This window comes from Pleurodeles waltl, chromosome 9 (genome assembly GCF_031143425.1).
Source record: "Pleurodeles waltl isolate 20211129_DDA chromosome 9, aPleWal1.hap1.20221129, whole genome shotgun sequence".
Taxonomy (NCBI): Eukaryota; Metazoa; Chordata; class Amphibia; order Caudata; family Salamandridae; genus Pleurodeles; species Pleurodeles waltl.
Window position 1 is genome coordinate 542918521 of NC_090448.1, and position 72089 is coordinate 542990609.

A 72089-nucleotide genomic window follows, 5' to 3' on the forward strand; every position below is an offset into this window, starting at 1 on the left:
TAAGCATAACAATCTACTGATTGTTTAAAATTAATGTTTGATCTATTTTATGCTTCTGATTTATGTTTGTGCCACTTAGGACAATAGAGAAGGTAGTTAGAGAAAGCTTTAGAAACCACTTTTCTTACAAAAAGTACCTCCACTGCTGTGTGTAGAAGGAGCATAACCTACAGATATAAGCTTTGAGTAGGGATCTTCTTTTAGGCGTATTACTGCTTTTGCCTTCTTGGATCATGAACATAGGTCACCAGAAGCTAAAGAAATTCTCCTATTCCTGTCCCTTCTCAGTTTCACTGACTGTTTGACAGTCTTGGTGTTGAAGCAGAAGTGGCTTAGGGCGGTGAGGTGATTACATTCCCTACGGAAGTTCAGATTTTCTGCTTTTGTTTTTGCTGATTCCTGAGCTCCTCGGCTCTTAAAAGCTAAATTTTCTGCGCAATGTGAGTTCAGGCATGCACCCACCGAGCTCTAGAGAAGGCATGTCCCTTGCATTGAACAAGTTCAGCCAGATCCTTTTTCTATCACTACTATTAATTAAAACTCGCTGCTATAATAATGATCTAGAGCGCTAAGCTCCCCTCCCAGGCTCCATGATGACATCTCAAAGTATGTGCCTTGCCAGTCACGTTGCTCCTGGATAAAACAATTTAGTTATGAATGTTTAGAGTGCTTTTAGTTGGTAAGCATTGTTTCCAATTCGATTAGATTTCATTGTATGTTGATGCTATCGATTCAGATTACTACAAACGTACTTATGGGAGCGTGCTCTCCCCAAGCAACTACAGACTAATCTCTCTTTTAGACGTTGACCTCAAGTACTTTTCCTGCTGTGTGCTAAAACATCTAGAAGCCTGGATTACAGATAACAATATTCTAATCTTTAATCAAACCGGGTTCACCAAGCACCAAGGAACATTAACAAATCTTATGGGGCTAGGCTTGATCATAAACAGAGCAAACGCAAAGGGGACTCCAACCTATTTATGTTTTGTTGACTTTAAAGCTGCTTTTGACTGTGTCTCCTGCGGCAAACTGTGGGCCACAGTCCCACAGTGGGGGCTGCCACATTCTATTTTAAATGCCATCAAAATGATATACTCTGATACTTGGGTGAAGGTTAAATTGGGGGAAGGCTCTCACCTATCCAGGGCAGTCAAAACAACAGTGGGGGTGAAGCAAGGCTGTGTATTGGCCCCAACACTCTTCAACCTGTACCTAGCAGATCTCCCCACCAAGTTAAATGGTCATTCATCCCACTCTCCCTCACTGGGCGGTCAACAAGTATCCAACCTACTATATGCAGATGACCTACTACTAATCAGTAATACCAGAATAGGCATGCAGAAATTGTTAAAGGCATTAGAACAATACTCAGGTTCTAATGATTTAGAAATTAATCATAAAAAATCTAAAATGATTACCTTAAACCCCAGGCCAACCACCCAAGGTAAATGGCATATGAATGGGAAAACCCTAGAGGAAGTAACATCATACAGATACCTAGGATTGGTGGTGGATGCTAGAGGTAATTGCACGCCACAAAAAGAAGCAATAAAAAACAAGACGCAGGCCCTTACTTACGCCTTTTGCAAGCTAGCAAATTCAATCTGTGGTCATGCTTTGAACCCATTAACAGCAGTAATGAGAGCGAAGCTACTTCCAACTATCACCTATGGGACCGAAATAATGAGGGGGATGGAAGTAGGTCTTCTGGATAAGCTTCTGATAAAAACCTATTAGTGCGTTTTTCGGCTACCCGGGCGTGCATCGCCAGCCCAGGTCAGACTGGAATTCATGCTGGTCAAGCAGTCGTTAGCCCGACCGGTGGCATACATTAAATGCTGCTACAAATTGAGTCATGCTTCAAAAGGGTCTTTAGCCAATCTAGTCTGGCTTGAAATTATCCTCGAAAGAGGGAACTCCAACTTCATAAGGTATCTAGAAAAAGTAAGAGTCTTTTGAACGTAGATGAGGTATGGAACCGGTCTCTACCCATCCCCGTTTTCAATAAAGCAGTGAATAAAGCAAGTACATTACAGAGCTTGTTAGAAGATAAGATCTCATTGACCAAAAGGGAGCACAGTTGGTTGATCCTTAACTCCTACAAAACGTTTAAAGAATCACCACTTATGGCTGGCTCCTACTCACCGAAAATCAAGCAATCCTTTCTCAGACTTAGGCTGGGTGAAGTCCCTACTTTAGACCTCATGCCAAAATGGAAGAAGGAGCGGCAAGTAGGCTCCCAGGGGTGCCGTCTCTGTCATCTAGCAGATGAAAACTTGATGCATGTGGTCTGCATTTGTCCAGCCCTGGCGGCCGAATGAGACTCTTACTGAAAAAAGAATTTAACAGTTTAAGAATTAGATCCTGCAGACAAGCATTAATTGCAGCTTTTAACCCTCGAAATACAATATTGAACATTAGGCTGGTTCAATTTTTGGAAATTTTCACTCTTAAAACCACAGCCTCTCGAAATAACCAAGTCAGAGGGAGGGCGGAAACGATAGCGAAATCCCTATAACCCGCTTTGAACATCTTAAAGCAGGGAAGGCTCCTAGGTAGTCCATTGGGTTCTTTAGCTTGTGTCGTAATAAAGTCCGGTATCAACAATCAGACTTAAGTAGGGGTAAATAAAATTGATAGAAGGTCTCTTCCCACTTTGTCCTATTTTTACTAATGCCTCATTGGTCTGTTACTGTTCTCTTTAAATTTCTTTGTGAAAGGAAATTTCATATATCGTTTCATTTTAAACACAGGATTTTATTTGGCGCTGTATTTATCTTACCCACAATAAGATTGTTCTGTTGCCCTATTATTAATGCCTTATAGCACTAGTACGTTCTTTTCTTAAAATTTTTATGTGGAAGGAAATTTTACTTACCATTTTACCCTAAGCTAAAGAACTGTAATTGCCTTCTTGCACTAAAATTGTTCTGTTAAATGTTTACGTGGAAGGAAAAGTTTTATGGTTTTAATTAACTAATAAACTTGTTTTACTACTACTACTACTACTACTTATGAACAGATTGTGATTTTAAGGAATTATTTATGTATGGTATGTTTTCCTTTCCTTTCCTAGGCTAAATGAATAAATAAATATTAATATTTATATATTTTGGTAGATTCCAGAGATGTCATTCAGATTCTGAAATAATGTACCATTTGTGGTGCATAGACTTGGATGTAGCACTCTACAAATGCCTACATAACTGAAAACAATCCTTCAAATTAGGCATCCAGAACTGGACACAATACACTGGGGGTTGCTTCCTGAACTTGATGAAATTACTCCAGGTGAGCTCTTGAAAAGAGGATCTGACTCATGAGAAGTGACCTCCAGAAATGTATGCCATACTCCAGATAAGACCTTCAAGAAGGGATACAATATGCTAAAGTTGACCTTCAGAGCTGGACATGTTAGAAGTGGTCATCAGAACTAGACACTATAAATCAGATTTAACTTCCATGACAGGACACAATATTAAAAGAAGTGTTATCTGGGACGGAACACAGTACAGCAGATGTAGCATTGAGAACTAGACACAACAATCCAGACATAGCCTCTAGAATGAGAAACATTACACTATATGAGACGGCTAAACATAATAGCACTTCTCCAGATGAAGTACTGAGTACAGTAGCTCAGATGAACTTCTGAATGGGAAACAATAGTCCATATGAGGCCTCCAGAACTGGGCCTAAGCTCCAGTTTTGATCTCCCGAAATGAACACAATACCTAAGATGAACACTATTGAAGAGATGGCATTCATATCAGGACATACACTCAAGTTCAGGCTTCAGAATGAGATACAACATACACAATGTGGTGTCCAGAACCAGACCTAGGGCCTCATTCTGACCCTGGCGGTCATGGACCGCCAGGGCCGGGGACGGAGGAAGCACCGCCAACAGGCTGGCGGTGCTTCTGGGGCAATTCTGACCGCGGCGGTAAAGCTGCGGTCAGAAAAGGGGAACCGGCGGTTTCCCACCGGTTTTCCCCTGCCCCAGGGAATCCTCCACGGTGGCGCTGCATGCAGCGCCACCATGGGGATTCCGACCCCCTTCCCGCCAGCCTGTTCCTGGCGGTTTACACCACCAGGAAGAGGCTGGCGGGAACGGGTGTCGTGGGGCCCCTGGGGGCCCCTGCAGTGCCCCTTGCCCCTGCATGGGCACTGCAGGGGCCCCCTAACAGGGCCCCATCAAGATTTTCAGTGTCTGCAAAGCAGACACTGAAAATCGCGACGGGTGCAACTGCACCCGTCGCACCCCAGCAAATCCACCGGCTCCATTCGGAGCCGGCTTCATCTTTGCTGGGGCTTTCCCGCTGGGCCGGCGGGCGATCTTTTGAAGATCGCCCGCCGGCCCAGCGGGAAAGTTAGAATGCTCCCCGCGGTCATTTGACCGCGGGCGGTGTTTGGGCGGTTTCCGCCCAGCGGGCGGCGCCCGCCGCCCACCGGGGTCGGAATGACCCCCCTAGTATGCCAGAGGTGGTCCAAGAGTTTTTTTTCATCTGATCTTTTTATTTGAAGCATGGCAAGTGCATGGAAAACTCGGACTTTACATACCACCAGTGACTGGTCAAGTATGAATAGAAGACTTACAATATTACTCAGCATGCAATTGTTGCTCAACACTCCTACCCGCCCCATCTACCATAACAGTCGGGCTTAATTTTTCAGAGTTCAACCCAAAAGGACCGTTCAAAATAAGGGAGGTACCAGGATTCTCCATCTAGGTATTTCACCTTCCCCATATTTTCATCCATTTTTGTGGTCAAACCTGGCTTTCATGAGTCACTTTCTCTGCCATCATGCACCAATCTTTGTCACAGTACCACTCCACACAGCCTTGCTATGTTGTGTTTGGCCACAGCCAGTTCTAGGATCATCCCGATTTTCTCCATAATGTTGAAGTCTGTTGCAACCCAAATATTCATTTTTTTATGAGCAATGGGACCGTGAAATGCTGCTGTTGGCTTGCACTGTAGCTTTTCTGTGTGATAAAACAGCACATAGCTGATGTTCTTCCTGTGCTGATTGAGTGTCGGAAAATCTTTAAAAAGCCCAAACTATGGGTTTTGTCTGTGTTGTTTGGTGTGTAATTTATAAAGAACCTTGAAAGTGCATAGGCAGTGGCTTTCAAGATAAGATCACATTTCATTTTGGGCGTTTTTGGTTCCACCCAGGGCCAGCTTTAGGACTGGTGGCGCCCTGTGCGAGAGTTTATTATGGCGCTCCCCCACCCCGTGACCTCCTCTTCAGTTTCACTCACTACCACCCTGCAAATGTGCCCCTCTGCTCTCCATCACTCCCCTTTCACATACATTCATGTGTTTTAAAGCACTTGTAAAGGCTGGCTTTACTAATCCACTCAGCTAGCCACATAAAATATAGGGGTATATTTAAGAACCCCTAGTGCAATTCTAACGTCTAATGTGGCGTTGGAAGGCCAAAAAGCACTGTGCCAGATTTACAAAGTGGCGCAATGCATCCATTGCTCCACTGTGTATCACTTTGTGCTACATTATGCCTGCACCAGGCATAATGGTGGTCATTACAACCCTGGCGGACGGTGTTAAAGCTGCGGAAATACCGCAAACAGGGCGGCGAACAAAAAAAGGGAATTATGACCCTGGCGGTAACCGCCAACAAAGACAGCCACTTTAACACACCGCCTGCCACGGCGGTACAGACAAGCAGCGCGGCGGTCAGCGCCAACAGACAGGCGGGAGATAATGTACCGCCCACACTATTACAACCCGCCAATCCACCACCTTTTCTGGGGCGGATTCATCGTGGATAAAAACACGGCGGAAACAGCTTTTGCTATGGGAAAACACTCACCTCAACATACTCCACGAGGAAGGAGGACACCATGTAGGCCGAATTACAAATCCTACCTGCCCTTGTCTTTCTGCTCCTCTACGACCAACAGCTACGTAGGCGCCGAAGACACCGGTGAGTACTGCATCTACGACACGGGGGAGGCAAAAGTTAGGGGGACACCCACCAAACACCCCCACCCTCGTATATTACAACATACACACCAATGCATTCACAAAAATCACAGTAACAACCCACAATCCCCCCGGAATAATGAAAAGACAATGCGAAATTCGGTCATACATTGTAATGTGCCAATATACATGTCATACAAAAATATACAGATATATATATCTCAAAATCTCTCTTATTTACAGATACAATCCGAGAAGTAGTGCAGATATGTACACAACAATGTACGTGCACCAACAGTCCAAAAATGCATGGACAAGGCCCACAAACTATACCTGACCAAAATCGGAGAGAACACTGCTGGGGCAGCAGATAGAAACACTACAGGCACCTCAGGGGGAAGGGAAGGGTCGGGCACCTCAGCCAGATGAATGCGAAGCCAGATCCACGACAGGGCTCCATGCCCATTGATGTATCTTGGGGAGTGCAAAGCCACAGTCTCTCAAGTCTATACAGTGGGTGGGTTGCCCACTGTGCCATCCTGGGGAGTGCAAAGCCACAGTCTCTCAAGTCTCTACAGTGGGTGGGTTGCCCACTGTGCCATCCTGGGGAGTGCAAAGCCACAGTCTCTCAAGTCTCTACAGTGGGTGGTTTGCCCACTGTGCCATCCTGGGGAGTGCAAGGCCACAGTCTCTCAAGTCTATACAGTGGGTGGGTTGCCCACTCTGCCATCCTGGGGAGTGCAAGGCCACAGTCTCTCAAGTCTCTACAGTGGGTGGGTTGCCCACTGTGCCATCCTGTGGAGTGCAAAGCCACAGTCTCTCAAGTAGATGCAGTTCTCTACTGGTACTGGGGGGGACTGGTGCCCAGACTGGATGAGTCTCCCCGTGAAAGTTCATGTCCAGTCACTGTCCCAGCTGCACATGGGAGAAGGATGCCTGATGTGGCGGCCTTTTCATTCCTACACGGTGCATGCCCTGTTCAGCGGTGCTTTGCCATGGCGGTCTTTGCCCTGTTCAGCGGTGCTTTGCCATGGCGGTCTTTGCCCTGTTCAGCGGTGCTTTGCCATGGCGGTTCTGGACTGTTCAGCGGTGCTTTGCCATGGCGGTCTTTGCCCTGTTCAGCGGTGCTTTGCCATGGCGGTCTATGGACTGTCCAGTGGTGCTTTGCCATGGCGGTCTTTGCCCTGTTCAGCGGTGCTTTGCCATGGCGGTCTTTGCCCTGTTCAGTGGTGCTTTGCCATGGCGGTTCTGGACTGTTCAGCGGTGCTTTGCCATGGCGGTCTTTGCCCTGTTCAGCGGTGCTTTGCCATGGCGGTCTATAGACTGTTCAGCAGTGCTTTGCCATGGCAGTTCTGATACGGACATTGGTGTGTGGCATGACGATCTCTACACTGGGCATTGGTGTGTGGCATGACGTTCTCTCCAATGGGCATTGGTGTGTGGCATGACGTTCCATCATTGCCCAGCGGGGCTGTGGCATCCGGGCCCCTCCTGGGCTGTGACTCCGGCGGTGGTTTCTGGACCAGTGACGATACTTGGGCCCTCCTGGGCTGTGACTCTGGCGGTGGTCTCTGGACCAGTGACGATACTTGGGCCCTCCTGGGCTGTGACTCCGGCGGTGGCAGTGGTTTCCTGACCAGTGACGATACTTGGGCCCTCCTGGGCTGTGACTCTGGCGGTGGTCTCTGGACCAGTGACGATACTTGGGCCCTCCTGGGCTGTGACTCCGGTGGTGGCGGTGGTCTCCTGACCAGTGACGATACTTGGGCCCTCCTGGGCTGTGACTCTGGCGGTGGTCTCTTGACCAGTGACGATACTTGGGCCCTCCTGGGCTGTGACTCCGGCGGTGGTCTCCTGACCAGTGAAGATACTTGGGCCCTCCTGGGCTGTGACTCTGGCGGTGGTCTCCGGACCAGTGACGATACTTGGGCCCTCCTTGGCTGTGACTCTGGCGGTGGTCTCCGGACCAGTGACTATACTTGGGCCCTCCTGGGCTGAGACTCTGGCGGTGGTCTCCGGACCAGTGACGATACTTGGGCCCTCCTGGGCTGTGACTCTGGCGGTGGTCTCCGGACCAGTGACGATACTTGGGCCCTCCTGGGCTGTGACTCTGGCGGTGGTCTCTGGACCAGTGACGATACTTGGGCCCTCCTGGGCTGTGACTCCGGCGGTGGCAGTGGTCTCTGGACCAGTGACGACGGTGCTGGCGGTTGTGTCTGGACCGTCAGAAATGATGGCGCACTTCTCCGCCGTGACACTCACAACAGGCTGGGCAGACTTCCTCTGGACCTTCCCCACCTTTGTTGGAGTTACAGCTGACTCACCAATCCCCTTCAAACCCATGTCACTTGTTGTCCCACCAGGAGTCTTAACACGGTCCCATCGTCCACTCTCCAATTTTAGAGCCTTTACAGGGGGTGGGCTGCCAATGCCTTGGCTCCGGGTCCTACTGCCTGCCCTGGTGGCCGGTGCACTCCACAAACCTTGAACAGGCACCACTGGTATTGGAGGCTTTTTGGCTGAGGCGCTACGACGGGACTGATGAATTGGAGGGGGGTGTGGGGGCAAAAAGGTCAATTTGACATAGGGACAGTTTCTGACAAACACTGGGATGGGTAGCTGGAGGGGGTCTGGGAGTGGAGGAAGAGGAGGTGGTTGTAGGAGGTGTCACTTTAGGTGTTGTGGGTGCAGGTGCAGGTACTGGAGGCTGTCGTGAGGTGGATGGATGTTGGGTGAGTGATTGCCGGCGTTTGTGGACTTTGGGAGGAGGCGTCACAGACACACTGGGAGAGGACACAGGGGATGTGTAAATGGCAGTGGAGGTGGTGAGTGCAGGTGAGCGGCTTGTGGTGCTGGCTGTCCTGGTGCGAGTCCTAGTGCCTGTAGATGTGGTGCATGCAGGTGTGTGTGTAGACGAGACTGGGAGGGAGGAGGGAGAAGAGGAGGAGGGGGACACAGTGGAGACAGTGGATGTTGCTGTGTCTGTATGTGGCTGAGGCTTGCGTGAGTGCCTGTGGTGTGTGTGGTGCCTATGTTTGCTTGAGCTACTTGTGTGTGTTGACTTGTGTGCATGCTGGTCTGTAGGTGTGCTTGGGATGGGCTGGGGTACAGGAGATTGGGTCTGGGTGGAGGAAGTTGGAGGGGGGAGGCTGGACACAGGGACAATGGCTGCCATCAGTGCTGAGGCCAGAGATTGCAGGGTTCGCTGAAGGACAGCCTGACCAGAATGAATGCCCTCCAGGAATGCATTACTGTGTTGCAACTCTCGTTCTACACCCTGGATGGCATTCACAATGGTAGACTGCCCAACAGTGAGTGACCTGAGGAGGTCAATGGCCTCCTCACTGAGGGCAGCAGGGGTGACTGGGGCAGGGCCTGAGGTGCCTGGGGAGAAGGTGATGCCCACCCTCCTGGGTGAGCGGGCAGGGGGCGAATGCTGAGGGGCTGCTGGGAGGGCGGTGCTGGTAGGGGAGGTGGCGGCTGTACCTGTAGAAGTGGGGCGCACAGATGGTGCCGCCACCACAGGGGAGCTCCCATCGGCAAACGAGTCGTGTCGCTTGTTGGTGATCCGGTGGCCGACGTGAAGCTCCCCTCGCCCTCCGTCCATCTGGTGCATTCAGAGTCTGTGGTGTGGCCCTCCATGGCCATGTGGGATGCCGCTCCCTCGTGCTCCGGTGTAACGGTACCTCCGCCTGATGATGCTGATGTACAAAAGGACAGGGAGAGCAGGAAAAGGGGGGAGACAGAAGAAAGAGAGTTTTAGTGCATGGCATTCCTCTACCGTTGGCGGAAAAGACAGACGCAGCAGCCCCCTGCATTACGCCATGCTCCTGCCCTCTGCACATGCAATTTCTGGGATATGGCCTACATGGCAATGGTGGACATCTGCGCACATGGATGCCACAGGGGCAACTATACCTCAACTTGGCACTCTGGTGAGGTGGGGTAGAGTGCCACATGGCCTACATTACGGAGGGGCCTTGCCTACCGAATTCGCCCTGGCCTAGGGACACCCACAGCCCACTTCCCCCACCCAGACCCCTCCACTGCATGCAAAGTCCGCAGAATGAGGTTGTACTCACCCCCTTGTGTCTGCTGTGATGTCCTCAAGCGCCCATCCAACTCCGGGTAGGCCACCGCCAGCATCCGTAACATCACGGGGGTCATGGTGCGACGGGCACCCCTCCCACGTTGGGAGGCCATCCCCAGCTGAGCCTCTGCCGTCTTCTTGCTGCAGCGGCAAATGTCCTCCCATCTCTTACGGCAGTGGGTGCCCCGTCTCTGGTGGGCCCCCAGGGTCCGGACCTCCTTGGCGATGGCACGCCAAATGTCCCTCTTCTGGTGTGCGCTGACCTACATGACATGCACAAGGGAAGAGGTACAGTCATTACCAACTGCACCGTCAATGTGAGTGGCCCCCTCCCTACTCTGGCCATGTGGCTCATTCATTCCCATGCATAACTGTTCTATGTACTCTGCCCCCTTCCCTCTTCCACCCAGCCCTCTCCACCCAGGCCTAGCCCATACAACGTGCTCCCTCTGTACTAACCTGTTGGTCTGGAGGACCGTAGAGTAGCGTGTACTGGGGGAGGACCCCATCCACAAGTTTCTCCAACTCCTGTGCAGTGAAGGCAGCGGCCCTTTCCCCAGACGCAGCAGCCATTGTCGCTTCCAGACCGAGGTCACAGCAGCACTAGCAGTGTAGGTCCTCTCCTGTCGAAGGTCAGGTATCTAGTGAGTGAACAGATAGAAAATGGCGGTGACGTCCGCGGCGGTGCGCATCATCACCGCCAGCGCACCTGTTCATTGGCTCCTGGGACCCATAGGGTCCAATGTTAACCAATGCAGCATTGCGCCACGGTCTACGACCGCCTACCGCGACGGTGTGCAACGCCAGCGCAGTTACCCCACAATCCCATTGTCCCAGTTTAGAGGTCAGGCAGCCGCCATTTCAGGGGCCCACATGGCTTCATTTACTACTGCGTCACACATAGCTAGGCCTACACTCAACACACATACAGGAAGGGTTTTGTGTCTGGTGTAGTCTTGTGTGTAACAGTGGGTTCATACCTGGAGGATTAATGACTGGTTCTTTGCTGTTGTCCTTCGTAGGCACCGTCAGCTGGGACATATGAGAAGATGGCGGAATCCTCCGGTGTACCGACCGCTGGTGGACCTGTTGACAATGGAAGAAAGACATGTCATTGTCACCTACAGGTTTGACCGTGCCACTATCCAGGAACTATGTACCCAGTTGGAGCCAGACCTGATGTCACCGATCCGCCATCCGACTGGATTCCCCCCTGACGTGCAGGTGCTGTCAGTGCTCTATTTCCTTGCAAGTGGGTAATTTCAGACAACAGTGGCCATGACATCAGGGATGTCCCAGCCTATGTTTTCCAACGTCTTGTCCAGAGTGTTGTCTGCCCTGCTGAAACACGTAAGGAGATACATCATATTCCCTCAGGTGGAGGATTTACCTACAGTGAAAGGTGACTTCTATGACCTTGGACATATTCCCAACGTCATAGGTGCCATTGATGGGACCCATGTAGCTCTGGTCCCCCCCCGCAGGAGTGAACAGGTGTACAGGAACAGGAAGAGTTATCATTCCATGAATGTTCAGATGGTCTGTTTGGCAGACCAGTACATCTCGCAGGTAAATGCTATGTTCCCTGGCTCAGTGCATGACGCCTACATCCTATGCAATAGCAGCATCCCTGATATGATGGGTCAACTCCAGAGGCACCGTGTATGGCTATTGGGGGACTCTGGTTACCCCAACCTTTCGTGGCTATTGACCCCAGTGAGGAATCCCAGGACCAGGGCAGAGGAACGGTACAATGAAGCCCATGGGCGGACTAGGAGGGTTATCGAACGCACCTTTGGCCTCCTTAAGGCCAGGTTCAGGTGCCTCCATATGACAGGTGGATCCCTATTCTACTCACCGAAGAAGGTGTGCGACACCATCGTCACCTGCTCCATGCTCCATAATTTGGCATTGCGATGCCAGGTGCCTTTTCTGCAGGAGGATAATCCAGAGGATGGTGTTGTAGCAGCTGTGGAGCCTGTGGAGCCTGTGGACAGTGATGAGGATGAAGCTGAGGAAGAAGAAAACGACAACAGGGATTCAGTCATACAGCAATATTTCCAGTGACACACAGGTGAGAAAATTTTCTGGTTTAACATTACATTAACTTTCACACGTCTACCTCTATCCTGTACCTACATTTCACTCACTATTTGTTAATTGAGTTGTACCCTTCCATTTCAGTTTCACAAGTGTGGTAACCTACGTGTCAACTGCTTGCATCCTTCAAGGGCTTGTGATGTGTGACATAGGTATGTTAGCCTTACAATGGGTAACCCATTATGACACTGTGATTGATAATACAAAGTACCAAAACATAGACTGACTCCAGATTTTGTGGTGTTTCAAGGGTGTTTATTTAAGTGCTCAAAAAATGAAGGGGGGTTGTAAAATGGTGATGGGTGATGGTGGAGGAATGTCCATGGCAGAGTCCAGTCTATTAGTCTCACAGGTGCACTGCCCATCTTGGCATAGGAAGTGGGGCTGGGGCAGTTCGAATATGGACAGGGTAACAAAGTGGGACAGTGGGAGGACAATCAGGGTGGTCTTATTTCCTGGCGGGGGTCTTGCCATCTTGCTCTGTCCTGTTCATGGATCTCAGGGACCACTTGCGTGGTGGTTGTCTGTCTGCAGGGGGTGGGGTGCTGGTGTGGTGGTCCTGTGGCGGGGCGTCCTGTCCACTAGCGCTGGCGGAGGTGGTGGGCAGTTCATCGTCCATGCTAGTGTCGGGGGCCCCTTGGAGTGCCACGGTGTCCCTCAAGGTCTTTTGAATGTCCGTCAGCACCCCTACGATGGTGCCCAGGGCGGAGCCGATGGTCCTGAGCTCCTCCCTGAACCCCAAATACTGCTCCTCCTGCAGGAGCAGGGTCTCCTGCAACTTGTCCAGGACCGTCACCATCGTCTCCTGGGAGTGGTGGTATGCTCCCATGATGGAGGAGAGGGCCTCGTGGAGAGTTGGTTCCCTTGGCCTGTCCTCCCTCTGTCGCACAGCAGCCCTCCCAGTTCCCCGGTGTTCCTGTGCCTCCGTCCCCTGGACCGTGTGCCTACTACCACTTCCCCCAGGTCCCTTTGTTGTTGGGGTGGTGGGTTAGCCTGGGTGCCCTGTAGTGGTGGACACACTGCTGATTGACCTGTCCTGGGTAGGGAGGTTTGGGCCCGCTGGGTGGGTGCTGTGCTGGTGTTACCAGAGGGTGGCAGCTCGGTGTTGGGCTGTGGCTGGGCAAGGGGAACCGACTGTCTGGAGGCCCACGATGGTCCGGGCTGGTCATCAAGATCCAGCTGCTGTCGTCACTGTGGGCCTCTTCTGGGGGTGGAGTGGTGTTGTCTGGACCCTCTGGTGTGGTGACGGTCCTTCGGGTTCCTGCAGGGGTATGAGAACATGATGATTGCATGTGTGTGTTTCATGGTGTGCAATGGGTGGGTGTTTGTGTACCCCAGTGCAAGCATTCCTGTGTGGGGGCCTGTGTGATGATGGTTGGGGGGGTGTTCTGGGTATGTGCAGTGAGCATGCTTTAGTGAGGGGTGCCCATGCTTAGTTGTGTCATGCAGGGCTTGGTGTTGAGATGGGTGGTTTGTGTTATGGGTACATTACTGAGGATTTGGGGTGATAGGGGAGGGTGTGAGGGTGGGGGTGTGTGATAGCATGCAGGTAGGGTGGGGGATGTGATAGTTAAGATTTGACTTACCAGTGTCCCATCCTCCACCGACTCCTCCGAGGCCCTCAGGATGCAAGATGGTCAAGACTTGCTCCTCCCATGTTGTTAGTTGTGGGGGAGGAGGTGGGGGTCCGCCGCCAGTCCGCTGCACCGCAATGTTGTGCCTGGATACCGTGGAACGCACCTTCCCCCGTAGGTCGTTCCACCTCTTCCTGATGTCCTCCCTATTTCTTGGGTGCTGTCCCACGGCGTTCACCCTGTCCACTATTCTGCGCCATAACTCCATCTTCCTGGCTATTGATGTGTGCTGTACCTGTGAGCCAAATAGCTGTGGCTCTACCCGTACGATTTCCTCCACCATGACCCTGAGCTCCTCCTCGGAGAAGCGGGGATGTCTTTGGCGTGACATGGGGTGGTGTGTGTGAGGTGTGGGGTGGTGTATGTGGTGATGAGTGTGGTGAGTGTAGTGGTATGTGGTGTTTTGTGCGTGGATGTTGTGTGGGTGATGGTGTTGTGTGCCTCTGTGTGATGGGGTAGTCAATAGCTGTGCTCTCTCTCTGGTCTTCTCTCAGAATTTCTGGTTGTAGGGGTTTGTGGGTGATGTGGGTGTGTGTTTTATATTGTGTTGGGTGTGTGGGAGTGTTGTTTGTATGTGTATCAGGTGTGTGTATTTGGAATTGTCCAATGTGGCGGTGTTTTGGAGATGTGTGTGTATTTTGAGGGCGGCGGTGTGTACCGCCAATGGAATACCGCGGTTGAAAGACCGCCGCGTGGATTCGTGGGTCGTAATAGCATGGGCGTGTTTCTGTTGGCGTGGAGGTGGATGATTTGTTTCCGCATGTTTATCGCTGACCTTTGGTGTGGTGGTGTTGTGTGGGTGTCTGAATTTCGGCGGATTCCGTGATGTGTGTCATAATAGCTGTGGCGGTCTACCGCCGCTGCCGCGGTGTATTGGCGGTCTTCTGCACGGCGGTAAGCGCCTTATACCGCCAATGTTGTAATGACCCCCATAGTATGCAAAGATGGCATTTGGGGAGGGACAAAAAAATGGCGCAGAGAAATCTGACAGATTTCTTTGCGTCATTTTTCTCTGGAACTTTTAACGTCTGCTCGTGTAGGCGTTATAAGGGGGCATCTTTTGGTTACAATGGGCCCCTAGGTGCTTTGCAGGATTAGCATCAACATTTTTCATGCTAATCCTGCAAAGCGCGTGGCTAGAGTCAAGAATTCTGACACTAGTCCCCTAACTACTGCCGTGTTGCACCATATTTTAAATACAGCGCACACACTGTGGCATTAGGGGAGTGCTACGGGACTCAAGAAAAGTGGAGCAGCACTGTGTGCAGCGCCACTTTTTCCAAATATGCCCCCTAAGGCAGTGCTTAATTTGTAAATAAAAAGGTGCCTGAGCCCAAAGCCTTCCTCTTAAACATGCAGCTGCTGCAATTAAATGTGTGAATGCGGAATACAGAGGCAGCGTAATCCTGAAACCATCTCGGGCCTGTTAGCGCGTCAGAGCCTTAATAAGTAAACTTACAAGGAGACACGTTTAGGTCGATGAACCTTTGGACCACGTTCAGGGACTTCCTAGTACGAGGTATCTTTTGGGCATCACAAATCAATAGATCAATAAACCAATCAATAATTTTCAATAACTAATTGGCAACCCAATCAATAACATTTAGTAAGAATCAATAAGTCATGAATAACCACACAATTTAGTTAAGTGTTAGGATATTAATTTCCCTATTAGTCACAATCTAATATAATTTCTGTTAATCTCATTAGCAATTCATCTCATTAAAAACTCTTCTGATTTGCAAGTAGAACGCAATTAGTCAATGCATAGACCAATGCATGCAACCACCTCAAGTGCATCCTGGTCAACGCTCGATCCGTCCACAAGCACGTCGTTGAACTCTGGGACCTCTTGGACTCCACATCACCGGACGTCGCCTTCATCACGGAGACCTGGATGAACGCCTCCTCGGCCCCTGACATCGCCACTGCCATCCCCGGAGGCTACAAGATTTCCAGGAAAGACCGCACCAACCAAGTAGGAGGAGGAATTGCCATCGTCTTCAAAGACTCCATCAGCGTCACCACCTCCACCGAAGACACCCCCCTCGCCGCTGAACACCTGCATTTCCAGATTCGCACCGACCCCAGGACCACCCTCAGAGGATCCCTCATCTACCGGCCCCCCGGACCGCGCGCCCCTTTCAGCGACTCCATCGCCGACTTCGTCTCCCCGCACGCCCTCGCCTCGCCGGACTACATCCCCCTAGGCGACCTCAACTTCCATCTGGAACAGAACAACGACCCCAACACCACCGCCCTGCTCGACAACCTCGCCAACCTCGGCCTCAAGCAACTGGTGAACACCGCCACCCACATCGCCGGACACACGCTTGACCCCATCTTCTCCGCCAGCAAACCACAGCTGTGTCCACTTCACATTCCAACGCGAGACCCGCCACCTCCGCACTCAACCCATCCCTCGTCGACAGTGGAACAAAATCCCCGAAGAACAACTCTTCTCCGCACTCACCGTCAACCAACCTACCCTCACCACCGACCCCAACGATGCAGCCCTCAGCCTCTCGAACTGGATCTCCAACTGCGCAGACAACCTTGCTCCCCTCAGACGCACGCATCGACAGGCCATCACCAAAAAACCTCTCTGGTTCTCCGACACCCTTAAGGAATCGAAGAAAACCTGTCACGCCCTCGAGAAAGCCTGGCGCAAGGACCACACTGCCGACAACATGACCACCCTCAAAAACGCAACCCGCGAACACCACCACCTGATCCGCGCAGCCAAAAGGAATTTTTTCACCGACAGACTGGACAAAAACAGCCACAACAGCAGAGAACTTTTCAGCATCGTTAAAGAGTTCTCCAACCCCAAAGCCAACGCCAACGCCGTCACACCCTCACAAGACCTGTGCAACTCCCTCGCCACCTTCTTCCATCGTAAGATCACCGACCTCCACGACAGCTTCGGACACCAGACCCAACCAAGCATCACCGAACCCACACCCCCGGCCATCACCCTCAACGCACCTCCAGACCATCATCAACTCTTCATTTTCCTCTGCTACCTTCCCCGAAAGCTGGAAACACGCTGAAGTCAACGCCCTACTAAAGCAACCTACGGCTGACCCAAGCGACCTGAAAAACTTCCACCCCATCTCGCTCCTCCCCTTCCCTTTCAAGGTAATAGAGAAGACCGTCAACAAACAGCTCACCAACTTCCTGGAAGACAACAACCTGCTCGACCCTTCACAAACCGGATTCCGAACCAACCACAGCACTGAAACTGCCCTCATCTCAGTCACAGACGACATCAGAACCCTGATGGACAACGGTGAAACAGTCGCCCTCATCCTCCTCGACCTCTCGGCTGCCTTCGACACCGTCTGTCACCGCACCCTAATAACCTGCCTCCGCTCCACCGGGATCCAAGGCCAGGCCCTGGACTGGATCGCCTCCTTCCTCTCCAACCGCTCTCAAAGAGTTTACCTCCCTCCTTTTCGCTCAGACCCCACCGAGATCATCTGCGGCGTACCTCAAGGCTCCTCGCTCAGCCCGACACTCTTCAATGTCTACATGAGCCCCCTCGCCGACATCGTACGCAAGCACAACATCATCATCACCTCCTACGCCGACGACACCCAACTTATACTCTCCCTCACCAAGGACCCCGCCAGCGCTAAGACCAACCTACAAGATGGCATGAAGGACGTCGCAGATTGGATGAGACTCAGCCGCCTAAAGCTGAACTCTGACAAAACGGAAGTCCTCATCCTCGGCAACACCCCGACCGCATGGGACGACTCCTGGTGGCTCACGGCCCTTGGCACCGCACCGACCCCCTCAGACCACGCCCGCAACCTCTGCTTCATCTTGGACCCTCTTCTCACCATGACCAAACAAGTCAACGCCGTGTCCTCCGCCTGCTTCCTCACCCTCCGCATGCTCCGCAAGATCTTCCGCTGGATCCCCGCCGGCACCAGAAAAACCGTGACCCACGCCCTCGTCACGAGCCGCCTGGACTACGGCAACACCCTCTATGCTGGGACCACCGCTAAACTCCAAAAACGCCTGCAACGTATTCAAAACGCCTCGGCCCGCCTCATCCTCGACGTACCCCGCAACAGCCACATCTCCGCACACCTGAGACACCTGCATTGGCTCCCAGTCAGCAAAAGGATCACCTTCCGACTTCTCACCCACTCACACAAAGCCCTCCACAACAAGGGACCTGAATACCTCAACCATCGCCTCAGCTTCTATGCCCCCACCCGTCTCCTCCGTTCCTCTGGCCTCGCGCTCGCTGCCGTCCCCCGCATCCGCCGCTCCACGGCGGGTGGGAGGTCCTTCTCCTACCTGGCAGCCAAGACCTGGAACACCCTCCCCACCAGCCTCAGGACCACCCAGGACCACTCCGCATTCTGGAGACTCCTCAAGACCTGGCTTTTCGAGCAGCAGTAACCCCCCTTCCCCCTAGCGCCTTGAGACCCGCACGGGTGAGTAGCGCGCTTTATAAATGTTAATGATTTGATTTGATTTGATAGAGAATATTCATTCAGTATTACTACGTCATCAATAAGAAGCAACTTAGCAAAGTCTAAAAGTATAAGTAGTACATGTTTCAACAAAGCAAGAACTCAGTCATTTGTCTATTTGCGTAGGATATTTGTGAACACCTTAACTAACCTCAAATTAGCATGTTGGGCTTCATGCAAAACATTTTAGCAAACAGGAATTTGGAAAACATCTAAACTATGGGCTCTATCAAAAGAGCAGTTGGTACCTAGAAAGAAAAGGCAAACAGACAATTACAATTTTGCTTCAGATAGTTACCAATCCAACAGATCAGCAAACAGCGTCAGTCTTCATTCCTCAGGATATCAGTCGTCTTCATCATCAGCAAAGATAGGATGGGGCAAAATCTCAGTATAGCATAGCTAAGGAACTAAGGCGGTCATTCCAACCGCGGCAGGCGGCGGTAGTCGCCCGCCATGCGGTTACCGCCGAATGACCGCAACGCGGTCAAAAGACCGCGGCGGCCATTCTGGCTTTCTCGCTGGGCTGGCGGGCGACCGCCAAAAGGCCGCCCGCCAGCCCAGCGGGAAAGCCCCAGCAACGATGAAGCCGGCTCCGAATGGAGCCGGCGGAGTTGCTGGTGTGCGACGGGTGCAGTGACACCCGTCGCGATTTTCAGTGTCTCCTTTGCAGACACTGAAAATCATTATGGGGCCCTGTGAGGGGGCCCATGCACTGCCCATGCCAGTGGCATGGGCAGTGCAGGGGCCCTCAGGGGCCCCACGACACCCGTTCCCGCCATCCTGTTCCTGGCGGTATTTACCGCCAGGACCAGGATGGCGGGAAGGGGGTCGGAATCCCCATGGCGGTGCTGCAAGCAGCGCCGCCATGGCGGATTCCTTGGGCCAGGGGTAAACCGGCGGGAAACTGCCGGTTGCCCTTAAGCACCGCCAGCCTGTTGGCGGTGCTTCCGCGGTCCCCGGCCCTGGCGGTCATGGACCGCGAGGGTCGGAATGACCCCCTAAGTCTTCCCTCATATGGAGGAGAAGTAAGTATCAGGTAAGTAATAAGTAGAGGATGATTTAGAGTATCAGGACGAATAAATGGCAAAGTCTCAAATTAATGGACCCCAAAACTGCCTAATTTGCTCTTAATTCCTCATTGGATAATAACTGTTGCATCATTATCTCTGCCCAATAATTCTCCTCGCACTTCACTAGAATTTTACACAAAACACAATTCTCATGTCGCTGATTGGCCCATGTCATTCACGTTTTCATCGGTTGGAATGTCAGGTAAGAAAAGTTACACTTTACGCTCCAGTAACTAGCTCCATTGTTTTCTCCTACTCCAGGCAGCTTTGCACCTGTTACGACTTACACTGTTGCATTCAGCAAGAATGTCTCCTTGAGCAAGTCGGGTCTCATGAGAAAGAATTTACTACGGCTACACACATAACTTCTGGAAAAGTACAGCTTTGTTTTCTTCAGGAAACATTAAACTGCATTTTTCTAACGTGCAATGTGCTATGAGACCAGGCAGCTAGGCCCAGCCCCTCGCTAAACTAAGGCCTAATGATTGATTGAGCAAACCCCTAATACATGACTCTAATCATGATATGCTAGTACAAATTCAAAACATTTTTACATAATTAATTCATCATTAATAACTTTCATTAGTCTTCGTATACATTGGTAGCCACTCGCCGTAGGGCACATATCAACGCGTGCATTATTTTCACCGTTAACACATTTTCTATGCCGCTTCATCACACAATATATTGCAAGCTTTTCATGTTAATACTGCTTTTAAAAGACACACTCCAACAATCCCTCCTCTGATAACTCTTGTCATCACACAAAACTTTCCCCACAAATTTTACATACTGAAATTCCCTCGTCTCAATCTCTTCCCTTATTGGCTCCCCCTCTGATTTTGCCCCGAATAATTTTTTCCTTTGTTTTTCTTCCCTCCTCTTATTATTTTTCACCATTTTCAATTTTATTCTTTTACTAATTTTACATGCCACCCACAATCCAAATAAGCAAGCTATAACAATCAATATCCTCTGTATTATTTTAGACAATATCCCATGCCAAATATTACTAAGCCAATTTCCCACTGAAGCAAATCCTTTTGCAACCTTTTCCCAAACACCTGGTTCTTTCAAATCCTTCCAAGTCCATACTATCCCTAGTCAAGTTAGTTAGCATACTTCTAATCTCATTACTATTATCTGGTATATACGCACAGCAATGACTCTCATTGAGCATCTTACAAACTGCACCATTTTTCGCTAAAAGAATGTCTAAAGCAAGCCTGTTTTGGAGAGTCATAGCCCTCTCCGCAGCAAGTTCAGTATCCATCAGGAGTATAGCCCCTGAAAAATTTGTCAGAATGTTATCCACAATAGTAGACAACTTTCGAATCTTTATGGAGTTTAAGATAACTCCCACTGAAGGAATTATCTCCCCACATATGTCTCCTACTACACCAGCAGCAGTTTCTCTCTTTTGTCTAGTATGATGTAATTCAGACAATTTCAGAAACCTTTCCAAATCGTCAAGTTGTTATATCTTTGGGAAAACTATCCCCAAATAACATGTCCCATACCATCCCTTTGGAAGACGGTAATAAACATTAAGTCCACATTAATAATAGATCCCTGGGATCGCAGGATCCTGTCCATTTAACATGAATGTCCATTTACTCTGAAACAAAAACGCATGCTTACATTCACTCATTCCCACAAACACATTGTCATAGTATGATTTCGGACTAGATATGCAAAGCTTCCCTACGTGTAATGCATCTAAAGCTAGCTTCCCTTGCTCTCTAATCGCACCATAATCTTCACTAGTAGCAAAGACCCGTTGCTGCAATCCTTCCTCTAGTGTACCCTTCAATGCCCTTCTCCTATCTTCCGTGTGATCTGAAAAGCTTTTCTCTACAGGTGTAAGCAAGCATGTCAAATTATTATGGTGTGCATAAGATGTACTAATTGTTAATGTCACGTCAATGAATCCTTTAACTAACTTTATACTATAGTATCTAGCTACCCCACTCAAATCCTCTATTATAGGCACATAAGAAAACACTAGGTCATAGTTTGAATAAAAGTATTGAATCTCTTCCTGGTTATAGAATCTTGTTAGTAACAGACTACAACTTATCCCATATGTTAGTGGCAGACTATGATAGGTAACCCCCTCTTGTACCAAAACAGGAATTTGTGTACACACAAAACAATCTTTTGCATCCATTGTGTCAACATACTCACTCAGCAAGCGATAGAAAACGTTAGAGGAAAGTTCCATTTTTGCATATGTTCCCTCATGCAAATATTTTGTATCCAGCTCAAACCTCTCCCAAGCTGTTAGTGCAGTGGTAGTCTCAGGAATTGTAGCATTGTTAGTCCCACTCTTATCCATTAATGTCATTCCCACAACCACAACCATAATGAATATCACACACACAACTCCTAAACCAACACCCAGATATTTACAACTCCTACTCCCTGTATTTTCCTCTCTAATGTTAGCCATGATCTGTAAAGAATCAGAAAGTGAAGGATGGTTAGTTCAATCAACAGAGGATAGTCAGAACGAATTTCTCGCAGCATAGCCAAATAATCGAAAGTCTTCCTTCAACAATTATTTACAGCTTTCAGTTTCACTCCCAGGATCCTTGTCAATTCAGGTTAGCAGCTTGTCAAAATCGTTTTTCAAAAGTCAATTTAGGTTTTCAAAGTCTCATCCAGTAAATTCTCAGTCTCTTTTCTTAGTTTCTCAACTTTAATTTGATCTTTACACCAATCAGTCTCTTCAGCCAGACTCAGGTGCCAAAGTTTTGACCTGGAACTTCTCGATCAAAGCAAAACACCAAGAACTCTTGTTGCCATTCAGCTGTCGTTGCATACGCCCATTCAGGACCTGCGTACCTTCTGTTTGCTACTCTTTTTCTTTTCAACTTACGATCACCTTGCAATTCTCCTTCACTTAGGTCTTCTCTCCTTGTTGTATCAACTTCTTCCTCTATTGCATCTTTGACAACCACTTCTCCCCTTTTCACATGCAATTCTGGCCACGTGTCTCCTTTCCGTATCTCTCTGGTCTGTGACCTTTTCTGTGGCAACCCTTCGCCCTCCTCTGGCTCTATGGTGTCTTCTCTTGATGGACCTGCAATTTGCTCAGGAGGAGTTTGGACTCTCTGACCCTCTTCCACCTCAACTCCTTCACCTTCTGAGTCTGTCAAATGCCCTAACTAATTTCCATAATCGTCTGCTTCTGGGAGAACCTCCCTCTAATTAGGCTCTCCTGCTGCCTCAGTTAAGATAGGCTCACCGTCACCCCTCTGGATCTCTTCTCCCTCGTCTCATACTGGAGTGACCAAGTCGTCCTCAATGGGGTCTCATTCAGTCTCAGTTCCCCTTCGATCACTCTCCGGCCCTGGGACTTCCTTCTCTGTTGTTGGTACTTTCAACAACTCAACTTCCTCATCAGTTGGACACGTCACCTTTTTCGTGTGACTGGCATGGATCCAGTTCGGAATTCCCGCACACTTCACAGCAGTAGTAGTTGTTAGTATCACTTAATATGGCCCCTTCTAACGTGGCTCCAGACACCTCTTCCTTATGTGTTTCTTGATGACAACCCAGTCACCAGCTTTCAAGTTGGGTTCTGGATCATTTATTGGTGGCAGGGTGGTAGCTTCCACCTGGTGAGAAAAAGAGTGGACCACATCAGCCAGACCCTTGCAGTAGTCCAACACCATATCATCCGTGATATTCACAAGAGCATTCGCAGGCACTGCGGGCAGTCTCATAGCTCAGCCCATGAGAATCTCATGAGGGGACAATCCTGTTTTCTTATTAGGTGCATTCCTCATTGACATTAACACCAAAGGCAATGCATCGGGCCATTTCAAATTTGTGGCTGCACACATTTTTGCCATTCTTGACTTCAGGGTACCATTCATCTGCTTCACTAGCCCTGATGCTTCAGGGCAGTAACTACAATGCAACTTCTGCTCAATGTTCAATGCTGCACACAGAAACTTAACCACCTCGTTGTTGAAGTGACTTCCCCTATCTGATTCTAAAGAGATCGGAAACCTGAAACGTGGCATCAATTAAGCAGCAGCTTCGCTACTGTGAAGCTGTCATTCCTGCGCATAGGGTAAGCTTCTATCCAGTGACTTAAGATACACACAATCACCAACACATATTTCAAACCTCCACACACGGGCATCTCAATAAAATCCAATTGCATTCTGCTAAATGGACCTCCAGCTCTCCCAATGTGGCTCAAATTCATCACTGTCCCTTTCCCCACATTCATCTGTTGACAGATGATACACCTATGACAAATCACTTCTGCAGCTTGTCTGAACTTTGGGTTCAACCAATCAATTTTGAACAACCTGATCATGGCATCCCTCCCAATATGTGCTTGACCATGGTAAAACCTTGCAAATTGTGACAAAAGACTGTTTGGCAGGACCATTTTCCCTTTGTCTGAGACCCATAAGTCATCTGGCCTTTGTACGCATTGCATCCTAACCCAAGAATGCTTCTCATCTTTGCTGGCACGTCCCTCCAACAATCGCAACTCTTCTAACGTGTCAATCACCCTTAATGCGTAACCTGTGCATGTCTCATTTTCTGTTTCCGGTAACAATTCCCACTGATCGTTAAACGATATACAGTTCAATGTGCAAAACCTTGCGACTTGATCCGCATATCAATTTCCCATTGAAACAAAGTCTTGTGACTTCAGGTGTGCACTGCATTTCACCGCGGCAATTTCATGAGGTTACTGAATCGCGTGCAACAACTCCTTACTTCTCTCACCATTTTTCACTGGCGAACCAGAAGAAGTCAAGAACCCCCTCTGTGACCACAGTTGACCAAAGTCATGGACAATTCCGAATCCATACCTGCTATCAGTATAGATAGTCACTCTCAAATGGGCAGAGGCATGGCAAGCACTAGTAAGAGCAACCAATTCAGCTACTTGAGCAGAATATACTCTTTGAAGCCAAGACGCTTCCAGGATACCAGAAATCGTACATACAGCATATCCGGCTCTAAGCACTCCTACTGAGTCTCTCAAACATGAGCCATCAACAAAGATAATTTGGTCATTTTCTTCCAATTGGGTATCTTTAATATCAAGCCTTGGTTTGGTGCACATTTCTGTTACCTCAAGACAATCATGTTCTACATCATTGACATTTTCAACCTCTGTATTTTCATTTGGAAGCAAAGTTGCCGGGTTCAACACTGCACATCTTTTCAACGTTACATTTGGTGACCCCAATATAATCGTTTCATATTTTTTCAATCTCGCATTTGTCATGTGCTGCATTTTAGTGCGGGTCAACAGGATTTCAACTGAGTGAGGGACCATGACTGTTAGAGGACGTTCAATCACTATGCCTTCACACTGTGTGAGGCTTGGTCCAACTGCTGCTACTGCTCGCAGACAACCCGGTAAGGCTGCTGCGACTGGGTCCAATGTAGCTGAAAAATATGCTACTGGTCGGTTTACACCTCCATGGACCTGTGTCAGGACAGACAAAGAACATGCATCACGTACATGACAAAACAGAACAAAAGGCTTCATGTAACCAGGCATACCTAAAGCTGGAGCCCTGCACATGCTCTCTCTTAACTCAGTGAACGCTTTCATTTCCTTCTCTCCCAACACTATGACATCTGTCCCCTTTTTAACCATCAGTCTCACCAATGGCTTGGAGATAACTGAGAAATTTGGGATCCACTGACGATAGTAACCCACCATTCCTAGAAACAACCTAACATCTCTCTGTGTTGTTGGGGGATTCATCTGTAACAGTGCAGTCACTCTTTCCCTGGATAATTTCCTTGACCCTTTCTCAGTTTGATGACCCAAGTACTTCAACTCTTTCTGGCAATATTGCAATTTCTTTGGGGACACTTTGGTGGTCATTACAACCCTGGCGGACAGTGTTAAAGCGGCGGTAAGACCGCCAACAGGGCGGCGGTAAAATGTTTGGAATTATGACCATGGCGGAAACCGCCAACAAAGACAGCCACTTTAACACTCCGACCGCCACGGCGGTACAAACAAACAGCTCGGCGGTCACCGCCAACAGACAGGCGGAGGACAATGCACCGCCCACACTATTATGACAGGCCAATCCGCCACCTTTTCCGGGGCGGATACACCGCAGATAAAAACACGGCGGAAACAGGCATTTCGAATGAAAAACGCTCACCTCTACCCACTCCACGAGGAAGGAGGACACCATGGAGCAGGAACTCCATATTTTTCGTGCAATAGTCTTCCTTCTCCTGTACCAGGAGCACCAACGCCGGCGGCGAAGACTGCGGTGAGTACTTCACCTACGACACAGGGGAGGGGGGAGGCAAAAGACAGGGACACACACACGCAACACCCCCACCCCCACCCACACCCACTACAACACACACACCAAGGCATATCTATACATCACAGTTACACTCCCCAACCCCCCCGGAAGAATGCAAAGACATAAGGAAATGAGTGTAACCATTGTAATATATAAAAATTCAGAATGCAAAAATATACATATATACACTATTAACAAAATATACACCACGATTAGTAGTCCAGGTATTACACCATTCATAGTCCGTGGACCACTGGGCCCAAAAAGCATGGGCGAGGCCCACACACGATACCAGATCAAAACAGAGAGAACACTGCTGGGGCATCAGATAGAAATACAACAGGCACCTCAGGGGGAAGGGATGGGGGGGCACCTCAGCCGGATGAGTGCATGATGCCAGATCCACGAGGGGGCTCCATGCCCATTGATGTATCCTGGGGAGTGCAAAGCCACAGTCTCTCAAGTCTCTACAGTGGGTGGGTTGCCCACTGTTCAATCCTGGGGAGTGCAAAGCCACAGTCTCTCAAGTCTCTACAGTGGGTGGGTTTCCCACTGTTCAATCCTGGGGAGTGCAAAGCCACGGTCTCTCAAGTCTCTACAGTGGGTGGTTTGCCCACTGTTCAATCCTGGGGAGTGCAAAGCCACAGTCTCTCAAGTCTCTACAGTGGGTGGTTTGCCCACTGTTCCATCCTGGGGAGTGCAAAGCCACAGTCTCTCAAGTCCCTACAGTAGGTGGTTTGCCCACTGTTCAATCCTGGGGAGTGCAAAGCCACAGTCTCTCAAGTGGATAACAGTCTCCACTGGTTCTGGAGGGGGGCTGGTGCCCGGAGTGCTTCATCCTGTGCAGGACAGAGGTAGTGGATGGATCTCTCCACTGGTTCTGGAGGGGGACTGGTGCCCAGAGTGCTTCATCCTGCCAAGGACTGAGGTAGTGGATGCATGTCTCCACTGGTTATGGAGGGGGACTGGTGCCCAGAGTGCTTCATCCTGTGCAGGACAGAGGTAGTGGATGGATCTCTCCATTGGTTCTGGAGGGGGACTGGTGCCCAGAGTGCTTCATCCTGCCAAGGACTGAGGTAGTGGATGCATGTCCCCACTGGTTCTAGAGGGGGACTGGTGCCCAGAGTGCTTCATCCTGTGCAGGACAGAGGTAGTGGATGCATGTCTCCACTGGTTCTGGAGGGGGCCTGGTGCCCAGAGTGCTTTATCCTGTGCAGGACAGAGGTAGTGGATGCATGTCTCCACTGGTTCTGGAGGGGGACTGGTGCCCAGAGTGCTTCATCCTGTGCAGGACAGAGGTAGTGGATGGAACTCTCCACTGGTTCTGGAGGGGGGCTGGTACCCAGAGTGCTTCATCCTGCCAAGGACTGAGGTAGTGGATGGATCTCTCCACTGGTTCTGGAGGGGGACTGCTGCCCAGAGTGCTTCATCCTGTGCAGGACAGAGGTAGTGGATGGATCTCTCCACTGGTTCTGGAGGGGGACTGGTGCCCAGAGTGCTTCATTCTGCCAAGGACTGAGGTAGTGGATGCATGTCTCCACTGGTTCTGGAGGGAGACTGGTGCCCAGAGTGCTTCATCCTGTGCAGGACAGTGGAAGTGGATGCATGTCTCCACTGGTTCTGGAGGGGGACTGGTGCCCAGAGTGCTTCATCCTGTGCAGGACAGAGGTAGTGGATGCATGTCTCCACTCGTTCTGAAGGGGGGCTGGTGCCCAGAGTGCTTCATTCTGTGCAGGACAGAGGTAGTGGATGGATCTCTCCACTGGTTCTGGAGGGGGACTGGTGCCCAGAGTGCTTCATCCTACCAAGGACTGAGGTAGTGGATGGATCTTTCCACTGGTTCTGGAGGGGGACCGGTGCCCAGAGTGCTTCATCCTGTGCAGGACAGAGGTAGTGAATGGATCTCTCCACTGGTTCTCGAGGGGGACTGGTGCCCAGAGTGCTTCATCCTGCCAAGGACTGAGGTAGTGGATGGACCTCTCCACTGGTTCTGGAGGGGGACTGATGCCCAGAGTGCTTCATCCTGCCAAGGACTGAGGTAGTGGATGGATCTCTCCACTGGTTCTGGAGGGGGACTGGTGCCCAGAGTGCTTCATCCTGTGCAGGACAGAGGTAGTGGATGCATGTCTCCACTGGTTCTGGAGGGGGGACTAGTGCCCAGAGTGCTTCATCCTGTGCAGGACAGAGGTAGTGGATGGATCTCTCCACTGGTTCTGGAGGGGGACTGGTGCCCAGAGTGCTTCATCCTGCCAAGGACTGAGGTAGTGGATGCATGTCTCCACTGGTTCTGGAGGGGGACTGGTGCCCAGAGTGCTTCATCCTGTGCAGGACAGAGGTAGTAGATGCATGTCTCCACTGGTTCTGGAAGGGGACTGGTACCCAGAGTGCTTTATCCTGTGCAGGACAGAGGTAGTGGATGCATGTCTCCACTGGTTCTGGAGGGGGACTGGTGCCCAGAGTGCTTCATCCTGTGCAGGATAGAGGTAGTGGATGGACCTCTCCACTGGTTCTGGAGGGGGACTGGTGCCCAGAGTGCTTCATCCTGCCAAGGACTGAGGTAGTGGATGGATCTTTCCACTGGTTCTGGAGGGGGACTGGTGCCCAGAGTGCTTCATCCTGTGCAGGACAGAGGTAGTGAATGGATCTCTCCACTGGTTCTGGAGGGGGACTGGTGCCCAGAGTGCTTCATCCTGTGCAGGACAGAGGTAGTGGATGCATGTCTCCACTGGTTCTGGAGGGGGACTGGTGCCCAGAGTGCTTCATCCTGCCAAGGACTGAGGTAGTGGATGGATCTTTCCACTGGTTCTGGAGGGGGACTGGTGCCCAGAGTGCTTCATCCTGTGCAGGACAGAGGTAGTGAATGGATCTCCCCACTGGTTCTGGAGGGGGACTGGTGCCCAGAGTGCTTCATCCTGCCAAGGACTGAGGTAGTGGATGGATCTCTCCACTGGTTCTGGAGGGGGGCTGGTGCCCAGAGTGCTTAATCCTGTGCAGGACAGAGGTAGTGGATGGATCTCTCCACTGGTTCTGGAGGGGGACTGGTGCCCAGAGTGCTTCATTCTGCCTAGGACAGAGGTAGTGGATGGATCTCTCCACTGGTTCTGGAGGGGGACTGGTGCCCAGAGTGCTTCATCCTGCCAAGGACTGAGGTAGTGGATGCATGTCTACACTGGTTCTGGAGGGGGACTGGTGCCCAGAGTGCATCACTCACCCCGTGACGGTCCCTGTTGCGTCAGTGCCCCTGTCGCTCATGGGCTAGCGGTGCTTCACTTGGCGGTGCTTGCCCTGTTCAGTGGTGCTTGCCGTGTTCAGCGGTGCTTGACTTGGTGGTCCTTGCCCTGTTCAGCGGTGCTTGCCCTGTTCAGCGGTGCCTGACTTGGCGGTGCTTGCCCTGTTCAGCGGTGCTTGCCATGTTCAACGGTGCTTGACTTGGCGGTGCTTGCCCTGTTCAGCGGTGCTTGACTTGGCGGTCCTTGCCTTGTTCAGCGGTGCTTGCCCTGTTCAGCGGTGCTTGACTTGGCGGTCCTTTCCATGTTCAGCGGTGCTTGCCCTGTTCAGCGGTGCCTGACTTGGCGGTCCTTGCCCTGTTCAGCGGTGCTTGACTTGGCGGTGCTTGCCCTGTTCAGCGGTCCCTGCTCTGTTTAGCGGTGCTTGACTTGGCGGTCCTTGCCCTGTTCAGCGGTGCTTGCCCTGTTCAGCAGTGCCTGACTTGGCGCTCCTTGCCCTGTTCAGTGGTGCTTGCCCTGTTCAGCGGTGCCTGACTTGGCAGTGCTTGCCCTGTTCAGCGGTGCCTGACTTGGCAGTGCTTGCCCTGTTCAGCGGTGCCTGACTTGGCAGTGCTTGCCCTGTTCAGCGGTGCCTGACTTGGCGGTCCTTCATTGCCCAGCTGGGCTGAGGCTGGCGGTCCTTCATTGGGCAGCTGGGCTGTGGCTGGCGGGGTCCTCCTGGGCAGCTGGGCTGTGGATGGCGGGTCCCTCCTGGGTAGCTGGGCTGTGACTGGCGGGGCCCTCCTGGGCAGCTGGGCTGTGGCTGGCGGGGCCCTCCTGGGCAGCTGGGCTGAGGCTGGCGGGGCCCTACTGGGCAGCTGGGCTGAGGCTGGCTGGGCCCTCCTGGGCAGCGACGATGGGGCTGACGGTGGCCTCCTGGGCAGCGACGATGGGGCTGGCGGTGGCCTCCTGGCAAGCGGGGATGGGGCTGGCGGTGGCCTCCTGGCCAGCGGGGATGATGGCAGTCCTCTCCGCCGTGCTGCTCCTCCCAGACTTTACGGGTTTCTTCTGCCCCTTCCCCACCTTGGGAGGAGTCACAGCTGAGTCCACACTCCCCCCGGCACCCCTGTGAGCGGCTTGGGTGGCTGGAGTCTTCCCCCTCTCCCGCCGGGCACTGGCCAAGTTCTGGTGCTTCACGGGGGGACTGGCTGTGTTCTGGCTCTGTGCCACACTGGCTGTCCTGGTGGCCGGTGCACTCCACATACCTGTGACAACAGGTACCACTGGTCCCGTTGATTTTGTGGCTGAGGTGCTAGATCGGGACCTATGAGTTGGACAGTGGGGGGTGGTGGGAAATAGGTTAAGGGTGGACAGGAAAAGTTGTTTGGAGACACTGGGACGGGTAGCTGGAGGGGCTTTGGGAGTGGAGGAAGAGGTAGTGGTCGTAGGAGGTGTAAGTTTCGTGGCTTTGGGTGCAGGTGCATGCGCTGGAGGCTGTTGTGAGGTGGATGGCTGTTGGGTGGGTGTGTGCCTGCATTTGTGTATCTTGGGAGGGGGCATCACAGACTCACTGGGAGAGGACACAGGGGACGTGTGAATGGTAGTGGGGGTGGTGACTGCACGTGAGCGGGGTGTGCTGGTGGGTGTGCTGGTGCGAGACATAGTGGCTGTAGTGGTAGTGCATGCAGGTGTGAGTGTAGACTAGACTGGGAGGGAGGAGGGAGACGAGGAGGAGGGGGACACAGTGGAGGCAGTGGATGTTGGTGTGTCTGTATGTGTGTGATGCTTGCGTGAGTTGTTTGACTCTGTGCTCGCTGTTGTCCTTCATAGGCACCGTCCGCTGGGACATGTGAGGAGATGGCGAAATCCTCCGGTGTACCGACCGCTGGTGGACCTGTCGACAACGGAGGAAAGAAATTTGATAATCACCTACAGGTTTGACCGTGCCACAATCCAGGAACTGTGTACCCAGTTGGAGCCAGACCTGATGTCAGCAATCCGCCATCCCACAGGAATCCCCCCTCAAGTGCAGGTGCTATCAGTGCTCCATTTCCTTGCAAGTGGGTCATTTCAAACAACTGTGGCCATGGCATCAGGGATGTCCCAGCCTATGTTTTCCAACGTATTGTCCAGAGTGTTGTCTGCCCTTCTGAAACACATGCAGAGCTACATCGTTTTCCCTCAGGTGGAGGATTTGCCTACAGTGAAAGGTGACTTCTATGCCCTTGGACATATCCCCAACATCATAGGTGACATTGATGGGACACATGTGGCTTTGGTACCCCCCCGCAGGAGTGAACAGGTGTACAGGAAACGGAAGAGTTATCATTCTATGAATGTACAGATGGTATGTTTGGCAGCCCAGTACATCTCCCATGTGAATGCCATGTTCCCTGGCTCAGTGCATGACGCTTACATCATGCGGAATAGCAGCATCCCTTATGTGATGGGTCAACTCCAGAGGCACCGTGTGTGGCTATTAGGTGACTCTGGTTACCCCAACTTGTCATGGCTACTGACCCCAGTGAGGAATCCCAGGACAAGGGCCGAGGAACGCTACAATGAGGCCCATGGGCGAACTAGGAGGGTGATCGAGCGGACCTTTGGCCTCCTGAAGGCAAGGTTCTGGTGCCTCCATATGACAGGTGGATCCCTATTCTACTCACCAAAGAAGGTGTGCCAGATCATCGTGGCCTGCTGTATGCTTCACAACTTAGCTTTGCGACAACAGGTGCCTTTTCTGCAGGAGGATGGTCTGGATGGTGGTGTTGTGGCAGCTGTGGAGCCTGTGGACAGTGATGAGGAGGAAGCAGAGGAAGAAGACATGGACAACAGGGACTCAGTCATCCAGCAATATTTCCAGTGAAACACAGGTGAGATTACATTCCTGCCTACTACATGTACTTTTACACTTCTACCTCTATCCTGTCTCTCGACTTCACCCAGTGTATGGTCACTGAGTTGTCACTTTCCCTTACGGTTTCACAGGTGTGGGTCCCAACGTGTGTCATCTGCTTAGATTCCTCATGGACTAGAGCTGTGTGACATAGGTATGTTGACATTACTATTTCAAGAACATTTTGTCACTGTAATTGCAAATACACTATTTCGAAATCACAGACAGACTCCAGATCTTTTGGTGCTTTACGTGTGTTTATTTCAATACAAAATATTGGAGGGGGGAGTTAAATGGTGAAGGGTGATGGCGGAGGAGTGTCCATGGCAGAGTCCAGTCTATTAGTCTCACAGGTGCATTGCCCATATGGGCATAGGAAGTGGAGCTGGGGCACTTTCAATATGGACAGGGTGACAAAGTGGGACAGTGGGATGACAATCAGGGTGGTCTCATTTCTTGGCAGGGGTCTTGGCATCGTGCTCTGTCTTGTTCCTGGATCTCAGGGACCGTTTGTGGGTTGGTTCTCCGTCTGCAGGGGGTGGGATGCTGGTGTGGTGGTCCTGTGGCGGGGCGTCCTGTCCACTAGCGCCGGCAGAGGTGGTGGGCAGTTCATTGTCCATGCTAGTGTCAGGGGCCCCTTGTAGTGCCACAGTGTCCCTCCTGGTGTTGAGTATTTCCTTCAGCACCCCTACGATGGTGCCCAGGGCGGAGCTGATGGTTCTGAGTTCCTCCCTGAACCCCAAATACTGTTCGTCCTGCATGCGCTGGGTCTCCTGAAACTTGGCCAGGACCATTGCCATCGTCTCCTGGGTTCCCTGTAGTGGTGGACACACAGCTGATTGACGTGTCCTGGGGACAGAGGTATGGGACCGCTGGGTGGGTGCTGTGCTGGTGTTACCAGAGGGGGGAAGGTCTGTGGTGGCCTGTGCCTGTGTGAGGGGAACCGACTGTCCCGAGACCCACGATGGTCCGGGCTGGTCATCTAGATCCAGGTGGACAGAGGTGCTGTCATCACTGTGGGCCTCTTCTGTGGGTGGAGTGGAGATGTCTGGACCCTCCTGTCTGGTGACGTTGGGTAGTGGTCCTGCAGGGGTGGAAAAGCATGATTATTGTATCTGTGTGTGTCATGGTGTGCAATGGGTGGGTGAGCCTGTACTCCAGTGCTAGCATTCCTGTGTGGTGGCTTGTGTGTTGATGGTTTAGGGGGCTGTATGGGTATGTGCAGTGGATATGCTTTAGTGATGGGTGTCCATGCGTTGGTGTTGCATGCAGGGCTTGGTGTTGGGATGGGTGGTTTGTGATACTGGTACATTTGTGAGGAGTTGGAGTGATAGGGGTGGAGGTGAGGGTGGGGGTATGTGATAGCATGCAGGTAGGGGGGTTGATATGGTAGTTAAATGTTTGACTGACCGGAGCCCTTTCCTCCACCGACTCCTGAGAGGCCCTCAGGATGCAGAATCGCCAAGACCTGCTACTCCCATGTTGTTAGTTGTGGGGGAGGAGGTGGGGGTCCGCTGCCAGTCCGCTGAACTGGCTGGTGGTGTCTTGAGACCACGGAACACACCTTCCCACGTAGGTCGTTCCACCTCTTCCTGATGTCCTCCCGATTTCTTGGGTGTTGTCCCACTGCGTTGACCCTGTCGACTATTCTTCGCCATAGCTCCATCTTCCTTGCAATTGAGGTGTGCTGCACCTGTGCTCCAAATAGCTGTGGCTCTACCTGACGATTTCCTCCACCATGACCCTGAGCTCCTCCTCCGAGAACCTGGGGTGTCTTTGCCGTGCCATGGGGTGGTGTAGGTGATGTTTGGGGTGGTGTGTGTGGTGATAAGTGTGGTGATATGTAGTGGTGTGTGGTGTTTTGTGCGTGGAAGTTGTGTGGGTGATGGTGTTGTGTGCCTGTGGATGCTGGTTTGTGGATGGTGGTGTCTCTCTCTGGCCTTCTCTCTGTAATACTGGTCATAGGGGTTTGTGGGTGATGTGGGTGTGTGTTTTATATTGTAATGGGTGTGTGGGAGTGGTGTGTGTATGTGTATCAGGTGTGTGTATTTCGAATTGGCCAATGTGGCCGTGTTTTGTAGAAGTGTGTGTATTTTGAGTGTGGCGGTGTGTACGGCCAATGGAATACCGCTGTTGAAAGACCGCCGCGTGGATTCGTATGTCGTAATAGTGTGGGCGTATTTCTGTTGGTTCGATGGTGGAGGATTTGTTTTCGCCAGTTTATCACTGACCTTTGGTGTGGCGGACTTGTGTGGGTGTCTGAATTTTGTTGGATTCCGAGATGTGGGTCATAATAGCTGTGGCGGAATTCCGCGGACGCGGCAGTGTGTTGGCGGTCTTCTGCACGGCGGTAAGCAGCTTTTACCGCCAATGTTGTAATGAGGGCCTTTGTGTCCGTTCTTTCCCATATGATTCAGTAAGGCAATGGAATCATACTTGCACTCATCCTTCATTTTGGATGCGATCAACAAATCATCAATGTACTGCACTAGAGTCAATTGAAAAGGCAATTCCAATGACTCCAAATCCTTCTTCAGTACTTGACTGAATTTGGAAGGCGATTCCGAAAACCCTTGAGGAATTCGACACCAACTGTAAACCTTGTCCAGGAATTTAAAACTGAAAAGAAATTGGCTGTCCTCATGAAGAGGCACAGAAAAGAACGCTTGGGACAGATCAATTACTGTGAACCATCTGCATCGCATGGAATCTGGAACATGATCACACCTGGATTTGGCACCACTGGGCAACATTTCACCCCCCTGTCATTGATCTTTCTCAAATCTTGGACAATTCTAACCTTCCCTCAAGGCTTTCTCAGTCCCATTATTGGTGAATTACATGGACAGCTCATCACTTATTTCAAGACTCCTTGTTTCACAAAGTCTGCAATTAATTGCGCAACCTTTATAAGGACATCTTGCGCCATATGATACTGTGGTATCTGGGGGAATGCAACATTTGACTTTACACTGACTTTAACTGGTTCTACTCCTTTTATCAGTCCTACTTCTTTCCCTGTCAAGACCCACACCTTCTCTTGGACTGTTCCCTGCAAGTCTGCCGGGAGATCAGCCACTGTGAACATCGGGAAGAAGTTAACCAGAGGATATTCCTCGTCTGTAGTCTCCGTTTCAGGCTATGAAACCTGCTCCTCTTCCCCTTCATCATCACTGTTTGTCTGAACCTCAATTCCCTTATTGGAACAGGTGATAGAACACCTTGTCTTGCACAGTAAGGGGGTCATTCTGACCCTGGCGGTCCATGACCGCCATGGCGGAGGGCGGCGGAAGCACCGCCAACAGGCTGGCGGTGCTTCCTGGGCTATTCTGACCGCGGCGGTAAAGCCGCGGTCAGAAAAGGGGAACCGGCGGTTTCCCGCCGGTTTTCCCCTGGCCCAGGGAATCCGCCATGGCGGCGCTGCTTGCAGCACCGCCATGGGGATTCCGACCCCCTTCCCGCCAGCCTGTTTCTGGCGGTGTCCACCGCCAGAACCAGGATGGCGGGAACGGGTGCCGTGGGGCCCCTGGGGGCCCCTGCACTGCCCATGCCACTGGCATGGGCAGTGAAGGGGCCCCCTAACAGGACCCCACAAAGATTTTCACTGTCTGCTCTGCAGACAGTGAAAATTGCGACGGGTGCCACTGCACCCGTCGCACCCCTGCAACTCCGCTGGCTCCATTCGGAGCCGGCTTCCTCGTTGCAGGGGCTTTCCCGCTGGGCCGGCGGTCGCCCGCCGGCCCAGCGGGAAAGTTGGAATGACCGCCGCGGTCTTTTGACCGCGGTGCGGTCATTTGGCGGTAACCGCATGACCGCCTAAGTCTCTTCCCAGTAGGGACACAGGACTTGAATCACAGACCACAAATCTGTGCAATCCCTGGAAAGTGCCAAGCTCAACCTGAACCAGATCTGTGATCAGGTTTGTCAAGAGTTGGTTTGCTACTCCTACTACCTTAACTGTACGTCTTGAAAGAGGCAGTTTTGGAACCTCTGCACTTCTGACAGTAGAGCGTGTAGCTCCCGTGTCAACCAAGAATGAAACTTTGTGACCCATTACCTTCGTCTGAACATAGGGCCCTTTCTGGTCTAAGGTCTGGTCTGGTCTAAGGACGCTGCAAGCCTACACTCCTCACTATCTGAACTCTCATCCGACCATTCATCGTTTATTCCATTCTCGCCTCGCAATGGGAACTGTTGAACTGTGTTATTTTGACTCATCCTTTGACCTGTGACCTGTTGAGGAAGCATCACCTGTTGCTGTTCCATTGGCACTAAAGGCACTTGCATTTGCTGCCTAGGTACCATGGGAACCTGCTGTTGCATTTGCTGTAATTGCATCAGCTGTATAAGTGGCATCTGCACCTGCTGCATGGATTGAAAACCCTGCATCTGATTCATATTATTCTGAAAGTTTGGATTAGGACCTCTCAGCCTCGGTCCCTTCACATTTTGAAATGAACTGACATCATTGCTTTGTTGAACAACACCCTCCGGCACCATCAATGGGCATTCCAGCTTCCAATGTCCAACGACCCGCAAGCATGACAAGGTAACATCATCTTCATTCCCTGTACATCGTTTTGAACTACTACAGTGTTCAAATCTGGACTTTGGTTCACAAAACCTCCTCGACCTCTGCCTCTTACTTGTGCCTGAAACATCTTGTTTCCTTGTGGCTGTTGCACCATCTGCTGTAGACAACATCCCTGCATCCCAGATTGTGCTGCCTTAATTTGCACCACCATCGCTTTCTCCTTCAACTTTCTCTGTTTTAACGTAATCTCATCATTACAGTACTTCTCATACTGCAACACCTTATCAATCGGCTTTGCTTGCCAGCAAATCAAGTGACTTTTAATCATCTGGCTAATCTCAGGTCTCAACACTTCAACAAACCTAAACACAAGGTGATTCATGTCCTTCGCCTCAACAACCTCTGTACCACTGTAGTGCTTGAACGCCTTCAACAGCCTCTCATAATAGGCATGTATCGACTCCTTGGCTTCCTGGGCCGTCCTATCAATCTTTTGCCAATCAATATTCTTCGGCGAAACTCTCGTTTTCAAAAATTCGATCACCTTGTAGTAATACTTCATCACCTCAGGAGACGGTGCTCCCGTGATTCTGTCCCTTGCCGGTTCCTCAGTCAGCCAATCTACAACCCTCTTGCACTCAAGCCACAAGTCAGCTGGAACTATGATATCAAAGAGAGTATTCAGGTCTTCCCAGAGACATTTCGCAAGTTTCACAAACCTGTCCGTCTGCTGATATCACTCTATTGGCTTCGCCCTCAGCCTGGGAAAGTCATTCGTAAATGACAGAATATCACCTCTAGTCCACGGCACATGGACAAGAACCCCTCCAGCAGTCTCTCTCATTGGTAACATCTTTACCGTACCGGTATCCGGTAAGGTTTTTGCTGGCTGCTCTATGCATTCACTTTTCCTCTTGTCTCTTTTCTTCGCCCATCTGCCTTCCCATTTTTCTAAGGCTCCCCAAACCTGTACACTCTGCAATATTTCCTTGAGGTGGGCCTTCATCCCAGTAGACCTCATGTGCTCAAACTCCTTAGGCTCAAAGTCTAACCTGTAACTCCTCTTCAGATGTTTGGTATTTTCTAAATCTATTCCATATTTATCTGCCAATTTTGCCATCCTCTGGTGCACTCTGCTCACTTCTTTAGTTATCTTTGGACACAAGTATCTCAATTCTGCTTCCGTGTATGACTCTAATCTGTTCACTCCCATGCTCCCTTCATTAAGTTAATTTGCCTCCATGTCCAACCTCACAAAATGCAGGTGTTCTTCTCCTTCTGCTCTCCCTGCAGTTACAGGAGCAGTCTGTGGAGTATTAAACTTGTCTAACCAGTCGTTCAGCTGTTTTGCTGTTAAACCTTGTAATGAGATATTCCCAGCCTGCGCTAAAGGTGTCTGCGGTATATTCACACTTGAGATTCACGGAGTCAACAGTCTCAAACCTGTCTGTCTCATTGCTTCTGGAGGAGCCCCAATCGGACTGAAGTCTAACAGGGACCTAGATCCTTCAAATGTCAGTTCCACTGGAGTCATTCCTTGAGAGCTTCCTACGAACCCTCCTCTTGTCATATCTTGAGTCATTATCCCTTGATCACATACACCATGCTTCGTCTGCGCATACAATGGAACTGGTGGACCAACTGTAATGGGCAAAGACATGGCAGCTGGCGTCTGTCTGCTTCCCAAAACCTGTGTAATATTAACTCCCATATTCTGGTTCATTACTGGTGCCATGGTTGACTGCGGTCCTGTGACCGAAGTGTAATTCGGAATCATTTGCTGCTGTACCTGGGGCAGTAAAGGTGGAGTGGGATCAGTCTAAATCAACTTTGGTCCTCCATATGCTTGCTCTGTTAGAACCATCAGATTGGTGGTAGTCTCTAAGATTGGGACATCAGGGTAAAGTCGCTGAACCTGTGGTGGTTGCAGCTGAGATTGCATACCGTGGGCTGTGGACACGCTAAAGTTACTCTGCACTGGAACTGGTGTTGAGACAGGACTAACCTGTACCGGACTCCTTGTCACCTTCTCTTGGGTCGAACCTGCAGGACATGTACTAGTACTCAGTCTATTGTAATCTATCTCATATGGTGGTGGTCGGTCATTCAGTAACTGATTAAGGAACGCATCATTGTCTGAATCATCTACCTCTGACCAGGGCTTCCTAACCTCTTTGTCTTTGGAAGGACTTTTGTCAGTCTTACAAGTGTCTTTCCCTCCTTTGTCTTCACCTTCTTGAGTAATTGCTGGAAACAGCCTGACTCCATCTAGTGTCTCTCTCCTCCAAACTCTCTGTGCACTGTCCCACCTAGCCTCCACTAGTGTCTTTTCTGCTTTCCTCATTCTCCTCTCAAATTTCTGTTGCTGTTGTCGTATTGCCATCAGTTCCCAAATTGCTTTAGCTCATTTAGCACCCTCTGCAAATTTTCCAAAATTCTTAAAGTGAACGTTCCATGCTCCGGAAACACCAAATATCCTTCTTTCTCTGTCGCTTTGCACCATTGCTTTAGCCAAAGACATGGCACGACCCCCTTTTCCTCCATTACAGCATAAGCCGGTGTATCCTCCGGCGGTGTAACTTCCCCTACACTCGCGGTAATATATACATCTCCCCTCCAAGCGCTCTTCAAAGCCTTGAAAAATTTCATTTTTGCGTCTTTTATTTTGTTCACAGTCGAATCAGGAAGTGACTTTAATTCCCAGAACTCTCTTTGCCTATCTTCTCAACCAATTGTCTCTCACGGACGGCTGCCAAATCGTGTGCGACCCTTCTCACTAACCAACCTATCCCAGCGCGGCTCCAATGACGTCACACTCACACACACACTACGGCTGACAAAGTCTTGTGGCTTGTATTCCCACTCTCAAGTTCACACAAAACTAATGCAATATATTGCGAGCACCAACAAAAACAAACTCAAATTTGCCGGTTTACTAGAGGAAAGGGTAACACAATCACTTCAGGACTTTACAGAGATTTTGCTTAGCCTCGGCCGCTACTCTCTCCTTCTCAGATCCCGCACTCGCAAGCAAAATTTGACCCGCAAATTTTACTCTCGACTTGTCAATGGGTCGTCCTAGTGCACTTTAGAACTCACCAAATCTCCATCGAAGTTTTCATTCACTCACTTTGACTCAAACTCGACTCGTCGATTTCACCATCGACCTATTAAACCGCGCAAATTACAACATAAACCAAGTGTCTCATACACTTATCAATATACTCCGGAGTGTTAAACCACGCAGGGTCCGTACATCATCAACAACCACGTGGACAATTTTTGAGCACAAAGCGCCACACTCACATGAAGTTCGTCGACTTCCCTACTTTCATACTGCGGAGTGCGCACACTCCTACTAAAACATCATCACCTTGGCCTAAAATCCTCACAAACGTCACAATTCACCTGCGATATGCATAAGCTGTGCAAGCGCAAACGCTACTTCATTCACAGTATCACTGGAACGCTGAGAACATACTCAAACTCCCTTCAGCGAGCTCCGAGATTACAGGAAAGTAATTTGGGACTTAAGGGCACATAATCTCTCCAGTTTGCATCATTGAAAAAGAACAATTTTCCCAAAATCCAATTTTTCTGATACACCTTGCTTACTTTCAAATCACGCTCATCAATTGATCAATTCCTATCAGACCTTTTCAACCGTCAATTCTATTCTTTATCAAACCGTGATCTTCCGTACTGGGGCCCCAAAGGGCCAAACCATCCGCAGTGCTACCAAAAATTGTTAGTGCGTCAGAGTCTTAATAAGTAAACTTACAAGGAGACGTGTTTAGGTCGATGAACCTTTGGACCACGTTCGGGGACTTCCCAGTATGAGGTATCTTTTGGGCATCACAAATCAATAGATCAATAAACCAATCAATAATTTTCAATAACTAATTGGCAACCCAATCAATAACATTTAGTAAGGGTTTTTCCTTCCGGGGTTCTTCTTGAACGGGTCCCGATGGACTCTTTGGATATCCCCCTCTAAATTAAGCAATGCTATACTCGGGATAGCCTCCTTGATTAAAGCAATCACGTAGGAAAAACCCCAGGAGGATTTTGATAAATTTCAGTACATATACAATTAAGGAGAGAATTTTATCTGAAGCCCTTAAAGTTGGAGCCTTTTCCAAAGGAGATTGGTCCTTCCGCGTAAGATCGGATGTGTCTAAAGCAACTTCGTTCTCTTGGGGCTACGGTTCAGCTAAGGTTTCCGGCTGCTCTACGTATTATGTGGAAAAACAAAATGTATAATATGAGAGATCCGGGAGAGGTCAGAGCTTTTATAGAACAGATTAAGGCGTCTTAGTGAGATCTGGGAAAATCCCGTCCGACGGTGAGTTTGAATAAAGGATAACAGGATGGCTATCCTAGGAGAAATAGGGAGGGTTCCCTTGGGGGGGGGGGATTGGGTGTGTGTTGGTGTTGGTGGAGGGTTGGGGTGGTACTGGGTGTAGGGGTTGGGGTTGGGCTAGGCGGGTAGAAAAAGACAAAAATAGGAGAGTCCTTATAACTTGCTTAGGTAGGAGGGGGGAAGTTTGTGTTCAAGCCTTTTTTTTTTTTCTCTTTCTGGAAATGACTAAGTATGGTAATTTACGATTAAAATTTATTTCTTGGAATGTTAATGGTCTAAGGGTGATACGCCCCGTCCACCCTCGAAGTAGGTAAAGGAATTCCCGCCTTTTACCAGGATGATGGACAGCTTTCCAAAACGACCCCACTGCGTTTACCGCCGATTCACGTGGTGCGTTGTTGATGCGCAGAAGCACGAGGACATCTCCACAAAGACGCACTAGTAACAATAACATTGCCAAAGGCACACAAGGTTGCTGGAGACGTTTACCCCGTGGCCCATCACGTACCCCTAGTGTACAATATAAACGTAGCAGGTGCCGCAGTTAAAGCCCAGCTTCTGGAAAGGACAAGCCACCCTAACTCTTGGGCTTGGCAAAGATAAAGCACGGCTGTGCGCTCAGAGATCCCATATCAGAAAAGATCTAGAATCCTTCCTGGAGGTGAACTGATGATGTACTGGAGCGTAATCTGTATCTGACTGTGACGCGCGGTTTCTATCTTCCTCTCCTGGAGACACAGAGTAGAAGGTTCTCCCTTCATAAAGCACCTGTAAGCTCCGCCCGCTGAGCCGCGCCCCGTCCACCCTCGAAGTAGGTAAAGGAATTCCCGCCTCTTACCAGGATGATGGACAGCTTTCCAAAACGACCCCACTGCGTTTACCGCCGATTCAGGTGGTGCGTTGTTGATGCGCAGAAGCACGAGGACATCTCCACAAAGACGCACTAGTAACAATAACATTGCCAAAGGCACACAAGGTTGCTGGAGACGTTTACCCCGTGGCCCATCACGTACCCCTAGTGTACAATATAAACAGGGCGTATAAAACATGATAGGTAACGCTTACTGACATACTCGTAGAAAATACTCTGGTTGGGTAGACCACGATGCTCATTTTACAGAAACTAAACCTCAACAGAAAGCACTTAGAAATATAAACGTAGCAGGTGCCGCAGTTGAAGCTCAGCTTCTGGAAAGGACAAGCCACCCTAACTCTTGGGCTTGGCAAAGATAAAGCAAGGCTGTGCACTCAGAGATCCCATAGCAGAAAAAGATCTAGAATCCTTCCTGGAGGTGAACTGATGATGTACTGGAGCGTAATCTGTATCTGACTGTGACGCTCGGGTTCTATCTTCCTCTGCTGGACACACAGAGTAGAAGGTTCTCCCTTTATAAAGCCCCTGTAAGCTCCGCCCGCTGAGCCACGCCCCGTCCACCCTCGAAGTAGGTAAAGGAATTCCCGCCTTTTACCAGGATGATGGACAGCTTTCCAAAACGACCCCAATGCGTTTACCGACGATTCCGGTGGTGCGTTGTTGATGCTCAGAAGCACGAGGACATCTCCACAAAGACGCACTAGTAACAATCATATTGCCAAAGGAAAACAAGGTTGCTGGAGACGTTTACCCCGTGGCCCATCACGTACCCTTAGTGTACAATATAAACGGGGCGTATAAAACATGCTAGGTTACGCTTACTGACATACTCGTAGAAAATACTCCGGTTGGGTAGGCCACGATGCTCATTTTACAGAAACTAAACCTCAAAGGAAGCACTTACAAATATAATCGTAGCAGGTGCCGCAGTTGAAGCTCAGCTTCTGGAAAGGACAAGCCACCCTAACTCTTGGGCTTGGCAAAGATAAAGCAAGGCTGTGCGCTCAGAGATCCCATAGCAGAAAAGATCTAGAATCCATCCTGGAGGTGAACTGATGATGTACTGGAGCGTAATATGTATCTGACTGTGACGCGCGGGTTCTATCTTCCTCTGCTGGAGACACAGAGTAGAAGGTTCTCCCTTTATAAAGCACCTGTAAGCTCCGCCCGCTGAGCCACGCCCCGTCCACCCTCGAAGTAGGTAAAGGAATTCCCGCCTTTTACCACGATGATGGACAGCTTTCCAAAACGACCCCACTGCGTTTACCGCTGATTCAGGTGGTGCGTTGTTGATGCGCAGAAGCACGAGGACATCTCCACAAAGACGCACTAGTAACAATCACATTGCCAAAGGCACACAAGGTTGCTGGAGACGTTTTACCCCGTGGCCCATCACGTACCCTTAGTGTACAATATAAACGGGGCGTATAAAACATGCTAGGTAACGCCTACTGACATACTCAGAGAAAATACTCCGGTTGGGTAGACCACGATGCTCATTTTACAGAAACTAAACCTCAAAGGAAGCACTTATAAATATAATCGTAGCAGGTGCCGCAGTTGAAGCTCAGCTTCTGGAAAGGACAAGCCACCCTAACTCTTGGGCTTGGCAAAGATAAAGCAAGGCTGTGCGCTCAGAGATCCCATAGCAGAAAAAGATCTAGAATCCATCCTGGAGGTGAACTAATGATGTACTGGAGCGTAATCTGTATCTGACTGAGACGCGCGGTTTCTATCTTCCTCTGCTAGAGACACAGAGTAGAAGGTTCTCCCTTTATAAAGCACCTGTAAGCTCTGCCCGCTGAGCCACGCCCCGTCCACCCTCGAAGTAGGTAAAGGAATTCCCGCCTTTTACCAGAATGATGGACAGCTTTCCAAAACGACCCCAATGCGTTTACCGCCGATTCCGGTGGTGCGTTGTTGATGCTCAGAAGCACAAGGACATCTCCACAAAGACGCACTAGTAACAATCACATTGCCAAAGGCACACAAGGTTGCTGGAGACGTTTACCCCGTGGCCCATCACGTACCCTTAGTGTACAATATAAACGGGGCGTATAAAACATGCTAGGTAACGCTTACTGACATACTCGTAGAAAATACTCCGGTTAGGTAGGCCACGATGCTCATTTTACAGAAACTAAACCAATAACAATAAAATACACACACACTCTTTTAAACCTGTCTGACAAAGTATTTTTTACCCATGATTCTAATTATGTATTGTATGTGCATATGTGTGTGTATTCATGTGTGTGTGTGTATAAATATATATATATATGTGTATGTATGTGTATATGTTGTTTCTGTGCCAGGCAGGTTTGTGGATCATTGCACGGCTCCTGGTTTTTTTGGGTTGTTATACTAGATATCTATGAATTTCTGCTCTCTTTTTATCACACTTATCTACTCATCACTCTTATGTCATGTCTCTATCAAACTATCCTCCATTCTCACTCGGACTCATCCCAAATCCCTTCGACCACTTTCATCTCCTAAATATCTCTGCCTAAGCTCTTCCCTCCACCTCCACATCTAACTCACGAAACCTCACTCTACCTCTGTGACCTCCCACACAACCCTACTAAATTTTCCTGCATTCATCTCACCCTGCTACTATGCTCTCCCTAACCCTTCCACATCCTCTTTCCCCTCCGCTCCCCTTTTATTCATCTCAAGCCTTTGGATTGAGTAAATGAAGGATAAACTCCCAATAAACACTTCTGGATTTCTTTCCTCCTCCACCCCTCCATCACTCCAGTCAATCTAACTAACAAACTCTCATATCCGCAACTCAAATTAACTCATAATAATACTAAAACTGTACTCCTTATTAAATTATACTAATCCATCACTAATTCTTGTTGGGTACCGGAGTAGTGTGCTACTCATCGAAAAGCGCTTCGACGCCTCGTCAGGGGTAGTAAGCGCTATATAAATACGATTACAATTACAATTACAATTACATAGGAGGAGGAAGATTTTTGAGTATTTAAGATTGGTTGAGGAGGAGATTATTATACTGCAGGAAACCCATCTTCAACTAGAGGAGTGGGAGAGTTGGCTTAAACAAATGAATTGGGTTTTATTTAGTGTATGTTCTACTCAATCTGGCACGATCAAAGGTGTGGCAATTCTGATTAAAAAGTCTATAAGGTTTAAGATAGGAGAGGTGCAAGTAGACTCCAGGGGTAGATGGGTAGTGGTAGAAGTGTGTGTATATGGCGACTGGGTCACAGTTGCAGGTTACTACGGTCCAAATGTAGATGACCCGACGCCATTTCAAGAACTATTTAATATCTTACTTCTAGCTAGGTACCAAGTGGTGCTCGGTGGGGACTTTAATATATTGTTAGATCCGGCTCTTGATAAATCAACCCCCCGGGGTACGGTTAACTCACCTAAAACTAGGGCACAGGTGAAGCAAGCCATGCGGGATTTAGGACTGATAGATATTTGGCACTGGAAAGGGGGTGAAGGAGATAGATACACATTGCACAATAAAAAATATGGACATAAATCTAGAATAGATTTCTTTTTAATAAATAAGAGTTTATGTTCAGATGTGATAAAGGCAGCCCACAACCCAGCACACCTTTCAGATCACTCAGCTGTAAAACTACATTTGGATATCAAGGTCGTAAGTCAGGGTATTAGGAGTACAATCAATCGCTCTTTACTCTTAGATGATTCAATAGTAGAGATGTTAAAGAAAGATACAAGAGATTTTTTTTACTTAAATCGAGGAACAGCAAGTTTATGGTGTGTCTGGGATGCCTTTAAGGCCTATATTAGAGGGAGGCTTGTGAGCCTGGCAATATACAAGCGTTGCGAAGAAAGGGAGAAGTTGGGGGGTTTGGAATCATCTTTAATTAAATACTTTTCAGGTTTTAATTCATAATGCACAAAGAGAAGGGAAGGAAGAGCTACTAGAGGAGCTGGTACGTCAAGAGGAGAAGGTTCGGATCGGCTTAGATTTCTTTTTGGAGAAGCGCAATAGGTTAAAGTGGGAAAGTAGTCGATATGCGCATTATGAATACGGAGAAGGTTGTAGCAAACTGCTAGCTTGGAAGGTTAAGTCAGATTTTTCTAAAAGGCATATTTTATCGGTTAAATTAGACCTTACGAATCAGATTTGTGTTAAGCAAGATGAGATTTGTATCTTTTTTTCAAGAAATGTATTCAGAAAGTCTGGTAAATTCAGAGGAGTCGATTAGGGCATTTTTGGAAAAAGCGCATCTTCCAGTTTTGGATGAATCAGCAAAGCAGTCATTGGGTTGTGAGATAAGTGGGGCAGAGCTTGCTGAAGTTATAAAAGCCTTGAAGAAAGGGAAGGCAGTTGGCCCAGATAATTTACCAAATGAGTTATACTGTATAAGGTACTGGGGGAGGAACTTACTCCGATTTTATTGGAATTATTCAATTCTATGCTTTTAGAAGGGGCACAGGTACCTAAATCCTGGAGGGAAGCTATAATTTGTCTATTGTTAAAACCAGGTAAGGATTCAATGTCTTGTTCATCGTATAGACCCATTTCTTTGTTGAATTCGGATTACAAACCGTATACAGGGATCTTATCTAGGAGATTGGGGAAAGTTATAGGCAACTTGGTTCATTTAGATCAAAAGGGCTTTATGAAGGGTAGACAACTTCATGAGTTAACTCACGAGTTATTTGCTGCAGTAGACTTGGCGGAACAAGAAAAGGTTCCATTAGCGGTTCTGACTTTTGATGCAGCAAAAGCTTTTGATCGTGTCAACTGGTCCTTCTTGGGGGTTGCGTTGGAAATAGGTGGCTTGGGAATTCTTTTTATCAGGGCTGTTAGGGAACTGTATAGATGCCCTTCGGCGAGAATTCTAGTTAATGGTCAGCTTTCGCAGGAATTTAGGATTAGTCGGGGTACTCGACAGGGTTGTCCTTTGTCTCCCTTGCTTTTTAATTTATATATTGAACCTTTGGCAATTGCATTACGGGTTTGCAAGGACATTCCCCCATTTCGGAATGGGGGCTGGGAAAAGAAAGTAGCGTTATATGCGGACGACCTTATGCTATACACTAGTGATGTGATGACTACTTTACCTATTATCACTACATTGATGGAGCAATTTGGTAAATTCTCAGGTTATAGTATAAATACAGAAAAGACGGAAATCATGTGTTGGAATATGGCTTATGTTTCTCCCTTAGTTAAACAGGAGATAAAATACTTGGGAATTCGGTTTACAACTGATCTTAAGGATGTAGCTAAGTTAAATTTTGATACAGCTTATAGGGAAACTAAAAAATTGTTAAAGGCGTGGGCTGCTCTTCCACTTTCTATAATTGGAAGATCCAATATTTTGAAGATGTGTATTCTTCCAAAGTTCACTTTCTTATTTAACACTATCCCATTAGAGTTTAAGGTGAGCTGGTTTAAAAAATTACAGGGTGATCTATCCTCGTTTGTTTGGGCCTCCAAGGGAGTAAGGATTTCTTGGAAAAAGATGAGTAGAAAGAAAGAGTGGGGGGGTATTGCATCTCCAGTTTTTTTTAGGTATTATCTGGCTTTTCAACTAAAAAATATCAGAATGTTATTGAATAAGAAGTCAGAGTACTCATTGGTCTGGAGAGCTTTGACGGCACATCTTGAGGAAGGAGCGGATAATTTCTTATATAAATTTGGACATCCAAAGTACTTCAAGAAGGTGCGTTTGAAGCTCCCCAGACATGCTTGTAACGTTTGGATACGTTTTCAAAAGGTGCTAGGGATACCTTATTATTGCAGTTCTGCTCACATCTGGGACTCACCCGGTACTCCTGAATGTCTTATGGACAAATCATCAATTCCTTTGAGAATAAGCGGGATGGTAAGATGGGATCAGACTATAGAAGGTTCTGAATTGTTAACCTGGTCTGCATTGCAGGAGTGTACTAGAGGGACAATCTCTAAGTTTAAGTATCTTCAGTTATCTAGTTGGGTTAAGTCTCGACGAGTAGGAGAAATAGGGAGGAGCTCATGGGAAGGGAAACTAAATCAGACAGGTATTAAAAAATAAATTGCTTTTTGGTATCATGCACATTTGGAAACAGTAGAAGACGCTTCTTCCCTCCCTTTGTTGAAATGGGGGAGGATTTTTCCAACCCTAGAAGTTACATCTTTGTGGCAGAAGTCATGTTCAGAACTGTGGTTTACTATTAAACCTGCGGGGTTGAAGAAAAAACATTTGTTTACACTACACAGGGTTTATTGGTCACCTGCTAGATTAACAGCTATCGGGAAATTCAAGAAAAACTGTCCAAGGTGTGGGGAAAACAATGCAGATGATGTTCACATGTTTTGGCAATGCTCAATGTTGACTAAGTATTGGAAAGATATAGGAAGTATATTTTTGATGTAAACTTAAGAATAAACCTTCTTATGGTGGTGTTTGGGGTTTGTGAATCGGGCATAAATTATCAGAAAAAGTCAGTACAACAGGAGCACTTGTTGTTTGTATTAATGCTTTTGGCTAGACGGGAAATATGTCGTAAATGGGTGGATCCATTGCCCCCCCTTGTTCAGGACTGGCAATCATCAGTAAATCGATTGTGTAAAATGGAACAATGTGGTCCTCATACTAGAAGAGATAATTTTTGGGTGGATTGGGAAAATGTTTACAAGTAGCTTATAGGTTTGGAGTTGTTTCAGTTGTATAATTTTTGTTTTGTGGTTTCGTTTGTTTGGTTTCCTCCTCCTGGAAGTTAAGTCCAATGATTAGAACTCCCCCCACCTTATTGGGTGTCGCGTTGGTTATGATCATGTCTTGAAGAAAACAGTAAGACGTGGTCGATGGCAGTCGATGGGGAAAAGTGCAGTATGTAGAACAGGTGGGGTGGCCCAGCAGTGCTGTGGACCGCACACCTGGAATCATACTTTAAGGGCCTCGGCCTTTGCCTTTTTCTTCTTAGCTAAAGCGAGGGTGGCGAAATGAGGACAAAAAAACAAAAACATTTAGTAAGAATCAGTAAGTTGAACACACCGTGACCTTTCAGTCATGAATAACCACACCAATTTAGTTAAGTGTTAGGATATTTATTTCCCTATTAGTCACTATTTAATATCATTTCTGTTAATCTCATTAGCAATTCATCTCATTAGTAAATCTTCAGATTTGCAATTAGAACGCAATTAGTCAATGCATAGAGTATATTCGTTGAGTATTAACACGCCATCAATAAGAAGCAACTTAGCAAAGTCTCAGTAGTACATGTTTCAACAAAGCAAGAACTCAGTCATTTGTCTATTTCCGTAGGATATTTGTTAACACCTTAACTAACCTCAAATTAGCATTTGCATGTTGGGCTTCATGCAAAACATTTTAGCAAACAGGAATTTGGAAAACATCAAAACTATGGCCTCTACCAAAAGAGCAGTTGGTACCTAGAAAGAAAAGGCAAACAGACAGTTACAATTTTGCATCGGATAGTTACCAATCCAACAGATCAGCAAACAGCGTCAGTCTTCGTCCTCAGGACATCAGTCGTCTTCATCATCAGCAAAGATAGGACGGGGCAAAATCTCAGTATAGCATAGCTAAGGAACAAGGTCTTCCCTCATATGGAGGAGAAGTAAGAATCAGGTAAGGAATAAGTAGAGGATGGTTTAGAGTATCAGGACGAATAAACGGCAAATTCTCAAAGGAATGGACCCCCTTCTCCTTGGGTCATGCGGTTAAATCATAACTGCTTAATTTGCTCTTAATTCCACATTGGATAATAATTGGTGCATCATTATCTCTGTCCAATAATTCTCCACGCACTTCACTAGAATTTTGCACAAAACACAGTTCTCATGTCGCTGATTGGCCCATGTTATTGACGTCTTCATCAGTTGGAATGTCAGGTAAGAAAAGTTACACTTTACGCTCCAGTCAGTAGCTCCATTGTTTTTCTCCTACTCCAGGCAGCCTTGCACTTATTATGAATTACTCTGTTGCTTTCAGCAAGAATGTCTCCTTGAGCAAGTCAGGTCTCATGAGGAAGAATTTACTACGGCTACACACATAACTTCTGGAAAAGTACAGCTTTGTGTCCTTCAGGAAACAGCACATTGCACGTTAGAAACATGCAGTTTAATATGAGACCAGGCTGCGAGGCCCAGACCCTCGCTAAGCTAAGGCCTAATGATTAATTGAGCAAACCCCTAATACATAACTCTGAGAGAGCGTAGCTTATATAATCTATATTAATATGAAATGTCTATGAATTAATGTGTGATAATGCTGCATAGAAGCTATAATAATAATAATTTTGCTTAAACGTGCACCTGAAATGTGACTACGGGGAGTGGCCGCCAATGTATACGTAGACTAATAATGATGATTAAAATGTTTATGTATTGGATAAGTTTATACTAATTAGCAATAATTGTGTTGTTGAATTTGTACTGAAATCCTTATAGGCCTTAAGTTAGAATGAGCCGAAGTTTAGCTGCTTGGCTCTCATATTAAATGTATTTTTCTATCTTGCAGTGTGCTGACTCACAGAAGGACATGACCCCGTATGTTTTTTTCCAAACTAGAAGACAGATGTAACCATGTTAGATCTGTTCCCATAGCTTTTCCTTGCTTGCAGAATAAATGTTAAAAACAAAATGAAACAGTGTAGATTAATGTAATGTACAAGGTCATTCATCCCGGTGAAGACAATTAAGTTACTGACCAAAAGATGTGCAAAGAATTACAGAAAGATGAAATCATACCGGACGTGCCACCTCTGAAGACGTCAATTATGGAGACCAATCAAATACTTGTAAAATAATATGGGGTGAAAAGTTAGGTGACCTAATGTGTTCTCTGATAGGTTAAATTTTGGGGGAATGTACAACGAAAAAAGGGATGAAAACCCATGTCACAGGGAGTCATTTAGGTGGGTTAGGGAATGCTACTGATTTTATCCAGAAACTTTGTCACTCTGCTTGGTGACTTGTTGGTTTACTTTAAACCATCCTCGCCCTTAGAATTATCCATTTTTACACTTTACCTCCTTAAGAGGGAAGTGCCTCTTTTGCCCGGGAGTTGAGTCCAGACTGATGACGATTTGACTGATGTCCTGAAGACGAAGACTGAACCTGTGCGCTGACCTAAACTTAGGAGGGTAATTATGACAATGTAATTGTGATTTGTGTGTTTGCTTTTCCTTTCTAGGTACCAACTGCTCACTTTTGACAGAGACCATAGTTAGATGTTTTCCAAATTGGTGTTCTAAATTGTTTGCATGAAGCCCAACATGCTAATGCTAATCAGTGGTTAGGACAGGTGTTCACTAAACTGACGCAAATAGACAAACAACCAAATCTATGCTTTGTTGAACTGACGCGTTATTGACACTCTACTAAATTGATCTATGTTCACGCTGTGTTATGTTCTGATGTTTGTGATTCTCGCTTTAATGAAATCTTACCAAAGTTGCCATATTGTGACTATGCTATTATGTTTCTTGGTTTTGAGATTGACGCACCTGCTATTAGATTTGTAACCAATAGGGAATAAAACTCATAAAATTCTACTAAACCGGTGTGGTTATTCATGGCTAAAGGGTCATGGTAGCGTCTTGAATTGATTAATGACTTTGACTAAAGTGAAATGTATTGTCGTGATAAATATTGATGACATTATTGACGTATTGATTGACATATTGATTAGCTATCTCGACCTAAGGTGTCTCTCAACTGGGTCCAAAGATTCATTGGCCTAAAACGAGTCTTGATGTGTAATAATTTATCATAAAGGGACGCATTGGCACTCTAATTATGATATGCTAGTACAAATTCAAAACATTAGTACATAATTAATTCAACATTAATAACTTTCATTAGTCTTCGTATACATTGGTAGCCACTCCCCGTGGGCACATTTCAACGTGTGCCTTATTTTCTACGTTAACACATTTTCTATGCCGCTTCATCACACAATATATTGCAAGCTTTTCATGTTAATATTGCTTTTAAAAGACACACACTCCAACAGGCCTCTTCAATCCATTTACAGACACTCCCTGCCCCTTCAGTTTACCCTTGAGGATTTCTGCTTTTTTCCCATTGTGACGCTTTTTCGTTTTCTCTTCCTCCGTCTTTCCCATAGGTGTCTTTTTTCTTGCGGTAAATGCTTGAGGCAGAAAAATAAACGCCAGCCCTAAAAAATAAGTGCCTGTGCTCCGCACCGGAAACAACAAGCACAAATTAAGCACGGCCATAGGGGCATATTTAAGAGCCCCTAGTGCCATTCTAACGCTCATTAGTGTCATTTTTTTACACAACTGTGGTGTTAGAAGGCCAAAAACGCAGCACCATATTTACAAAGAGGCGCAATGCGCCACTTTGTAACCCTTTGCGCTACATTATGCCTGTGCCAGACATAATGCATGCAAAGTGGGCATCCCCACGTTGGGGGGGGAAATGACGCAAAGAAATCTGTCAGATTTCTTTGTCTCGTTTTTTCCAGCACTTTTAATGCCTGCTCAGAGCAGGGATTAAAAGGAGGCTTCCATTTGGTTACAATGGGCCTCTGGGTGCTTTGCAAGATTAGTAGCAACATTTTTTACTCTAATCCTGCAAAACACCAGGCTAGCATAAAAAATGATGACGCTAGTCCCCTAACTACCGCCACGGTGCACTGTTCTTAAATATGCCCTACAGTTCTGTTTTTTGCAGCAGGCATATTAACCCTCTATGCTACTTTATATTGAGTCAAACCTGCCACTAGGCAAAACTCCCATCTCTCTCTAGCAGAAACATTAATCACAAGTGGTATCTTGACATTGTAATTGTTTCTTGAAGGCTAAACGCACAAAGAACTTTTCAGCAGTTGCTTTTAAATCGAAAGTTTCAGAAGTTATTGCTAAACACAGCGCCCCCCTGATGTCAGCACCTGGTGCGGTCCTACCGCCCAAAAGCCGGCCCAGGTTTTGCATGTCATGTTCTAAGCAGTGCAGTTTGTGAGTCAGACCCACAGAGCTTAACTGGAGCTGGGGTTGCAGGTGGAGCCCACAGGAACTCATTTGTGGGTAACAGAACTTCGTTTCCCTCCTCAGATTTGACCCAGAGCAATAGAGTGAAAAACACAAAAGTGGGAAAAAAGGAGGAGAAAGATAAAAACAACAGAACCTTTAAAACCGATATAAAATGCCAGGGAGTGCCTGCTGGTGATGGAAGCAAAACTATGCAGCATTGGTATTTGGCACGCTGACATTCAATAGCACTGGTCCCAGTAGTCTGAAACTGGACGCCTATTTGCTTACAAATTAAGGACAATAGACACTCATTCATAGGCTCCCTGCACCCCCACCACCAAAATCTGCAAGAGAGGCAGCGATAGCACTAAAGGCTACATGTGATGCCTATGCAGGCAGTGGTTGGAGCCAGGGCGAAAGTGAGCAGTGCCAGCAACGAAAGTGAAAGTAGCTGCTCAAGAGAAACTTTTGCCCTTTACACTTTTTTCACAACTTAAGCACAGGCTATTGTTTGGGTTATTGAGTTTTTTTTATGTTTTGGCAAAACATGGAATATCTATTTTATAAAAAAAGATATTTCTTGTAGTGTTATTGGTGGCATCTGTGTAGTGAAACCTGGGAGGGCACTCTTGAAAGTACTCAACTTGCACGCAGACGTTTAGGGCAGAGAAGACGGGTGGCTGAGAGCTGTGATGCTGTAACAGAGAGGGTACGGCAAGCAATGGCAGATGAGAGAAGAGAGGTAGTAGTAATAGAGAAAGTACGGAGGCAGGCAATAGGGTAGGTGAGAGATAGAGATCAAGGAAAGAAGCAACTAGGAGGGAAGGTGAGCTACGGAGGGGATAGAGACAAAAGGAGAAGGGAGATGCAGGAAAGGAAGGCGAGAGGAAAAGGGGAAGATTAGAAAGAAGGAAAGCTAGGGGAGGAGAGCGAAAAGAAAAAATATAGGAAATATAAAAGAATTACTCTTATAGGGAAAACTGGCTTGGTCGCAACCATTTTAGATGTGGCCCAATCAGGGAGTGTTTATTTTTTCTGGCTACCCTTCTCCCCCACAGGACCAGCTACCCAAATTGGGCCCTCTGCACTGTTAGGAAGGCGGTACTCTGTGCTACTTCCCTGGGTGGTTGCCTAATCATGCTGCTGGACCGTGGTGAAGTTGAACTTGGAGCAACCAGGAGCAAGAAGGCCACAAAAATAACGCATGGCCTTCATTATCTGGAAAATTATTCTTTTGAATTCTGGATGAGCACAGCAAGTAAGTGGTAAATAACCTTCCTTCCCAATGTTTGAGCCGAGCAATTTGAAGGCTTCGAACCATAAACCTGAGTGACTGGCTTTGTGTCCACTACTTTTACGAGCAGTGAATCACAATAAATGAATAATGGAAATGAGCCACGCTTGTGTTTGTTTTCCTCTCATTTCCTGCAATGTGGCGCAGCCTCTGCAGAAGCCTTGCCACGATAGCCCTGACGTATGCTCTTTTAATCACCTTTGGACTTGTATCTAAAATACATACTCCTTGGCATGCTGCCGTCCATTATTATGGTAGCAAATGACTACCATAACAAGCCAGCCTTTAAGACACGGTATGCAGTCTTATGTGTGATTTCGCCACACGATTAGAAAAGCAAAGTTAATTGACCAGTTGAAACGCTCAACGGAGCTGTACAAGATGGCGCTGACTGCAAGCTTAAATGTATGTTTTGGCGAGCTGCACAAAAGCTGCAGAAATCTCCAAATCTACCCTTTAAAAAAATCATCCCCTCCAGCCAGCTCTTTGTCTGCGCTGCTGCAACGGCCCAGACTAGAAATTTCAAAGGCTCTTAATATATCACCCCATTCAGCCAGCCGAGACATACTTATCTCCCTATTTTACAACTAAGAGGTCAAATGCAAATGCCTTCCATTCAGACAGTGGGGCCTCCCCTCATAATTTATTGTCAATTTATGATGGCAGACTTTCCGCGGCCATTTGCTTTTCCATTCAGAGGCTGGACAGTGAGCAACCAGTGATTGATTTTTGTCCAGTGAGTTTAATCGGTCTGGCCAAGGCTGTATATTCCGCATTTTCGCCTGACAGAGTTTGGCTGGTGCTGAGCTGAAGTTAGGCCGTTAATAGTTCTCCGGGGCTGGTTGTGTGTATAAACAACTGGGGACTGCTCGGAGAGCACTCAATCATATCTCCGCAGGTCCACATGCCATGTGTTCGGTGTCCAGTAACGGATCGTGCGTCCTTTTCTTAAAATTGATGGCTTTGGTTCTGTTAGTGACAACAAATCAATGGTCGTTTCTTTCTTCCAGTTCTTTTGACTCGAATGTCCGCCGATTTTTCAGTTAGCATCAACGTATTAGCTTCTGGAGCAACTTGTTCTGTATCCCATCATGCTTTGCACTTTCGAGGTTCCATTATCCAAAATCCTGCCGTTCATAAAAAAACGAACGGAAGTTATGCTTATTGTAGTGTAAAGAAATTAAAATACTTTTGGTTGGTTAAGGCAGCACTGGGAGAGGACTTAACCTAAGGAACAGCATTTAAAGAATAACCTGCTTTCTGTCTGATTAATGTACACATCAATGGTGTGCTGTGTATCACAGCATATGTATCATACCTGCCCCAACACCCCCTGATTACAATATATTTTGCTGTCACCCCGACCCCCTCTAACGCATTGAAACCAGCTGGAGCCAAGCCCTTCCAAATGTTTTTGTATATCCTAATAAATCAACGGCTCTTATTGTCTTTCCATGGTGACAGTTCCAATCATCTGACATACAGAAAGTGACTTGATTGCCACTGAGAGTGGCTGACACTTATCCTTAGCAGAAAGAACATCTTCAGCCCAATAGCTCCTCTGCACTTTCCCCACAGATAAAAAATGTGTGTAGTGATAGCAGTGGTGTCAATTAAGTTATGATGTTAGTACTTTTTACATCAGTGGACCCTCGACCAAATTGAGGGAGAAGTGTTGAGATGGCTTATACCTATTCTTTTTGACAGACAGTAAATCATAAGCTCTGATTTAAGAAAAGTGGTGCTGCACCAAGTGCAGCGCCCCTTTCCTACGCCCCTTAGCGCCACCATGTGTACGCCATATCCAGTGCTTGAAATGGAAAAATAGAAGTGCTCCGTATCAGAGTACCTGCTTGTTTCTGAGAAGTGCCAGTACTCTCCAATGAAAAGTATTATGTTTTTCTTGAGAAGTGGAGGTACTCTCACCTCTCAAAATAAAAAAGTGATGGTACTCAGTACAGGACAGTACTGGCCCATTTAAAGCACTGGCTATATCTAAGATACGTTGCACCATGGTGGTAGTTAGGGGAACTAGCATCAACATTTTTCACACTAGTTCAGAGCTTTGCAGGATTAGCATAAAAAAATGTAACACTAATCCTGCAAAGACTATTGAGGAACATTATAAACTATGGTGTGCCTCCTTTTAATGCCTGATCTGAGCAGATGTTAAAAGGACGATGTGGATGTGAGTCGCGTTGAATGCGTGCCTGCGTGAATGACTGTGAGTGTACGTGTATGTTGTGTGTTGTGAATGCGTGTGTGCGACAATGTATGTTGGTGTGTGTTGCAGTGTGTGGGTATGTATGTATGCATGCGTGGGTGGATGTGGGTATGCGTGTGTGTTAGGGTATGTGTGCGCGTGTGGGTGTGTAAATGTGCAGGGAGCAGGAGGGGGAGGGTGAGGGAGGACTTTGGGGAGGGGGGACGGGGACGACCCCTATCAGTGTCAGGGAAGCAATTATCTGGCACTGATAGTGCCTGCCGCCATGGTTTTTGTGGCGGTACGCTTGCCACAAAAACCATGGCGGTAGGCGGGGTCATAATCCAGAGGGTGGGACAGTGATGGCCGCCTGGCTGGAGACCGAAGTCTCCAGCCCAGCGGCCATTAACAGCCTGGCGGACGGAGTGGTACAATGGCGGTTTGGCTTGTGCCAAACCGCCAATGTCATAATTTGGGAAAAGGTATCTCCAGCCTGTTGGCAGTACCTTTCCCCAAATTACCACCATCCGCCAGGGTTGTAATGAGGGTTCATTATGCATGGAGCAGACATAATGTAGCGCGAAGGGTTACAAAGTGGCGCAATGAATGCATTGCGCCACTGTGTGAATTTGGCTCAGCTATTTTGGCCTTGTTGGGACACATAAGCGTAAAATAAAATTACGCTAATGTGGCCCAGGGAGGCACTATGGGCTCTTAAATCAGCCCCGTAGCTTTTCTGCCTTTTTCATGTTGATGACACCTGCCCTCATGTTACATTACACATCTTGTTCACTCCAGGGCAGAATATTTCTCTTGCTAGCTTTTTCTTATTTTTTTCCTCTGTTATTTATCAGGTATTGTGATAATTCTCTAATAAATGTTCCAGGCTTGTCGTAATGCTGTGACTAGACAACTTATGTTTGTGGATAATATGGAGGGCATTCACTCAACACATTTCTTTACATAGGTTACAGAAATAGTTTTAAATTCAGGGGTTCTCGCCTAAGTCTTTTTCCATCTTATTTCTGAATTTGTAAGCTAAATCTTTTTCCTCACAATTCCACACCATATTTTTGTACTGGTGCATTCGCCAACTGCACATAGCTCTTCTTTTACACCTACATTACCATAACAAAGAAAAACTCACAATGTGCCTCTCAGCCAGTGTCATGTGATACTGAATTGCCTCGATGCTGTTATCTTTCAAAAGAACGTCTGGTCCATTCTGTGTACCTCAATTTAATGTCTAATTTTGCCTGACTTTCCGCTCCCAAAAGTCCTCACTCTTTCACCCTCACACAGACGTTTATGACACCCAAATTAAACGTATGTTCTCTGGTTCTTTCATATAGACAGCTGCTAGTTTCTAACTACTCAGCATACACAAAATGAGGCAACACTACTTCTTCCAAAGGTCTAAAATGAGACTAACTTCATAGATCTCAAAATACTTAATAACTGCCTTATCCTTGCGTTTAACGAATACAAGTTCACCACCCTGAACTTGATCTTTAACTTTGCAAACTTAGAACTTGCAAAATTGCCAGATCCACCACCACCATCAAAAATATGCCTATACGATCTGGCTCATGGGCCAACAAGATCTTATTATGAGTTCTAACATTGGTCTTTAAGGCATTCTATGACTTGACACTTGCCTACCTCCCAAACAACATCGTGGAGGCCTCCCTGTCACAGGTGAAATGCTTAGGAACACTTAAGGGCCCTTTTTATTGGAAGAAGTGTGAGAACATTGTGTGGTAGGAATTTGCTGCAGATTCCCAAAATTTCACTAAAGGATGGGGAAAAAAGCCAAAGGGTTTATCATGACTTACTGTCCATGCCTGCTAGAATTACACATTGAGTAGATTGAACCCCATATATTTCTGTTTACCTTCCATATAAAGATGTATTTTTTACAGTTAGGAAATGTTATTTTCATTGGTATTGTGAAACAAGTCTGGGCGATGTACATGTAAGCTCACTGGGAAAATTGCATATGATTGCCCGTTTGTGGAAATAGCGTTGGTGCAAGCATGCATAAGACCATCTACTATAAATGTGTAAGTCATTGAACACCAGTACATAAACACCTTATTTCTGAAACATTGTTTTTCTGCCACTGTATCCTTATTGGCCAAAGACCAGCATGTGAGTGGTGGCATGATTTCTAATTACTTAGCGGTCTATTCACAAGTTGCATTTTGTAATTCACTTAGTAGTGCCACAGTAATAGTACTAACATCCTGCAAAATGCTATTCACACACTTATATGCGAAGGAACTCAACTTTGCCTCTCCTATCTTTTCTGTGTGGAGGTCTCTGCCCCAAATGTGGAGCTCCCCGCACATGTAAGTATACATTTTAAGTTGTAATGTTGGAAGGACGGATGTGAGTGGCTGGAAAATGGGGAATACTTACTACTAAATTGGAGTGTTTAAGGGAGGTGGGATTTAGGGAGTGGTTTTGGGAGGGAAAAACACCCACCCACAAGAGAGTAAGACAATTTTAGTCACAAACGGCCCTTCTATAGTTACTACAATCTAAAAGGAACCAAAACAGATGCAAGTGTGCTGCAGCTCAGAGCAGCAGTAAGCCCAGCGCAACATATGTCCAACCACTTGTACTGCAACGCTGTCCCACAGACATATAATGGCGGAATGGACTTAAACTTCACCCACATAGCAACTAATGTTAAAATAAATTCAATTCATTTAATTATTTAAGCATATAAATACATTCCATTCAATGTTTTGAAAAGTTTATAAACAAGACATTATGATTTAATTTTAAAATATCGTATTAACATTTTTAAAATTGCAAAAGTAATGTGACATTAATATTCATAAAAAATAATGAAATTCCTTTTATTTAAATCTATACATCACTTTAAATTACTTCTAATACAGAACTGTACATGTTATTATATTATTTGAAATAAATATATGAAATTACGTACCATTAATATTTAACATTAAAATATATTTTCTAATTTTTTAAACCGTTTAATATAATTTTAAAGTGCTTTCTATATTTTGCCATGGGGGATCTCCCTGTGCATGTGAAAAGTTGCTAGTAGTAACTTTACAGTCTTAACTTAGGCTCAGCCCTTTAATTCAAGTATGGAGACATATAACTGCAAAGTGTAAGAGTATACTTACGCTTGCAAATTTACTTATGCATATGCTTACTTTTGTGAATAATTCTTTAAAGTATTTTGCTTTTCTACAGCATGAGGGGTTGCATTTTGATGGTGCCTCTTAATGTACTTTTCAAGAGGATATGTGGCATGGTCAAATAACAGAGGCTGATGGTTCCAAGTTGGCCTCCAGTACTTCTAGTGCTTCTTCCTCATGTCACTTATTATTCAGGTATTGGTGACGCAACCGATTCCTGCAAATTCGTGAGGGGACTAATAAAAAGGGACACATCTGTGCAGGCGTTCCCAAAGAAATTTGAAGGCTCCATTACTAAATGAAAGGCTTGCAGTTTGTACGTACCTTTTTTTGTGCAGAGTTCCACAGGCACTAGGTATTCCTAGTTCACAAGTTCGTTTTGAACCCATTTCAAATAGCCAGGCGAAGTCAGCCGAAAGAATGGACTTTCCACTTATAGTTTAGTTTATTAAGCTCCGTTTTTAGGCTTGAGCAATTGTTGAGCATGTTTGTACCATCATGATGTTTTTGCACTTCCCGAACAATACCAGATCCAAAACTGATACAAATAGCTTAAATGAGTGTTTTTCCTAGAAAAACCAAGGCTTGTGATAGAGCGGTCCGTAGTAATAATTTACCTGTGTTCGGACGCTCTTTAGGCCGATGAATCTTTTGACTAAGTGGGAACTCTCTGTACTCTCAATCAATCAATTTCCTGAAATCAATAATCAATAACGAACATAAGCAATACCTTGATCAACATAACACTTAACAATTAATCCAGAATACATTTCGGCGAACCCTGACCTTTCAGTCAGGAATAACCACACCAATTTATTGCAAAGTTAGTGAATTTATTTCCCTATATTAACAAAGCTAGCACAATATATATATGTCTCAACACCAAATGATAAACGTAAATGAACATTAATAGCTGTCCATAGCGGCGAAACAAGTGTAATCTATGTAGCATTTGAATCACAAGGCATTCGATAATGGCAATGCAAAGCACTAATACGATAATCTGTAATGAACTAATTGCATACATTTAGTCAGCATAACAAGATCTCAAATTGCATCGTGCGACATATGGAATCCTCGTCTAACCTCACATTAGCATCGGCATGTGGGACTTCATGCAAAAACAATTTAGCAACATTAATTTAGAAAAAACTCCTAGCTAGGGCTCTTATCAAAATCAGCAGTTGGTTACCTAAAAGAAACACAATGCAATTTTACAATTTTCCTTTCATATTTACCAATTACGAATAGCATACAAGGAAGTCTTCGTCTCACAGGTACCGTTTCTCGATCAGCATGGGACGGGGCAAAAGGGGCAGGGGTGGACGGGGCAATTGCCTCACGGCGGCAAAGTAAAACTACTACTTCATGCAAAGGGATCAAAGTTAAAGTCTCTAGGGCAAGAATCATCAAAGTCTCTTTCTCTCGATTAGAGAAAGCATCAAAGTCTCTCAAAATGGCGTCGCAGCAAGATGGGCCATAATAGCTACGAAATGACGCAATGTCGGGCAATAGCTGGTAATGGCTTAATTCTTTCTCGTGCACCTGGTTTTTATAGACAACAGTTCGAATCCAGTAGGGTCTTCCATTGGAGGGTTCATAGGTTAGCTTCAAATTGTCCAATCAAAAACGACAGTTCTCAAGCTTTTACTTAAGCATACATTATCCTTGGAGATGGGTACGCACGTTGCAACATTGTATACCAATTAGTTCACTTTCAGAGCCTCCATTGTCCGCACCTGCAAATCGACCTTGGAGTAAAGAGAAAATATGCAAGGCTGGCACGAAACTTTAAGATAAGCATGTGAACGGTTTCTGTGGAAAAGTACAGCTTCAAGCAAAAATACACGTTTAATAGCACAGTGGAAAAATACGAGCATCTAAACCGTGAGACCAGGCCACTAGGCCAAAGCCTCCGCTAAAGTAATGCTAAGCTAACGCATTTCAAACAAGCAAATCGTAGCACACGTTTATGATTATGTCGGATTAGTGCAATTCTAATACACCACGTTACATAAAGCACGCTTATAAATGTTGGCGAACTACTCTAAGGGCACATTTTGTCCCCGTACAATCTTTATTAGTTCGGTTAAAGTCACACATGATTATTTCACACTACGTTTATGCGTTAATAAATCAAAACCTTCATTTTCTGCTTCATCAATCCCTCCTCTGATGACTACTTGTCATCACACAGATTAAGCCCACAAATTTTATTTCATTAAAATTCTGTCAGTTCTCTTTTCCTTTTAGTTCCCCTAGTTTGCGCTTTGTATTCTTCTGCCATTCTTTTCATAATTTTCTCTTCTTTTCTTCTTTTAATTCTTTCCATAATCATTATTATTCCCCTTTTTATTCCCCATATTCCAAATACACAAATCATCACTATTAAAATTCCCTCTATTATTTTTAACAATATTCCATTCCAAATTCCCCCAATCCAATGTCCCACTGAAGCAAGTCCTTTTCCAACCTTCTCCCACACTCCTGGTTCTTTCAGTTCCTTCAAATCTGCACTTTCTTTTGTTAGATTAGCAAGCATAGTTTTAATTTTCACACTATTGTCAGGTATATAGGTACAACAGTGTCGTGCACCAAGCATTTTGCAAACGCCACCATCCTTTGCTAAACGAATGTCTAAAGCAAGCCTATTGTGAAGAGTCATATCTCTTTCCGCTGCAAGTTCAGCATCTATCAGGATTATAGCACCTGAAAACTTTGTCAACATGTTATCCACTATAGTAGACAACTTTCTTATTTTGATGGAATTCAGCACAACTCCCAATGAAGGAATCATGGCTCCAAATATATCACCTACCACAGCAGCTGCGGTCTCTCTCTTCTGGATACAATGGGATCCAGATGTCTTTTGAATCATCGATAGGTCATCCAGTTGATAAACCTTTGGGAACACTATACCCAAATAACATCTTCCCCACCATCCCTTTGGAAGACGATAATAGGCATTATACCCACAAATGTAATATACACCTGGAATGACAGGGTCAAGTCCGTCCATCATGAATGTCCATTTGGCCTTAAAGATAAATGTGTGTTTACACTCACTTGCCCCTACAAAAATGTTGTCATAATAAGATTCACCTCGATATATACAAAACTTCCCTATATGCCAAGCATCTAAAGCAATTTTTCCTTGTGTCTTTATTGCAGCAAAATCATAATTATCTACTGAAGTCCTCTTATGTAGCTCCTTTTCTAATTTCGCCTTCATTTGTGCCCTTCTATCATCTGTACGATCTAAAAAGCTTATTTCTACTGCAGAGAGCGAGCAGGTAAGATTTTCCCTATGAGCGTGAGCCGTTTCAAAAGGTTGCATTGGCTCGAAAAATTCCCTCATAATTTTAGCATCCCAATCTTTAGCAATCTGGCTTAGCTGCGCTATTATAGGAACATAAGCAAAGGTAACATCATAATTTGAGTAAAAATACTGTATGTTAGTTTGACCATAAAATCTAGACATTACTATACTACATGTAATCCCGTATGTAAGAGGCATGTGGTGATATGTCACCCCTTCTTTCACTGATGTCGGTATCTGGGTACACACATAACAATCTTTCGCATCCATTGTCTCAACATATTCTGTTAGTAAGCGGTAGAAAACATTATACGAAAGCTCTTTCCTATCATGTAAGAGTCTCTCATCCAATGCTAGTCTTTTCAATGCGGTTAGTTCAGTGACAGTGACAGGAGCAAAAGTAGAAGCCTCAATTCTCTCATTCTCAGTTTTACCACGTATTCCAAGTACAATTGCCATTACTATTAGTACACATGTAATTACCAAGCCTATACACACATATTTACAATATTTCTTTCTATTGTTTTGCGTCATGATCTGTATAGAATCAGAGAGCTAGAAGCACCTATAAATGAAACTTATTTAGCAATTCAGTTACAAAGCTGAGCGAGCGCAATGTTCACACCGTCTTCTCCAAAGGCCAAGTCACTTATCGGTTAGCAGCATTTGTCTCAATTCGGCAATAATTCAGTCTTTATCTGTTTAGCAAATGTCTCAGCTGGTTGTTTGTTTCACGTTAGATTGTAGCAAGCAATATCATTTATCACCCTTTCAATCAACACTGTCCATAAAACCTTTCTTTTCTATTGGTATCTCTTCTTCTTCTTCGTTCTCGATGCTTAGAGATACAAACTCGTCCGTCCAATCGTCATTGACTGCATATGCCCATTCTGGACCGGAATACCTTCTGTTCGGTATCCTTTTCCTTTTCAATTTTGCTTCTCTTTTCGATTCTGCCTCGCTGGTACTTTCCTCTTTTGTCAAGTCTTTTTCTTCACTCGAGGTTGGTACCACGACAGACACTTCTTTTCTTTTCTCTTTTACTTTTGGCCTTTCTCCGTCGTTCAAACCTTCTCCAGACCTTTGTTTTACTGGTGATATACTTAGTCTCCTCTTTGCACCATGTCCATTTGATGGACCTGCAACCTTTTCTGTAGATGTTTGAACTTTTTCGTTCTGCTCTGCCTTGTCCCCTCCTTCAGGGGAATCGATCACGTTCTCTTTTTCTTTTCCTGTATCGTCTGTTTCTGGGAAAGCCCTCTTCTGATCAGGCTCTCCTGCTTTTTCACCTTTTTCGAGCCCTTCCTTACCGTTACTTTCGTCAGGCTCTGTATCACTTTCAGCTGCTTCAGGTTCTTTATCACCTTCAGCTGCTTCAGGCTTTTTGCTACCCTCAGCTGCTTCAGGCTCTTTGTCACCTTCAGCTTCTTCGTCGCTGTCTGAACTTTCTCCTTGGTCTTCCCCAAGTGAGTCGGACTCTTCGTTCTCCAATAATATCCCTCTCTCTCCTGCTTCTGCCTGTCCGTTTTCAGTTCGCTTTTGTTCTGTCTCAGCACTTGGCACTGCTTTATCAGGCACTGGCAGTTTCAGCGCTTCAACTTCCTCATCTGTGGGGCACAACACCTTCTTTGTGTGACTGGCGTGAATCCAGTTGGGAACCCCCGCACACTTCACAGCGGTAGTTGTCGTCAGGATCACTTGGAAAGGACCTTTCCAACGGGGTTCCAGACACGACTTCCTCACGTGCTTCTTTACCACGACCCAGTCACCTGCTTTCAGTGCGTGTCCTGGACCTTGGATCGGTGGCAAGGTGGTTGCTTCCACCTGGTGAGAGAAAGAGAGAACCACGTCAGCCAGTCCTTTGCAGTAGTCTAACACCATATCATCTGTAATATTCAAAAGCGCATTTGCGGGAACTGCAGGAAGTCTCATAGCCCTGCCCATGAGAATTTTGTGCGGAGACAGTCCAGTTTTTCTATCAGGGGTATTTCTCATTGACATTAGCACTAAGGGTAATGCGTCAGGCCATTTCAAATTTGTTGATGCACATATTTTCGCCATTCTTGATTTCAGTGTACCATTCATCTGCTCCACCAGTCCTGATGCTTCAGGGCGATAGCTACAATGCAGTTTTTGCTCAATGTTCAGCGCTTCGCAGAGTAACTTTATCACCTCGTTATTGAAGTGACTTCCCCTATCTGATTCTAAAGAGATCGGGAATCCGAAACGTGGTATTAACTCTCTCAATAATAACTTTGCAACTGTAAGGCTGTCATTTCTACGTGTTGGGTATGCCTCTATCCAATGACTAAAAATGCACACAATCACCAACACATATTTCAGACCTCCATACACAGGCATCTCAATGAAGTCCATCTGCATACGACTAAAAGGCCCGCTTGCCCTACCAATGTGACTCGCGTTCACAACCGTTCCCTTTCCTGGGTTCATCTGCTGACAAGTGACACATCGATGGCAAACTGCTTCTGCAGCTTGACGAAATCTGGTGTTAAACCAATCAGTTTTGAACAATTCCCTTATCCTTTCCCCGTTCTTCACTGGGGATCCTGAAGAAGTCAGGAAACCTCTCTGTGACCATAGTTGTCCAAAGTCATGCACAATCCCAAACCCATATTGGCTATCAGTGTAAATGGTGACTTTCATCAATGCAGACAGTTGACATGCTCTGGTAAGGGCTACAAGTTCTGCTACTTGTGCAGAATAGACTCCTTGGAGCCATCCCGCTTCCAAGACACCTGTTACAGTACATACAGCGTATCCTGCTTTCAAAATCCCCATCCCGTCTCTTAGACAAGAACCATCAACAAAAAGAATTTGGTCATTTTCATCAAGTTTAGTATCTTTAATGTCCGGTCGAGGTTTTGTGCAAAATTCAGTCACCTGAAGGCAGTCATGCTCGACGTCTTCAGCGTTCTCAATTTCAGCATTTTCTCCAGGGAGCAAGGTTGCTGGATTCAACGTAGTGCACCTTTTCAGCTGCACATTCGGTGAGCCCAGAATTATCGTTTCATACCTTGTGAGTCTAGCTCCAGTCATGTGCTGCGTTCGGGAGCGGGTCAAAAGTATTTCAACTGAGTGAGGGACCATGACTGTTACTGGGTGTCCCATCACTATTCCTTCACTCTGAGTGAGGCTGATACCAACTGCTGCTACGGCGCGCAAACACCCTGGGAGTGCTGCTGCGACCGGATCCAAGGTAGCTGAAAAATACGCTACTGGTCTGTTTACGCCACCATGGGCTTGAGTCAAGACAGACAAAGAACATGCATCACGTTCATGGCAAAACAATGTAAAAGGCTTTGTGTAATCAGGCATACCTAAAGCTGGAGCCCTGCACATGCACTCTTTCAATTCGACAAAAGCATCCATCTCATCTCCTTTCAGCTCAATTTGATCCAAAGCATCCTTCTGGGTCAGCTTCAGTAAAGGCTTTGCTAGAGTCGAGAAGTTGGGAATCCACTGGCGACAGTAGCCCACCATTCCCAAAAACTTCCTCACCTCCTTTCTCGTCTTGGGCGGACTCATTTGAAGTACACTTGTTATTCTTTCCTTCATTATTCTCCGTGATCCCTTCTCTATCTGGTGACCCAAGTATTTCACTTTCTTCTGACAGAACTGCAATTTGGCAGGAGACACCTTGTGTCCATTCCTTCCCAAATGGTTCAACAGAGCAATGGTATCGGCTGTGCAGCCACTTTCTGTCTTTGATGCAACCAGTAAGTCGTCAATGTACTGTACCAGGGTTGACTCGAATGGCAATTCTAACTCTTCCAAGTCTTTCTTTAGAATCTGATTGAATATTGACGGTGACTCAGAAAACCCTTGGGGAATTCGACACCAACTGTACACTCTGTCTAAAAATTTGAAACAAAAGAGAAATTGGCTGTCCTCATGAAGAGGCACAGAAAAGAATGCTTGTGACAAATCGATGACCGAGAACCATTCGGCATCGCAAGGAATTTGAAACATTATCACAGCTGGATTCGGTACTACTGGGCAGCATTTGACTATGATGTCATTTATTTTCCTCAAGTCCTGCACGAGTCGGACCTTTCCACTCGGCTTTATTAGTCCCATGATTGGTGAATTACATGGACTGCTCAACACTTCTTTCAGTTCCCTGTTTTACAAATTCGTCAATGAGTTGGGCAACTTTCATGAGGGTGTCTTGTGCCATGTGGTATTGTGGGGTCTGGGGAAATATTGCATTGGGCTTTACAGTCACTTTCACTGGTTCCACTCCTTTCATCAATCCCACCTCTTTCCCTGTCATATCCCACACTTCCTTTCCGACTGTTTCCCGTAACTCGGCTGGAATATCTTCTTCGGTTATCATCGGGAAAAGGCAAATTAGAGGATACTCTTCGTCTACAGTTTCCATCTCATCCCCCTCTACACTGTCCTCTTCTTCCCCATCACTGCTCGTCTGTATTGTTATTCCTTCGTTCGAACACATGATCGAACAACCCAATTTGCACAATAGGTCTCTCCCTAACAGTGCTATCGGGCTTGAGTCACATACCACAAACTGATGTACCCCTTGGTAGTTACCGATGCTGACTGGTACCGAATCTGTTATTGGGTTCGTCAGGTGCCTGTTTGCTACCCCCACCACTTGAACTGTCCTCCCTGAGAGTGGCAAATTCGGTACTTCACTACTCTTAACAGTTGAACGTGTGGCTCCTGTGTCAACCAAGAACGAGACACGATGACCCATTACTCTTCCCTCTACGTACGGACCCTTTTGATCAACTTCCAAGGATGCTGCAAGTACACAATCTCCTTCTTCTTCTGAGCTCTCACTCTCCCATACATTGTTTATTCCACTCTCACTGTGTAATGGGAACTGTTGTACGGTGCCATTTGTACTCATTACCTGACCCGAGACCTGTGGAGGAACCATCACTTGCTGCTGACTCATTGGTGCCAAGGGTATTTGCATTTGCTGATTAGGTACCATGGGTAACTGCTGTTGCATTGGCTGCATTTGCGTCATCTGCATACGAGGCATCTGCATCTGCTGCGGCTGCATATGTTGCAATCGCTGCAATTGATTTACGGTCTGAAAATTTGGGTTCGGACCTCTCATTTTCGGTCCCCTCATTGTCTGAAATGCATTGACATCATTGTTTTGCTGACCAACACCTACACCTGCACCTGCACCTTCCTGCACCACCATCGGGCACTCGCGTTTCCAATGACCTACAATTCCGCACACGTGACACGGCATTACCTTCTTCATTGCCTGCACACCCGTCACAACAGTGTTTAAATCCGGACCATTATTTACAAAACCTCCTCTGCCTCTGCCTCTGGCCTGTGGCTGAAACGACATATTTCCCTGCAACTGCGGCTGCGGTTGCGGTACCTGCTGTTGGAACCCTTGCATCCCTTGCAGACCTTGCAGACCTGTCTGAGCTACTTTGAGTTGCATCATCATCACCTTCTCTTTCAACCTTTTCTGTTTCACTTCAATTTCGTCGCTACAGTATTTCGCATAAGTCAACACCTCATCAATCGGTTTCGACTGCCAACAAATCAAATGCGACTTTATCATTTGACTTATTTCTGGTCTCAGCCCTTCCACAAATCTGAACACAAAATGAAGCATATCCTTCGCCTCTATTGTTTCTGTGCCACTGTAGTTCTTAAACGCCTTCAACAATCTCTCATAGTAACTATGAATCGATTCTTTAGCCTCTTGGGCAGTTCGATCAATCTTCTGCCAATCCACATTTTTCACGGCAACCTTCGTCTTCAAATGCTCAATCACCTTATAGTACAAGCTCATCACCATAGGTGATGGTGCACCCGTCTCCCTGTCTCTCTCTGGTTCACTTGTCGGCCAACCTACAGCTCTTTTGCAATCCTCCCACAAATCTGCCGGAACCACGATCTCAAAGAGAGTGTTCAGGTCTTCCCAGAGGCACTTTGCAAGCTTCACAAACCTATCAGTCTGTTGATACCATTCAATCGGCTTCTCTCTCAATTTGGGAAAATCGTTCGTGAATGACTGAATGTCGCTTCTGTGCCATGGTACATGTATTAATTTTCCCCCTGCTGTCTCCCTCATTGGTAACATAGTTACTGTCTCGCTGCTTTGTGGTCTTTTCTCATTATGCTCTGTAGCACTGTCCCTCCTCTTTTCCTTCCTCTTTACCCATCTGCTTTCCCACTTGTCTAAGCACCTCCACCATTGTGCACTCTGTAGCAATTCTCTAAGGTGTGTCTTCATACCTGCTGACCTCATGTGTTCAAAATCTGTGGTCCCAAAATCCAACCTGTAGCTTCTGCTCAAGTGTTTCATCTTGTCTATGTCAACCCCGTTTCTGTCAGCTGCTTCCTGCAAGCTCTTATGTACCTTGTTCACTTCCTTCGTAATCCTGGGACATAGATACCTCAGCTCTTCTTCCGTGTAGGACTCTAACCTATTGACACCCATAGTCCCTTCCACCAATTCTTGTGCTTCCATGTTCAACCTGACCCTATTCATATAGTCTTCTCCTTTCCCACTGGCTGAACTTTGTGTGGAATTTAAACTGTTGAACCACTGTGTCAGCTGTTGCGCATTTACCCCCATCAGTGTAGCATTCACATCGACTGCCATTGATGGTTGCGGCAACTTTTCAGTATTCGACGTTAGAGGTATTATCAGTGGGGGACTCGACCTCACCAGTGTAGACTGAGCACATATGGGACTAAACTCCATCAAGGATCCAGATCCATTTGGCTGAGCCGCTATAGGAGTTATCCCTGGAGTGTTCTCTATGCACCTCCTTTCTGTCCCATTCTGCAGCATTGATCCCTGACCGCTCATACCTAAGTTAGGCTGACTGTACAGAGGTACCGGTGGACCTACAGTAATGGGTAGTGATATCGCATCTGGGTTCTGTCCATTTCCCATGTTCTGAGGCATGTTCATTCCCACACCATGGGTCATCATTGCCGGCATGCCCATCTGACTCCCCGTCATTTGAGCATGTGCGTTTCCCCCCTGCATCTGCTTCTGAGGCATCAAAAACTGAGTTGATTCAGCTTGTGTCATTGTTGGATTGTGACCATTCTGTACTCCCCTTACGGTTTGTTCTAGAACCATTCCTCCACTATTGTCACTGCTGTAGTACCCTGGCCTCTGCGGCTGATAATTTTCTGCTGGTTTCAACATGGGCACATCTGGATATATTCTCCTAACCTGCGGTATCTGCGGAGTGAACAATAAACTCGGGTCCTTAGTTCCCGATGATGCTCCTGAACTCTGACTTTCACTGTTCCGTACCGATGCCGGAGGGGCAGAACTGGTACTTGGACCTTGTCCATTCTCCACATAAGGTGGTGGACGGTCGTTCAGCAATTGCATTATTAACTCCTCATCCTCTAACTCCTCTTCTCTTCTCAACTTTTCCTCGTCCTCTCTATCCTTGGAACACTTCCTGTCTGTCTTACAGGTAGCTTTCTTGCCTGTCTCTTCTTCTTCCTTAGTAATTGCGGGAAACAGTTTTATTCCCTGCAGTACATCTGACCTCCACACCTTCTGTGCATTATCCCACCTAGCATCCGCTAGTGTCTTTTCTACCTTCCTCATCCTTGTTTCAAACTTATTTTTCTGTTGCTGTCTAGCCATTAATTCCCAGATTGCTAGAGCCTCAAACTGGGCTGGCCTTGGAGGCAATTCATGTCATACATCGTGAATCTCAAATTCTCTAGGATCCTTATATTGAATGTCCCATGTATCGGGAACGCTACGCTCCCATGTTTCTCTGTCAGTTTGTGCCATTGCTTTAGCCAAAGACACGGAGCTACCCCTTTTTCCTCCATTACAATGTAAGCTGGTGTGCCCTCGGGCGGCGTCTCCTCTCCTACGCTCGCTTTGATGTATGACTCCCCCTTCATCGCACTCCTAAATGCTTTAAGGAATTTCATTTTCTCGTCTTTTATTTCACAAAGTTTATAATCAATAGGTTACTTTTATTCCACACAATTTGTAATCAATAGGTGACTTTAATTCCCGGAATACTCTTCGCCTGCCTTTCCCCTTGCAATCGAGCCCCACGGACTGCGTCCAATCCGTGCGTGACCCTTCTCTCCAACCAACCTATCCCAGCGCGGCTCCTAGTGACGTCACACTCACACACACTGCGGCTGACAAAGCCTCGTGGCTAGCCTTCCTTCACTCAGCTCCTCTCGTAACAACTTCTTGCATGTATCGCGAGCTACCAAAAAACTAAAACAGATCTGTCGGTTTACTACAGGAAGGGTAACACAGTCGCTTCAGGACCTTAGGGACCTTTCACTAGCCTCGGCCGCTATTCCGTCTTTCTCGGTCCCCACGTTCGCGAGCAAATCTAACCCGCAGACCTACTCTCAACTTGTCAATGATCTATTCTAGTGCACTTAGAATCTTGTCAAAGCCCGAAGTCGAAGTTTCTTTCATTCCCTAACACACGTACCGACCCGTTGACCACGCCCGATCAACCTACTAAACCGCCCAGACCACAACATGGATCAACATACTCCGGAGTCTCTTGACCTCGCAGGGCCCGCCTCGACAACAACAACCACGTGGACCTTTTTATGCACAAAGCGCCACACGCACATGAAGTTCGACGACTTCCCTACTCTCACACTCGGAGTCGCACCTCCGCTATTTCTATGAAGTTCGACGACTTCACTACTTCTACACTCGGAGTCGCACCTCCGCTATCCTCTAAAAAAAAAAAAAAAAAATAAAAAAAATCCTCGCAACCTTTTCACACACCCTGCGGCAATAAGCTGTGCAAGCGCAAAACCCTAACTTCACTCATACCATCACTAGTACCACCAACGCCGATTCCACACCTCCATTCTCTTCATTCGCAAGCTCCGAGATCCCGGGAAAGTCGCAGTGGACGTAGCCCATCATCATTCTGTCAATCTGTTTTACCCAAGAAAAATCTAATTCAACTTCTCGAGTGGGGTCTCAAAATGCGTAACCGTTAATTCAACACCATGTACTTTAAGAGTACAGGGTCCCAAAAGACGAAACCATCCTCTGCTACCATCTACTGATAGAGCGGTCCGTAGTAATAATTTACCTGTGTTCGGACGCTCTTTAGGCCAATGAATCTTTTGACTAAGTGGGAACTCTCTGTACTCTCAATCAATCAATTTCCTGAAATCAATAATCAATAACGAACATAAGCAATACCTTGATCAACATAACACTTAACAATTAATCCAGAATACATTTCGGCGAACCCTGACCTTTCAGTCAGGAATAACCACACCAATTTATTGCAAAGTTAGTGAATTTATTTCCCTATATTAACAAAGCTAGCACAATATATATATGTCTCAACACCAAATGATAAACGTAAATGAACATTAATAGCTGTCCATAGCGGCGAAACAAGTGTAATCTATGTAGCATTTGAATCACAAGGCATTCGATAATGGCAATGCAAAGCACTAATACGATAATCTGTAATGAACTAATTGCATACATTTAGTCAGCATAACAAGATCTCAAATTGCATCGTGCGACATATGGAATCCTCGTCTAACCTCAAATTAGCATCGGCATGTGGGACTT